Source organism: Lytechinus variegatus, chromosome 4, assembly GCF_018143015.1.
Source record: "Lytechinus variegatus isolate NC3 chromosome 4, Lvar_3.0, whole genome shotgun sequence".
NCBI lineage: Eukaryota > Metazoa > Echinodermata > Echinoidea > Temnopleuroida > Toxopneustidae > Lytechinus > Lytechinus variegatus.
Genome location: NC_054743.1, coordinates 65,342,502 through 65,414,590, shown reverse-complemented (window position 1 = coordinate 65,414,590; position 72,089 = coordinate 65,342,502). Strand labels below are relative to the sequence as shown.

At 38.7% G+C, this 72,089-nt stretch overlaps 3 protein-coding genes and 1 long non-coding RNA gene across 5 annotated transcripts; 3 read left to right on the top strand and 1 right to left on the bottom strand.

The window, feature by feature from the left end:
* The first annotated feature begins 144 nt into the window (after positions 1-144).
* On the top strand, positions 145-19,776 carry LOC121412392 (organic cation transporter-like protein). The gene is made up of 11 exons (XM_041605205.1): positions 145-419; positions 8,368-8,649; positions 10,236-10,339; positions 11,406-11,560; positions 12,947-13,115; positions 14,725-14,866; positions 16,042-16,136; positions 16,620-16,828; positions 17,945-18,053; positions 18,764-18,973; positions 19,546-19,776. Exons 1-11 carry the CDS (start codon positions 270-272, stop codon positions 19,595-19,597), a joined length of 1,677 nt encoding a protein of 558 aa, XP_041461139.1. The 5' UTR covers positions 145-269; the 3' UTR covers positions 19,598-19,776.
* A 10,007-nt stretch (positions 19,777-29,783) lies between these two features.
* LOC121413163 (organic cation transporter-like protein) lies at positions 29,784-45,543 on the top strand. The gene is given in 11 exon segments (XM_041605924.1): positions 29,784-29,910; positions 29,913-29,932; positions 35,114-35,395; positions 37,879-37,982; positions 38,933-39,087; positions 40,379-40,547; positions 42,436-42,577; positions 43,270-43,364; positions 43,780-43,988; positions 44,787-44,895; positions 45,330-45,543. Coding segments are annotated over 11 exon segments (1,626 nt in total).
* On the bottom strand, positions 32,180-34,102 carry LOC121412798. The gene is made up of 2 exons (XR_005969676.1): positions 33,632-34,102; positions 32,180-32,308 (listed from the first exon to the last, which is right to left on the bottom strand). It is a non-coding gene; the product is annotated as an uncharacterized LOC121412798 (long non-coding RNA).
* A 3,988-nt stretch (positions 45,544-49,531) lies between the features above and the next one.
* Positions 49,532-70,937, top strand: LOC121412391 (organic cation transporter-like protein). Of its 2 annotated transcripts, none has more exons than XM_041605203.1 (11): positions 49,532-49,935; positions 50,687-50,968; positions 52,106-52,209; positions 52,750-52,904; positions 58,706-58,874; positions 61,194-61,335; positions 62,736-62,833; positions 63,071-63,279; positions 65,010-65,118; positions 65,692-65,901; positions 70,024-70,937. In XM_041605203.1, the coding sequence occupies exons 1-11, from the start codon at positions 49,786-49,788 to the stop codon at positions 70,025-70,027; spliced, it is 1,632 nt and encodes a 543-aa protein (XP_041461137.1). In that variant the 5' UTR covers positions 49,532-49,785; the 3' UTR covers positions 70,028-70,937. The 2 variants fall into 2 exon arrangements, with proteins under 2 accessions (XP_041461137.1, XP_041461136.1); XM_041605202.1 differs by having other exon boundaries at positions 70,020-70,937.
* Positions 70,938-72,089: the final 1,152 nt, after the last annotated feature.

Below are 72,089 nucleotides of genomic sequence, written 5' to 3'. Positions count from 1 at the left end.
ATAATTTTTACAGTCTTTTGATAGCAGAGAGTTATTGATACAATACTTTGAATCAATGAATAAATAACTTGTTAACTTCAGTACTAATATTTGCTTTACAAAAAAATTTAAGCTTGCATTAGTATAGGATACTTCCGAACTTTATTGCATGCGCATGCGCCACGATCGTGATCGTTTTAGTGCGACTGTTATGAGTTGCTGAAGTTTTGTTTTTTATATAACACACACGGAGTTGGATTTGTCTGGAGTATACGCTTATAATTGGCATCATGGCTTTTGATGATATTCTTCTAACTTTGGGCGAGTTTGGAACGTACCAGAAAATTACCTATGCATTAGTTTTTCTATTTTGGTTTCCGGCAGCTGCAAATGTTCTGGCGGTGGTGTTCTTGGCAGGACCAGCGGATCATTGGTGTAGAGTAAGTAGAGTCATAGCACAACACTAAAAGAAACACTGAAAAAATGCAGTGTTACAAACCCCTGAATGAAGTGTCAATAAACCTGACGGTTTAAAATTACGCCAATATACCATCAAAGACTGTGCATGTAAAAATCAAAGGTTATCTGGGTGTTGAAATAACACTGTCAAGTTAACACCAGAATTAAATGACTCTTATGGTCCTATATCTACACCAGTCTAACACCAAAGTTTTCGGTGCGCATTGTAAAATTGTCTTTGTCCAAAATTCCACTGTTTGTTTGAAGTAATGATTGCGTTCCCATTATCAAAGGAAATGTAAACGTTATCATCACTACAGTATTGCCGGACACCGTTTAGCTATTATGCATCGAGTATCTTATCAACTATACGTTTTCTTTTAAAGCAGGCAGACAATTAAAAACGAAAAAAAAAAAAAAACTTTCAAGACATATCAGTGATACATGCATTACTTTACAAGGACAAAGCTATTGAATTTTTGTTTTGAAATTAAGATATATTTTTAGTTCTCTTTCTCCAAATAAGACCTATTATAGCGGCATCGATCGAAAAAGAAGGATCTAAGCTTTACCAAAATTGCGCCATTCATTGAATATGATTTTTAACAATTTATATCAACACCTTTCGATTTTCTTTGTTTTTCATGGAACACATTGTGTATAGGCCTTTAATCATGGAATGTATGCGAAAGCATTTAGTGAATTTTGTATGAGTACAGTTCCCCGAGCTTTGCTTATAGTTGACAATAAGGTTAAAAAGTCTCTGCCGGAATTGACCGAGGTTTTTGTCAATATATTGTTTTCCTATGTGAACGCTAATGAGTAACACATTCACGTTATGGCTTACATGTATATACATGTAGATACATCACGTTCTAGTAGACTATATTCATAGAACCTTACCATGGATATATATTTATTTGATATGATAGTTACCATGGTTACTGACTCTCGATCGACGATGAAAACTAAATCCATTTGTTCCTATAATAAGCATGAAAAATACAATACTTTGAAACAGGTAGTTCAAAATTTCATCTGTACTATATTTACATAATAATGTATAAATCACTGAAAATAACAATTATATCTATTTAAAATGCATCTTATTAGCGTATACGCTTGGTCGTAGATAACAATGATATTGTTAACGTTTTGTAAACGGTTGACATGTTGGAGTACAAAATAACCCTACAAATTTATGCAGTTCAGTTACAACCATGGGCGGAAATCTCTCCCCGAAGGTAGGGGGGCCAGGGACGGATCCAGCTCTGGCGAATAGGGGGGGGAGGGGGACTTTTTTCACCCATATTCTCCCCGATCGGCTGCTCAAAGTTGATTTTTGTTTGTTTCTTTGAACGGGTTGTCCCAGTGGCGTAATGAGCCAAAAAATTGGAGGGGGCTTGATACGGCGTATCACGTCAAATTAATAAGAAGATGCGAGCGAAGTTGCAAGCAAAAATTTCAAAATGTTCATTACAAAAATCAAAGTTTGTGATAGATTTTGACATGACATTTGGATTATAAGAGGCTTTATATTTCACCCTTATCCTTTTCCTATTCTCTTTTAGTTTCTTGGTCGAGAAAAATTGGGGGTTGGGGCAAAACGCCGATGTCCTAACAGTCATTTCTAACTTTATTCTTAAAAAAACATTAAAAAGTGTAGTAATCTCATAAGCCATATTCAAATAATGCGAACGCGAAGCGCGAGCTGATTTTTTTTTGGAATTTCATGTATTTTGTCCTGAAAATTGAATATTCTGGGCAATGTGTACGAACCTTATCTTGATGCGTATGTATAGCTAAATAATTACTGTGAGTGGTTCTGGCTTGATCTGTAAGGGACCTGTTAAAGACGTTTTGCAGTTAGCCATTAAGACGATACATATTTCAACTATTAAATAATGCGAGGGCAAAACGCGAGCTGAAATTTTTTGACATTCCGACCTAAAAAGTTGACATTCTAAGCACTATTTGTAATCATTAACGGTATACAGTGCCGGCCGCGGGAAACGTCACGCCCGAGCAAGCAAACAGCCTAGGGGGCTTTCGCGTCTAACCGAGGGTATTCAAGGGGAGCAGTCTAGGGGTGCGTTTATTCGACACTTTTTTACCCTAGAATCATGATTAGAATCATGATTCAAATCACGATTCTGCAGAATCACGATTGCGTTTAGTCGAAAGTGGAAATAAACGTCTTTCAAATCACAAACATGAAACACGGAAAAAGGGGCGTTTGGAAAGACGTTTCTGTAGAATCACGAACGAAAAAGGTCGTATAAACGATATCGTGATTTGAATCATGATTCTATGACGTCACTGTGTCGTGCTTCTTCCGGGTTCGACTCAAAGGCGCGCTGTGTTTCGTGCAGGTTAATTTTCGTGTAGCAGTATTGCCAGTGTACTAGTACCGGTATATGCCAATTGTCACGTGCGTTTAGGAATTATCATTCTGTGTATTGTACCCCCGGGTTGTACTGTAGCGTCATTTGTATATTTCATTGTTTTCATCAATCATATCTTCAAGTTCCAAAGGCACAAATTGGACTGACGACGAACTCAGGGCTCTGCTTGTGCTTTGGCCTGAAGCAAAAGCATCCCTTACCGGGATTCACAGAAATAAGACGATCTACGAATCCCTTTCAGCGGCGCTTGCGAGGGAGGGATTTCTACGGAGATGTGGCACCGCCTGTCGAGACAAAATTAACAGAATTCGTGCCCAGTACTACGGCTACTGAACACCATTTTCGATGAACCGACAAGATTGAATACAAGTAAACAAAAACAATACGAGGTACAATACACGGAATTCTGGAAGTAAAAGATTTATTTTTCGGAAGCCGAGTAAACGTTGCACAAACGATCGCGCGTTAGCTCGGGCGGCAGCAAACATCTAGCAGCCGACTTGAAGTTAGAAACACGCGCGAAAATGTTGACCTATACTTCCTGGGTCAAACTGCGCACTGCGATGCGCACTGGATCGGCCCGAATTCAGGGAGAAACAGTGTTAGAAAGATGGTCGTATAAACGCTGATTCTGTCGGATCGTGATTCATGTTGCTGTTTTGAATCATGATTCAAATCGTGATTCAAATCATGATTCTGGGTTGAGGTCGCATAAACGCAGCCTAGGGCGTTTAGACGGGCCCGCGGTTTCCCGCGTGCTATATAATATTGGCCGTGCCCGCACTTAGCCGCGGAAATCCTAGGGTACGTACATTGCACTATGTTTACATGTACATGTACTTCGATTATCTTGTGATAGACCATTATTATAGCGTGATCGGGATCTATTGTAGGTTGAATTTTTGATTTAAGATGTTATTTGTTTTCTTTTCTTGTATTCTTTAATTTCTGTTTCCCTTTTAATTCTTTTCCCTTATTATTTCTTTCCCTTCTTTCCTTCCCTGTTTCCTTTCCGTTTTTCTTCTGTCTTTGTTTCTTTCAAATAATGAAGGAATTATTTTTCTTTCGTTCTTCCCTTCTTTCTTTCTCTTTTTTCTTACTTTTCTCTTTTCTCTCAATATATTTTTTCTTTCACACATTCATTCATCTTCCCTTCCTTTATTTTAATTATTTCTTTCTTTGTTCATTTCAAGTAATGACAGAAACCGTTATCTGTCCTTTATTCTTTCTTTCAACGTTTTAATCATACTTTTTCCTTTGAATTTTCCTTAATTTTTTCTTTCTTTCCTCTCAATTCATTTCTTGCTTCCTTCTTTCTTCCACTAACCCTCCCTTCCCTTTCTTGATATATTTTGTTAACAAGTCTAACATTGTGTGGCCTTTTTTGTTGTTGATTTTTTTGGCCTGGCTCGGTCGATCCTATGTAGTGCTTTGCCGATTGTCCCGTATTTAATTTTGTGAAATCTGGTCACCCCGGCTGGAACGTCGAAGCTATTATCGCAATGAATCCAAACTTTTCGACATATAGATACATGCATATACTCTCGGACGAAGGCCTTCCCCGAGTTTTGACATTTTTTCAGTGCTCATTTATCATTTCCTTTCGCTGGAATAGTCACAATGATCGTTGACTACGATACAACGTTACGACGTGTTTATGACATCGGTCATGCGCGAGGTCGACTCAATTATTTCACCGCCTCCTTTTTGTGCCACGATCTTTCTTTGATTTCTTTAAAGGGGGTTGTCGATTACGATCCGACGTTGGTGTGTTCTTTCGACATCACATCATGCACGGAAGGCAAGAGCCCCACTTATTGTCATTTTATCTCATTTCGGTATTGATATTTTATAAACCTTTATCATAATAAGCGGGGTATATAGGGGGCCGGGTGGGAGCAAAAAAACCCCTCTCATATCGGGGAAAATTGTTCTTTCTCACATCATAAAAAGTAGACGTGCAAAAAGCGAACCCCAGCAAAACTGGTTGTGCTCATCGATTTTTTTTATTTGGTTCTTTTGTTATTGTGCAGTCTGGGAGAGTCTTGCTCCCCGTCCACGCCGACCCCTCTCCTTTGATCACATCCGCTTCCCAATTTATGACAGGATGTTCTTAGAAATGGGGGGGGGGGGGGTATTGATTATCTGATGCGTCAACAACAATGAATAAGGATATTCTTTTCAATTCGGTTCAAATCGGGTCTTTAAAAACCCCACCCTGTAAAAAGTATAAATTTACCCCAATGTTGCAGATTTAACAAGTTTGTCTTTTTGCTAAAACATCTGATTACATTATCTGCTCTCGATTGCGGTGTTAGTTACATCGGTAGATATTCGGATTGGGAAGATAATAATAATTAACATAATCAAAGTAAAGATTACTTGTCCAACGCATTTATTACGCGCAATTTTATAAAAAGTTATAGATGGGTTTAAAACGAATATTAATATCCTTGATACACTTATATGATGATCGTCGAAGTAAAGATTAACCTATCATTTTTACGAACTGCGGTTTTATATTGATAGATTAGTTGGATATCATTTAGGGTCTAGACATTGTTTCAATTATTTCATTTCAGTAAAACAATATTTTCCTTCGAATATATTTTGTTATATGAATTGGAAATGATAAAACGAAATCACAAAACCAAACCACAGCTTGGTACAATACATAATTCAGTGTTATATGGAAGATAAAAATAATAATACATGAAATTTGTAAATCTCACTTTCTATCTTGATTAGATGCTCAATGTGCTCCAGAGCAGAACAACAAAACTATTTGCATATATGTAACTATTAAAAACTTTCCTAACGCATTTAGCTTAAATGCTTAAACCCAAGCAAAAGTATGTTTTTGAAAGCTACTATGACGTGTTGTATGGAATGGGTACTTAACGAGTTAATTATCACTTGCCAACAAAGCAAGAATGGAGCTATACAAACCCTTCTTTCTTTTATTAAGAATTTTAGCGGGTGCTCACGCAAACGCTAACTATCAAACCTAACTTCTTTTCGGGGAACAAAGGAGTTAGTCGAGCCCAGTTGAAGAATAAAAGCCCGTCCGGGTTCACCTCTATACAATATAGTCGAAAATCCCTTTAATCATCACGCTCGATATCCCCCGCTATATTTTCTCTTTCTCTCCCTTTCCCCTCCTTTTTACCCCCCCCCCCCCATTTATTCACTCTTTTCCTTCTTGCTCCCCTTCATATTTTTCTCTTTTTCCCTCCTTCTGCTGTCCCTCTATATATATTTTTTTCCCTTTCCTTCTCTTTCCCTTTCCTTTATCCCTTCTGTTCCCTTCCCCCCCCTCCTTTTCTGTGCCCCCTTTCACTCCTTGATTTGTTTCTCCCCTTTATTTTCTATTGCTTTCCCTTCCCCTTCTTTTGTAATACCCCCTCCGTCATATTGCGAAACAACAGTTTCTTGTATTCTATAGAAATGTATAAGTAGCTTAATTTAACATAGCATTATATGTTGGGAAGAGAGAAAGAGTAGTTTTAGATAGGGATTGAGAAAGAACTAAACGATAAATGAAAATAAATATGATGATGAGAGGTGCATATGAAAATGATGTCCACAGATAAACATCGGGAAAAGATGAGAGCTAGTGGTTGAGATAGATAAAGGTAAATCAGGAAGGGGATAAAAAATGATGAAAATTAGAGAGGGGTTCCAGTATTTTGATAAGAATAGTCGTATCCTTTTCTTTCATTTTCCTTGTTTCTTTTCTTAGTCCCTTTCCCTCTCTCTTTCTCGCCTTCAGTAACTTTTATCCCCGCTATTTCATCTTTCTCAATTTTCCCTTCCTTTTTAATTTCTCACCCCTTATTCCTTCTCTTTATCCTTCTTTCTTTTATTTGCCTTCCACCTTCCCTCTTTTCTTTCTATCTCACCTTCGCTTTTTTTCATCACCTCTGTTTTCTTTCTCTCTAGGTTCTTCTTCTTGTTTTAATTTCCCCCTTCCTTATCCCTTCTCCATTTTACCTTTTCCCTCTTTCTCTTCTTCACCCCCCCCCCTCTATTCTCTTTCTCCCCTTTCCCCTTCTCTCAGTCCGGGCTCCCAGTTTTCTATTTCTTTTATCAGCCTCTTATTGCCTTTTGCTTCCGATTTGAATGATAGTTTTCGAAAAGTTTTAGTGTTACAGTGCCGGCCGCGGGAAACGTCACAGTGCCCCGGGGATAGACGCGGGCGGTTCCCTAGGGCACTCATTTTCTAGAGGAGCGGACGCGGGCGTCTTCCCGCGTCCGCTCCCCTCAAATGCCCGCTACGGGCTACCGCGTCCGCCCTAGGGGGCACTGTGACGTTTTCCGCGGCCGGCACTGTAGGTACAAAACCAAACAATTAATGCGAGCGGAAAAAAATGAGATTACCGACCTAAAAATGGGACACTCTATATTCATGTTTTGTAAATCATGAAAAAAGATGGGAAATTTGGTCTTTTCCTACATTAATAATGCGAGTGCAAAGCGCTAGCAGTATCTTTTTATATATATATATTCTGATCTAAAACTGGATAATTTTAGCACGTTTTGAATAAAGATCAAGTTGCGTTTCTCAATAAAACTTTGTGCGCATGTTTTAGAGTTAGGCAGAATCTGGGCATTCTGAATGCATTTCAGTTATCATGAAAATCAATAATGCAAGCGCGAAGCGTGAGCGGAAAATACTCGATATTCCGGTATGAAAAAGGTGAATTTTAGCACTATCTTATGCACTGTGTGGGGAAATTGAGAAGTGGATATGGATAGCACTTAATAAATGATGCGAGTGAGAAGCGTGAGCTGATATTTTCATTACTATTTTGACTTAAGACCTCGACATTTTGTCATCATATGAAATGATGACTATCCTATTCCTATTCTGAAAAAACGACAATTTTGTTATAGGAATTCATGAAAATTTTATCTATCGTATTTATTGATGTTATAAGCATAATGAGTGAGTGAAATTTGGTGACATTGAGGCCCGAAAAGTGGATATTTTAAGCACTTTTGTAATCATGAATAGGATTTATGAGTTGATATATTTTCATCAATAATTCCAGCGCGCAAATCGCGGACGAAATTTTTGATAAACTGTCATAAAAAAGGGGATTTAAGTAATTTGTTATAGAATTAATATATGAATAATCTCATGGAATAAACAGAAAAAATATGTAGGCCTACTTGTCAAATCAAATAAAGCGAGCGCACAACGCAAAAAGCTGCAAATGATATTCACACAATAAAACGGATATTTTACAGAGCACTTAAAATTCAATTTGTAAATCAAACAAAATAATACAAACTCGATGTTCGAGCTGAAATATGTATTGTATATTTCAAACTTGATGTTTTAGGCTACATAATTATCAGCCTATTAAACACGATATGTATTTCATCAAACCGGCTATGCGAGCGCGAAGCGTGAGGAAAATTTTTCACGTACTCACCAGGGTTGAGTTGAGTACAGTTTGGGTCAATAGGCCAAGGGGAAACAGAGCAGAAATAACGTTCCATTTTTTTCCATCCTTAGGTACCAGAATGGGATGACGCAAACTGCTCTGGAATGGGACTGGATGAGAGCGATTGTGCATACTACAAGAAGCATCTTAGCATTCCCCATACAGTAGCAGACGACGATACCATTTTGTACGATCAGTGTCGCAAGTACGATGTATCGCAGGTATCGTTTGCGGATGCGATGACGTACTTTAAAGAAGGCACCAATCAAAGTGAGAATATTTATGACGTCATTAACTGTGATCAAGGATGGATGCATGACATGGCGTTATCAACATACACATTTATCCAGACGGTAGGCAGAAGCCCCATGACATTGAGCTTGTTCTTACATTAATTTCTTAATTCTCTTTTTTACTTCATCGTTTTCCTTTTTTCTTCCTTTTTATTAACACTCCCCTTCTCTGCAGGGCCCTGATAACGATTTTTACAGGAATTAACAGGAAAAAGAGTGTTAAAATACAAAATAAAGCTCATTTTGGTCATATTTCTACATTTTGCCACGCCTACCTGAATTCTAGGTGTAGGCAGAAAATAACACACGCAGCACCCATCAACCAACTTCCAAGGGCCGTACTATTCCCCCCGGTACTTCTTTCTTCCTTCAATCTGTCTTTTTTTCCCCATCCCTTTAAAAAAAATAAATAAATAAATCAATTTGTACAAGAATCACATATGACCCAAACCCCTAAATGTGTTGTTTATTTACTATTCCTTTATTTTTTTTTATTTTATTCAAATATATTTATTCAGGATGACAAGATCAGTTGAAAACTGATTTACATCGTGGTCCTGACATTAAAAACATAAGTACATGTAAATCAATAATTCTCACTACAGCCCTTCTGGCCGTGTTTAAGCATGTTAAGTGGTGCAAATTATGTTCATGAATTAATTATATTTTTCTGTTCATTGATCATCTTATCTCTTGGGGGTGGGGTTCCTGTATTTCAATGGCAATATTCGGCCAACATGCCGGCCACGGGAAACGTCACGGAGCGCCCTAGGGTGAACGCGGGAGCCCGTAGCGGGCATTTGAGGGGAGCGGACGAGGGCATATGCCTGCGGTTGATAACCTAGGGCGTATATGCCATGTTACAGCCCAACGTCGCACCAACGCATTATGTCGCAGCAACGCATAATGGCGCAGTCAACGCATAATGTCGTAGTTTTTCTAACGCATAACGTCGCAGTCAACGCATAATGTCGTAGTTTTTCTAAAGCATAACGTCACATGTCGCAACGCATAATGTCGCAGCAGATTTCTAACGCATAACGTCACATCATCCGGGGGTAATTGTCCTCGTGGGAATTATCCTCAGGGGTAATTGTCAGTAGTTGTCCGGGGGTAATTATCCTCGGGGGTAGTTGTCCAGGGGATAATTGTCTGGGGGTAATTGTTCTCGGAGGGTAATTGTCCGGGGGGTAATTGTCCAGGGGGTAATTATCCTCGGGGGTAGTTTTCAGGGGGGTAGTACGGTTATCTCAACTTGGTTAGAAAATCCCATACAAAAGCCTTGCCTGCGCACGTAACAATAGTGGCCAGTTTCAGAAATGGTTTGAAGGAAACGTACCTTGAAAAAAATACAATGCAACTTGATTTATATCTATAGACTTTAGGACTTAGAATTATGTATAAACATGATAAATGTATAAAGAAGGACACATTAATTCATTTTGACAATTGCCTATATGCAACTATCTAAGTGGAGGACTCTATATCATCATTTACTTGGAGCCTATCTTCGAATATCAGAAATTGAATTTTATGCAGCTATAATGCAACTGTCCTCTCGAAGTTTGAAGTAGAAGGGTATGATTATATAAGAATAATATACATGATTTCTCAATCAAGATGATTTTTGTCTCCTTTGTTTTCAGTTTGACCTGGTTTGTGACCGGAAATACCTGGTCAATTTGTCACAATCAATCTTCTTCGTTGGGGTCTTCATTGGTTCTGTTATACTTGGTGCAATTGCAGACAGGTAATTACACAGGTATACACGGGGGCGGATCTGTATTTAACGGGGGGGGGGCAAAATTGTCTCTAAGGAGCAAAAATATAATAAATCACAAGAGGTCATAAGCATCGCAGCCAATGTTCCCATTTGTTCACTGACAAGCAAAGAATATATATATATATCAAAATATATCCCCCCTTTAAATGTGCCCCTTATACCCCTTCCACGATCCGCGATCGTTTGAATAATATCATCGGTAAATTGCCAATCCGTCCATTGCCAACTCGTCCACTCATGACATGGTCTACCTTCATTTAGTCTAATGCCATTCCGTCCATCAAAATTTCGTCTAACAATCATTTGGCCCAATAACCATTTGGTCCATCAGCCCTTCGTATAATCACCAGTTAGTCTGTGACCATTTCATCACATAACCAGTTGTTCTAATACTCATTTCTTTTTCATTCATTTCGCCCAATTAACACTTACAAGAGTGTAGTCCATTAGACCAAACGGTATGTGGACTAAATCGCTATTGGACCAACTGGTGATTAGACGTAATGGTGAGTGGACGAAATGGCAATTAAGGATAGTGAACGAATTAATGATAGACCAAATGATAGTAGACGAGTTGGCAATTAGACGAATTGGCAGTAGACTAATTGGGAATAAACCATATCATCTACCCTTTAAAAAGTGGTATATCGAATACATTGAACTCATGATTCTCTGATATGGGAGTGTTTTGATGGCATAAGTACATGCATATCCATTCTAATATCTATTCCGATCTCTGAATAAACATATATACAAATATACTACTTTATAAAAGTAAACACAATGTATGTATGCACATTTTATATAAGTGGAAATGCACATATATTAGTATACATATATAAATGGAATTTTCAATAATTTTGATAACAACTTTTTTTGATTGAACTATTATTTCATCTTATTTTAATGATATTGCTCGTAGTATTTTTCTTACAATCAAATCATTGTAGGCCCCCGTTGGCCGTTTACATCTTCTGACGCGTTTAAACTGCGTTTTAAACTTAATTGAAATGTCTCACTGTTTTTCTGTTAGATATGGAAGAAAAATAACGTTAATAATTTCAAACATCATCGTTGTCTTGTTTGGTGTCTGTGCTGCATTTTCTCCGAACTACATCACTCTTGTTACCCTGAGGGCGCTGTCGGCTGTCGGATGCTTTGGGATGCTTCTTATATCTACGGTTATAGGTAAAAGTAGTATTACTATAAAATGGTGCTATGGATCCGGATCAAAATTAATGATTGGGTAAGATCCATCACGTGACAGGTCATTCAAAAGAAATAAAATACTACTGACTGCTACTATTAATCAGTGCCGGTGCATGTAACGGCGGATCTGGTTCCAAAGGCAGATATGGTATCCGTTGGCATGGTTTGACGCGTTTTGATGTTTGCAGACTTCGTTCCTCGGCGGATTTGGTTCAAATTGACTACTTGTATTCATTATGACGTCACCCTCGGCAGCACATGCGCAGCTCTGGCAATAACGGGAAGGGGGTGGTTTAGTTTGAGATATCGCGCGCGGCCAAGTACCACGTGATGTAAACGAATACATATGGAACGTGCATGCGCGTTAGCAAGAATGTTATCTGCCGAAGAATAAAATTGATACTGAATCCGCCGGAGCTGGAACCCGATTCGCCGGCGGATTGGGTGCCTATTACCGTATCTGCCAGGCACTGGATCCGGCAGCATAGAAACGTTAGCATCACAGAGCGCTAACAGTAAGCCCAGTCACACCCTTCGGATTGTGAAGTCAACAAATTCGTTTCAATGTGTTAGTATTGTATTGTTGTAGGCATTGCTTCCACATTACCGACTGTAACAGAGCCTCGATGTCAGCTCTAACAATGTTCCTTTGCGGACAATACAGCCCTTTTGACTGGTCGAGGTTCTTTTTTTTTAAATGACGATGGTTTCTCAAATAACTAGGATCCACATCACTATCTTATAAAACAAAATCACATTTTGCTAAGTGATAAGAATAATAAAACATAACACATTTGAAACAGTCCTAGCCCGTCAGCTTTCATATTTTGCATAATCACGCCTTCTATCATGGAAATTGGGTCATTTTGCACACTTTGCTTTCGTTTTCATTGTCATGCAGCACCCGAATTCGTTATTCGTGTTGGGGCGAACACATTTCTCGCTATTGTGACAATTAGGGCGCAGATTTGTCTTAGTGTGAAGAACGGTTTCACCACTTTAAAGGTTTTTTTTTCAATTCATCCTGGGTTTTGATAATAGAAATGGATAGGCCTACATGAAAAAATATCTGAAGACTTATATCATACATGTATTTTAAAAGAGAAAAGGAGATGTAAATGTGTATCAATCTGATTCCCACTGGCTCTAAATACTATACAAAAAGTGCGAGACAAAGTAACGCGTTTTCGGAGTTGAGGAATCAATGGAAGATTACCACTGACCAGAAAAAATTATAAAATTCAGGAATCCTGATTTTAGTTATAACTTCGTAAAATTAATTCATGATACCACTTGCAATTGACATTTGGTGTACTGTTAAGTTTCGTGAAACCAGACCGAATCTCCTCAATTCTGTTCGCACAGGAACTGAGTTTGTCGGCCCATCGAAACGTGCCTTTGTGGGAATCTTCATCTCCGTGTCGTTTTCCCTTGGATATCTCCTACTCACGATCTACGCCTATTTTATCAGAAACTGGCGCTATCTTCTACTCTCGCTCAATCTGACTTTCGCTCTGTTCTTCTTCTTTTACCCGTGAGTATAATTTTGATGCCCTTTCGTCTCAGCTGCCACGTGCGGAGGATTTCAGAACAGAGTAAGCGTATTAAAATGCCAGTAAAAGCAATTACAATGAACAGTTGAGAGGACTTTGTCGAAAATTGGTGAACCAGAACATCAGTTTTGCCTTAAGTTTGAGAGCTGACAAAAATGACAAATGTCGTTTGCCAGTTGTCTGCCAATAATGAAGGACTAATCTGCTGTTTTGATACACCAACTTTCGACAAAGTCTTCTTTGCCCTGTTAGCTGTTCTTTGTCATGACGGCTATTAAATAATGCATGTGCTTTGTTCTTGATTCTTCCGTACATAGCTGAGCAAAATCACCTATTCCATCATCTATTAGAGAATAAGCATTGTCTGCATCAGGGGGTGGTGGATCCAGGATTTTCCAAGCGGGGGGGGGGGGCACATTTTTACGAGGGGAAAAAAGTTTTCTACCAAAATAAGGATAGTTTGACAAGCAAAATAAAATAAAATGAAAGGGCTTCTCTTTTAAAGGTGGGGGAATGCACATTTCTTGTTTATGTCATTCTTACATTACAAATTTGAATTGTGCCACTCATAGTGGGGGGGGGGGGGGCGGGCCGGCTTTGCTCCTTCCCCCTCCCCCTGGAACCGTCAGTGGTCTGCATTGTGATTGTACACAGAATGTTTATTCATTATATTCTGTTTTGTTCATAAGCACATAAGAGCCCTTACTTCGATCACAACCATGATCAAAATCACTATTGGCTCTTGCCTTTGACTGTGCAAATGCGTATTTGAAATAATTTTGTTAGCTTTTCACGTTCATTAGTCATTTTTTAATTGATTGCTTGGTCGAAGAAAACAATCTACACTAGTATCTTACAAATGTATATGTATAGCTTATACATCATAGCACCTTTAGAAGTTGGTAATAATACCGGTAAGTACTGAAAAATCAGCACGTGAGTGCAGTCTTAATACGAGCTCATAGAAGTGCTGATTTAACGATTTTTTTATGAAGAGCTTATAGACTGCCGTAAATGTTGTTATTATAACCAGAATTTACCTTTTTTTATTTGGTGCCATAAAACCATAGGTTTACATTGATCAAACGTGATCATACGATCTAACGTATGAACTATTTTGACTATCATTATACCAGGTTTACAAAAGCATCTATCACGTTGATTTTTACAATTTTATAAAATTAATTTACAATTTCAAAATGACTATAGAGGCACGCTTGTTTTAGATAATGTGGAGTTTTAGCTCAGCGACTGTAGGAAGAGTCAAGAACAGACTGAGAGAAAATATGATCATCATGACAAAGACAACAAAAATCTTTGTCGAAAATTTGTGAATCAAAATAGCAGTTGACTTGGACCCTGGCAACGACACATTTGCAATTGTTTGTCAGCTCCGAAACTTAGGGAAAAACCGCTGCTCCGGTTCACCAATTTTCGACAAAGACCTTTCAATTGTTTTGTCATTTGATAGGCATTTTCAATACTTTCACTGTGTTCTTGAAACCGTCCACGTTGCAGTTGCGAACACTCCATAGTTTCGTAATCATTCAGTGTGTTAGTGTACCACATTTTACCCCGTTCTGTAATTAGGTTTATCCCTGAATCGGTAAGGTGGCAGATCTCCAAAGGTCGGTACAAAGAGGCGGAAGCTACCATCAGGAAGGTTGCCAGAATCAACAAAGTCAATCTCCCGGATGCCTTTTTCCACAAACACGACTTTTATAATTCAGGGGTATGTATATTTAAATTGGTATGAAACACCATGACCACGTATTATACATTTTCTGACTAGAAACTACAGGCGACTTGCCATGAGCACCGGTAATTTTAAACAAGATCCAAATAAAAAAGGTTTACGGTAACCTTCCTGCTATGAAGTCGAAAAGCAAGATATTTTAAAAGATCACTTTATTTTTAGAATTACTAGTTGAATACAATTTACACAGTAGTATAGCTAAATTTATATTTTAAAATTTCATCTGCGCCCCCCTCCCCCTAACGCACATTTTCAATCATGGATCTGCCAATCATAAGTAAAGAACAACGAAAAGATTGCATAAGCTAATGATAATTACGATAAAGATTGTGAGAATAACCATCATTCGGATATAATGGTTTAGTGGTAGAGTGCCCGCCTCATGACGGAAGGTCACGGGTTCGATCCTCGCCCGAGTCATGTCAAAGACTTAAAATGGGACGTCCTCCTTCCTTCTTTCTGTCATGTTATGCAGGGCCCCGGGGGGGGGGGCACTCGACCAAAAAAGTGGTGGGGGTGTGCCGCGGGCGAGACAAAAAACGGGGGCCTTGGAGCGGGCTTATTGTAAAAAGGAGGGTCCTCGGAACGGGCTTCGGAACGACAAATGTTTGTGAAAACGGGGGTCCTTGGAACGGATCGCCAGCGTGTGAGCGCGTATGCATCCCTACGGAACGGTCATGCGTGCATGATGCAGCTAGCGCGGCCTCCGCCGGGGAGCTCTGCGGCCGCTTTTCACCAAAATTGCAGCTCATTCAACGCGATCGGAGCGGCGTAACGAAAAATATGCGAAGCTTTGGAGCGGATTTCTCTCTTCTTTTTTCTCGATAAGAAGAAAATGCTATGCCTTGGAGCGGCTTTCTTTGTTCTTTTTCTCAACAAGGCAAAAATGCTATGCCTTGGAACGGAAATTTGACTGTAAAAATGGGGGTCCCCTCCGCGGCACATACCCACTATGCATTATATACTGAGTGCCCCCCCCCCCGGTGCAGGGCCCGCTGAGAGAACAGTGGCCGAACAGAGCCGAAGTGGTTACCCTAAGCAAAATAAGGATTATTACTGTAATTGTTATGATTTTTTACTATTATTATTTTATTATCATCATCATTATTATTGTTAATATTATTATTATAAATTTGTTCCCATAAACCTAGGAGAAACAAGCTGAAAAGGAACGTGATCCAACTCTACTTGATCTTTTCCGGACACCGGTCCTGCGAAAAAGGACGCTCGTTTTGATTGTTATTTGGTAAGATTTTACACGCGATGAGTGTGAACTCCACTATTAGAAATAATGACGTACAAATAAAAGCGATAGCACCAATTTGTTTTCACATTCACATGATAATTAATCTAGTGTGTGATATGGATATTATTGGAAAGGAAATTTACTACAGGCATTCCTCCTTAGAAGAGGAATGCCAGAATATCAAAATTAGGGGAACGGTACACTTTTCTCACACATAGAATGTATAAGTTATTTTAATGATATGAAAATAGAATATGTTATCCAAGTGTTTAGAGAGGGTATAAGACATGGAAATTGCTTGCTAGGGTACTATGGGATTGAAAATTGATTCGAATGAATGGTCCATTTTGAAAGTACGAGCATTGGGGAGGGGTCCACCTTGTAATGAAATTGCTTAGCCCCCTCCTTCCCCCGGATGCCTGTTCATATTCTCTGCCATGTTGATGGCGCTACACTTTAATTTTTCATTTATTTATTTTTTAGGTTAACCAACAACCTCATATTCTATGGCTTGCATCTGAGTACCGGGTCCTTTGGAGTCAACATCTATCTGAGTTTTGTTATCTCCGGAGTCGTAGAGATCGTTTCTGTTTGTCTTTGTATCCCAGCGATAGAATGGATTGGTCGTCTCAAAAGTATCATAGCCTGCTTCGTCATTGCAGGCGTGGCAAGTTTTATTGCCATATTCGTCCGTAAGTACATAATAATATATGTGAAATGTACATGAATTGAAAAATTCAGTCTACTTGGCACCCACAGAATAAAAGTATTACGATTGGTAATAGTAGAATGCAATGAACAAAATTCAAATCATATATAAAACTAGAATATTATAGAATGAAATGCAGAATCACAATTTTCATTAGTCAAAATCCGTTTCTGAAACAGACGATAATAGTGTACAGACGTGTTTCTCTCGCCTATTTCAGAAAGCGTATCTGAATGTTATCTTTTTGCCACTCACCTTGGGCACTGACAGCTAAATTTACGCATATTCCCATGTCCTCTGAGGGAGGGCGCTGTAAGATAATGATGTCACATAAGGTCTGTTGCCCACCATGAATTTTTGATACCAACGTCAACTAAAGAGAAAACAAGAAAAAAAAGGATTCATCAGATTCTGACATCTGGACACTGTAAAAACTGGTGTTAAAACTGACACCAATTGGTGTTAATAGAGGACCAAACCCTGAGGTGTTAAAATTACACCCTAAAGATTGAACATGACACCAAACAGTGTAAATGTAACAACCAAAGGTGTTGTAATGAAACCTATAGGTGTAAAACTAACAACACCAATTTAACACCGGTGTAAAATAACTGGTGTGGTCCTCTATGTACACCGGTTAACACCACAGTTTTTGCTGTGTACTGGTATGCTAGTGTCAACTATTTTTGCTGAGATGCTGATCTTAGGCACATTGCAGAGTCCGCATACGCAAGTCCGCAATATGCACTTCCGATTGGTGGAAAAATACCGTCGCCTTCCCGCAAAAATCGCCTTCCCGCACAAAGGCCGTTAGCGCGCGTTGCGCGTCGCCCTCTTGTACAAGGACCGTCAGCGCGGACTGCGCGTCGCCTTGCCGCTGGCCGTTTTAATAGTGCGCACTGTTTGCTACGTGCTAACTGCCCTTCTGCAGGAAGGCGGCGTGCAGTGCACGGTAACGGCCTTTGTCATGTTTGTGCGGGAAGGCGATTTTTACGTTGTTACTGATATTTGGATTTACGGTTGATTGCAACGCTTGGTGCACCGCGCTCCAGATTCATCTCTGCATTAATATGGATTTGTTTCTCTTTTAATCGTACAGCTACTGGGGTGGCCAAAACGACGATCGGCATGATTGGAAAATTTGGTATCGCCGGGTCCTGGGCGATTGGTGGTATCATTGTCCTTGAAGTCCTGCCAACTCCTACAAGGTGAGTGAAGGGGGGGGGAGGGGTATGTTTCTGGAAGTGAGCCTTGAAGGAATGAAACTAGGGAACATAAATTATCCATCCAAGCGGCAAAAAAAAAAAATTCCAACACTCGGCGAAGGCTTGGAGTTTCGATAGACATGATAGAACAAGGTTCTACTCCCATCCCTTTAAAGTAAAAAAGAAAGATAATATGATTATACGCTTGTTTTCTGTAAACTAAGTAAAAGCAGACGGGCTTATATTAAGTTTTGCCAACAGGAAAACCCGGGGGAAATATCCACATGTCCCCCGATCGGCCGCTCTAAGAACTGAACGCATTTTTTTCTCGGGGGGGGGGGGGGGGTTAGGTCTAAACACTGAGATTTAATTACATTCTAGTTTTAGTTTCATAACAAGATAATTCTTCTTACACTGTAAAAAATGTTGGGTATAATTTTAACTAGAACGAGGTTAATTATGTGTCCAACCAATTTTGGGCAGTATTTTACTCAATGCGGGAAGCATATTGTCCGTAAGGTTAAAAATAAGCAGTAATTACTTTTGAATGGGCAAAATTTTAATCACTTTGGATAAATAAAAATGCCCAAAAGAAATGCACAATATTAGTTGGACACAATAATTACCCTCATGGAGCTTTTTAGCCAATATTTTTTTCGTGTGTATAGGGCCAAAGTAACAACTGCTCTGCAATTGTTTCACCATTAACACAGGAGTGTTGGTATCGGAATATGTTCCACGGCATCCCGCATCATTGCTGTAGCAACCCCTCTCCTTCTCATCCTCTACGATGTTTGGGCACCTGGTCCCCTCGTTCTTCAGACCATAGCTGCTTTAATAACAGCGGGATTGTGCTTTATTCTCCCCGAAACCCGAGGCAAGAAGCTCCCCGAGACGCTGGAGGACGGAGAAACTTTCGGAATGTAAGTTAACACAACCATTTACCAGTAATTTTCCTAGCTTTTTTTTATTTCATAATTGTCACTATTATTCTTTATTATTACTATTAGGCCCTATCATTGTTATCATTATCATTTCCATTTTACATTGTTATAGTAATACCGGTTATTATTACTATTATTATTACTATCATCATCTTCATTATTAAAATTATCATCAGCATCCTAACCTTGTTATTCTTTTCAGTAATATTAGAAGTAGTAGTAATAGTATTAGCAATGGTAGAAGTAGTAGTAGTAGTAGTAGTAGAAGTACTAGAAGTTGTTGGTGTGGTAGTTGCAGTAGTAGTAGTAATGTTAATAGAAGCAGTAATAGTAGTAGCAGTAGTAAAAGTAATGTTAGTTGTAAAAGAAGTAGCAGTAGTAGCAGCAGCAGCAGTAGTAGTAGTAGTATAATCATTATTACAACCATCGTTAACACTATCACGATTATCTTCTATCGTTTGATGTTGATTTAGGGTGAGGGCTTTTCTGATCATTATCTTCGCTATTATCAAATACATAATTTAATATTTTTGTTACGATTCTCACTCCAGAAAAACGCAAAATGAAAAGGAACTTTACAGCATGCAAAGTGCTCCGTTATAATTATTTGGACGACCAGATGCCGGAGGGGATACAACAGGTATTAGAGAGTTTTCGCATAGCGATGCAAGGAGGATTCAAGGACAGAGAAATCTTTTGTCAAATGCCCTTCATGACATAGATTGACCTAGAAATTTATGTCGAAAATTTGTGAATCAAAGCAGCAGGTTTAGTTTTTAAAGGACAAGTCCACCCAAACAAAAACTTTATTTGAATAAAAAGAGAAAAATTCAACAAGCATAACACTGAAAATTTCATCAAAATCGGATGTAAAATAAGAAAGTTATGGCATTTTAAAGTTTCGCTTATTTTCAACAAAATAGTTATATGAACGAGCCAGTTACATCCAAATGAGAGAGTTGATGACATCACTCACTATTTCTTTTGTTTTTTATTTTATGAAATATGAAATATTTTTATTTTCTCGTCATTGTCATGTGAAGTGAAGTTTCATTCCTCCCTGAACACGTGGAATTCCATTATTTTAACATTTTGTGCTTCAGGCAATGAGGTCCTAATCATCAAATTCGTAAAAATTGAAATATTGTATAATTCAAACAATAAAAAACAAAAGAAATAGTGAGTGACGTCATCGACTCTCTCATTTGGATGTAACTGGCTCGTTCATATAACTAGTTTGTTGAAAATAAGCGAAACTTTGAAATGTCATAACACTCTTATTTTACATCCGATTTTGATGAAATTTTCAGCATTGTGCTTGTCTGATTTTCTGAGGTGGACTTTAACTCGTGACAAACGACGTGTTTATCTTTTTCCTCAGCTCCGAAACTTAGCCGGACGAAACTGCTGTTCCGGTCATGGTCAATATTCGACAAAGGCCACTCAGTTGTTATATGTCGTTTGACGGGCATTTTCAACATATTTGCTGTCAAGGGCGGATCCAGGACTTTTCAAAGGGAGGGGGAGGGGCACATTTTCTGGTGTCACAGGCCAAAACTATTTCCTATAGACTCGTGTGTTAAGGAGCAACTTTAACAAAAAATCATAAAAATAAAGTTTAAATTAAAGGAATGATTGTTTACTACCGGTGGATAGGATTATGTCTGACATTCTATATCTGACCAGAAAAATGTACCTCGACCGGCTCGTTTCAAAAATAAATTGGCATTTATGAAGACTACACCTGACAGGATCAAATTCATCACTTGAGACAGCAGAATGGCCCTAATTCTTCCGCCAGTGAAAAATACACTGTAGTTCCAAAGTGATGATAATATATCTTCCCAATGTGGAAAAGGAAGTTCAGTAGGTACATTCCCTAAAATCAGTGTTAGATTGTCAATCATATTCATTTATTTTTGTCAATCAGCAATATCAAATTAAGCAATTGAGAATGGGTTGGCTCGAATTAATATCTTTTGTCTGACAGTTGTATTTAGGCCCGTGTAACCTTCCCAAGGGGGAAAAGGGTTCTCAAAAGGGTTCTCACATGTGTATGAGCGACATATTCACATAAAATATTTACAGTGCCTCTCAAGGGGGGGGGGGCACGGACCTAACCCCCCCTGGATCCGCCACTGTTTACTGTTTTTTAGTACTCCTTACGTCACGGAGCAAAAATAATCCTCCCTATTCTATCATCTTGTAAGCGCATAAGGACCCGAATTCACAAAGATGGTTTTGAAACCCACGGTTGAGTCCATGGTTTATGCAGATTTCCTGTATAAATTACGTTTATTTTACCTGGAATTACCTGGAAATTATAGACCAGTATCAATTTTACCCGCGATGAGCAACATATTTGAAAAACTAGTTAATGCACGATTGATGAAATTCATAGAAAATAATATTGTATTAACACCAATATGGTTTTAGAAATGGATACAGTACGAAACTTTCACTGATAAATCTTCACTGTAAAAAATGAAGTGCTAATATAGCACTTTCAGTGCTTGTATACTGACTGCACTACCAGTGCTGATTTTCTAGTTCAAATTTAAACTAGAACATTAGCACTCGAAGTGCAGGCACCATACAAGCGCTTAAAGAGCTAAATTAGCACTTCATTTTTTACAGTGTTATTAATCAAATTACAAGATATACTAATGAAGGAAAGGTGGCAGTAGGAATATTCATCGATTTTGCTAATGCTTTTGATACGATTAATCATTCTATTCTCATTAAGAAACTAGAACACTATGGCATTCGTGGTAAGGCAGTAGAATGGTTTAATGATTATTTACGAAACAGAAAGCATTTGTTTATTATGATGGTGTAAATTCCGAATACAGGTGGATTTCATGCGGTATTCCACAAGGATCAGTTTTGGGTCAAACTTTGTTCTTGTTGTATATAAACGATTTGGCAAACTCATCAAATTATTTAAATTTCCGACTTTTTGCGGATGACTCAAATTTATTTCACACTTTCAATTGTGATGAACAACACATTGATTTATCAGAAATTAGTCTCAATTTAAACAATATAATAGCATGGTGAAATGCCAACAAATTGACAATCAATATTACGAAAACTAAATATATGTTGTTTAGAAATAGACGAAAAATATTTTGATATCAGGACAATTGTCACTGAAAGGTACTTTATTAGAGTGTGTTGAATCAACAATATTTCTTGGTATATGTATCGACAAAAACCTTACATGGAAGAAACAGGTTGACATTGTCTCCAATGTGGTAAGCAAAAAAATTTGAATACTTTATAGATTGAGGAAAATCTTAGTTATGTTACACAACTCATTTATTTTACCACATATAACGTATGGTCTGGAAGTATGGGGTGGGACGTGCAAAAAAAACCTGAACCCTAAAAACGAATAGCTAGAATAATGACGTTCAATCATCATACTTATCACTCTGCTCCTTTATTTTATGATCTAAATATTCTCGATATTTTCCAACACTACCAATATTTGATAGGGGTATTTAGGTACGATTTAATCAATGATCGGTTGCCACATAGTTTTATTGATAATTTTGCATTTATAGATCATCCTTACAATACAAGAAATATAGAAAAGCGAAATGTTAATCTTGAGAAAAAAAATACCAATTTGGGAAAACAATCAATTTCATTTCTGGTCCTACTTTATGGAATCTTCTGCCAAGTAATATTAGAAACACCCCTAGTCGTAAGACATTTAGCAAATCGTTAAAATTAATGCTACTGGAAGATTATAATTAATTTGATATGGTAAAATACTGCCTGAAAACAAACAATTCTATGTAAAGATTTTGTGAATAATTAAGATGTTTTTTTTCTTTTAAATAGTGTAAATATGTTCACTGAAAATGATCGAAACTTTCTGCAACAGTAATAAGTAGAATTATTTATTGAATTTGTTGTACAATATTGAGATTTAGTTAAATTTATTGTTTAAACTATAATAATGACATTATTTGGGGCTAACCTCGATTAGCATCTTGCTATTATGTAGCTCCAATTACCAAATGTTTTGTTTATATGTGGTGTACTATTCCTTGTAATTGTACCTGACAGTGATATTTGGTAATAAATTTAATTCAATTCAATTCAATATTTTACCTCGTATATTAAAATAATGTCTAATGCTGATGCACGCTTTTGCCAAAGTGCGCCAAATTGACGCCTGTTGCCGTGGTTATCCACGCTATTTTATTCATGAGTCCACTGTTTCGAATTTATTCTTTGATGATGTTATTTTTTAGAGTCTTCTTACGGATTCTTGCGTATTCTTGCATTTTTTTCACGGATTCTCACAGATCCTCTTGCGCATAATCCGTAAGAGGATCTGCAAGAATCAGCAAGAGGATACGTAAAAATTTGTGAGTTATCGAAGTACCTTCACGTGTGTTTTCTGATTAAACATTATTAGAAGGTTGAATGTTAATTTTCTTCATTTCCGATCAAATAATCATCGAGTCAACATGAATACTCTGACTATGTCCAACCGTTATACGCTTGTTCACAATTTGATAGAACCTATATAGTAGGAAGTGTGATATGCAGAGGCATGAACAAAATGAGCATGATACTTGAGAAGAAACAAGTAAAGATGAAGACTCCAATCCACCCTGTAAAATGCAGAGTTGAAGAATTCGACGATGATTCTGAAACGAGCGTATCAGAAAGCAATTGACATGAATCGTCAATGACAGCTAACACGGAAGAAATTGAAGACAACTTTGCTCATTGAGAATGGTTAGATGCCTTGACAGCCACCAAGGACTCGAGAAATGAAAGATATCAGAAATACATCTCAGAAGGAATGGAAAAAGATGCTATGGAAAAAGCGCATGTCAAATTGCTATGGGCAGTCAACCGCATCTTTTTCGATCATTACTGTACCAGGGTTCCCACGGTCAAGTCAAGTCACAACTGATCAAGAACTACCAGCATGGCTATCAGAACATAATACATTCAAAAGGTTTTGAATCTCTTAGTTACACAAGATGTTTCAATTGCTATTTTAGCGTCAAATAATGTGTCCTCTTTGGAAAAGTTACTTGAAAATGATGTTTAATGAAATACCAAAATAGGCATCAAATGTCCAATTTTCAAGATATCCTCATTATTTTTGGAGCACATAGAGAAATACACTTGTTAATGTAGCTGATGTCCTCAAGTTGTATCACAAATGGCCTCATCTTTTGTAAGGTAGAGTTAAATGCAGCACTAGGTTGAGAATTTTAGGATGAGGATGTCTTTGTTGGCCTTTTTTCATGTCACCTTATTGTAAAACTCAAATGTCACTCTTTTGTAATAATTGGCTCTGTGTGACATATGTAAAGTGTTCATATAATTCAGGATTCCCCCAGAAATTTGAAAACAGAATTCCATGACTTTTATGTGTAAATTTTGTAGTAAAGGTGAATTCAGGATCATGATTTCAATATGCCTGGAAAATTTGACATTTACATCTACAGTTGTATTGTATAGTTAACTTTTTGACAAGATCTGCATGCTATGCTCTGAAAATTTGGAAATAGTTCATGGAAATCTGTTAGTTCAAGAAATTACATGAGTTTGTGTTCTAGACAATTTTCAATCTTGATGTTGGTGAAACGAAAATGGTACTGTACCCTGATCAGAAACAGACCATATACCAATTACATGTAGATGTACATGTCATGAGTAAGGTAGTGGGTGGAATGGATGGCTGTGAGGGGGAGGTTATGGAGGCCATCTTAATGTGTCTGACTTTGGAAACGGCGCCAGAAAGCAAGTCATGGAAAGCAGCAATTTAGTCATGGAAAAGTCATGGAATTCTGTTTTCAAATTTCTGTGGGAACCCTGATGTACCTCAGTGAAACCGATATCTCATAGACAAATTAGAAAAAATGGCATGGATATTCGGAAAACCGTAATAAGAGTGTTAGCCAGGCATGGTTCACAATTCGAAGGTTTATTCCAGTATCAAGATGAGGAGGAAGATGATGATGATGACGAAGAAGAAACGGATGACGACGAGGAGTATGAGACAGACGATATAGGTGGACACCGGCACAACTGAAGATGTCACATCACCATGACGGCAAAATACTTCCAAGACAGCATTAATAACGGAACCCTAATACTTTAAAGTGAATATAAATCTAGTTCCTGAATGGCATAACAAGATGATACTAACGTTCCTTATCATATTTAAAAAAACATTGTCCGCAGAGTAATAACGTTATGATACGTGATAATGAAGCTTAAAGGTATATTGCTGCAAAATGACGTTGCTGATTTAAGAAAAAAAGATCTGAAACGTGTTTATGTAGTAGTTATGTTATTAATTGGTGATTCTTAATGAAAGACTGGATAATAGTTCCTATAGTATGGCAGTATCATCTTTAATGATGTATAATAATGGTTGTATAATGAAAGTTTATGGGCTGTATGGAATCAAAGTCGGTACATTTCTTTGATATAGCTTAAAGAATGATCGTACATACAAAAAATTGTTTATAAACTTTATGTAATAGCTTCTCGGTAAATCATTTCAACTCTAGCTAAAAACGTCTATATTCATGGTTATTCGTGCTTTGTATCGTAGTGAATAAAGTAAAAGGAAGATTGGAGATTATACATTTTCGGATGACTTGTTCTCTTGTTTATGTCTTCGTATGACAGACGTAGTTGTGCTCGGTATGGAAATGACGCTGATGATTGAAATAACGGTGATAATGTTGACGATGCTGATGTTTCTGATGTGAAAGATAATTGTAATAATACTGATGATACTAGTGATTGAAATAAAGGTGATAATGTTGACGATGCTAATGTTTGATATATACTGATAATACTAATAATGCTGGTGTTTGAAATAACGTTAATAATGTTAAGGATGCCGACTTTCAAAATTATTGGGAGCGAAGTATGCTCGGTCGGTTAAGCGTCTGCCTGTCGAACCAAAGGTCACGGATGTTCAAGTCCACACCAGGCGGATGACTGAAGCCTGCGTTGTGTCTCAACGGCTCTCCCCTGTTTAATAGATGCAGGCTATGTTATAGTGGAAAACACATCGTCCCTCGGAAAGGACGTTAAACGGAGGCCCCGGGTAGAGGAGAGTCAATAACTTTGCACGTTAAGAACCCACTGCACTATTCTTATAAGTGTAGGGGGACACCCCGGTGAAATGGTCCACCTGCGCTTCCCGAAATAGTTATATCGGGAAGAGATTCAGTTTGCTTAAAATTCGCCTCCCAGGCACAGGTAACACCAAAGAAATGATAACAATAATAACGGTGATAATGTTGACGATGGTGGTGTTTGGAATACTTGAAAAATGTTGATGATGCTGATGTGATAAAATAACTGCGATAATACTGATGATGCTGATGTTCCATATACAGTATCGCATGTTTTGAGTGCGAATGTTTGTAATAATTGCGCTAGTACGGGTGTTTAGGGTTGAATTTAATATACGTAAAATTTAAAAGGGTAAAGTCCATTTACTAGGTTAGGGTAAAGTCCATTTCATTAGGGTTAGGGTAAAGTCCTACTTTTTCTATGTCCAGCAATTCATCTGACTCTCACCTCAGAGTCAATTGAAGCACTGGCCAGACAGTCGATCAAACCTATTTAAGAACATACCATTCGCTAGTGTACAAGGAATACCCGCATTATTTTTTTTCTAAGTCCGCAATACCTTTCTCCCAATAAACTCTGCCCCATCCACTCGTGAAATCAATAGGGAATGAAACCTTTGGAACAAGTGGGCATGTGTGGAAAAAGAAAAAAAAATAAGATCAAAGAAAATTTGATAAAAATCAGACAAATAATGAGAAAGCTATGAGTATTTGTATATTGCAATCACTGACTGTAGATCCTCCCATTGGCAATGCGACAAAGAACGTTAAACGTACGTGCCCACTCGCGCCTGGAATCCACTCGTCAATGGAAGTGCCCCCCCCCCCCCGGGCGGCCTCTCGGGCTCTTGGAGGAACCAAATGTGGCTAAGGAAACTCGTCCTAAATCGGATATATCGCTGTTACCATAGTATCAACTAGAATTTTGCGCACGAATCGCAGATTGTTTCCGTTGCAGATGCGAAACGAACAAAAGAAATTCTCATGTCACACAACATGCACAACTTGCATTGCAGGACATTGTTTTACGACGGGCCCAAAAGACTCTTCCAAAATCAATATACCGTCGTAAAGTCCGTCTGCGTTGCAAAGCGAGTCGAGAATCGAAGCACGTGACCCCTTCGGTTTCAGGGGGCCCGTTGCAGAAAGACTTGCAATCAAACGTAACTAAAAAAATACTTTAAACCAAAGGGATGCGTGGTAAGTGACTTGAATTTTATTTTTAGTCGTTTTTAAACGCAGCTCTTTCTGCAACAGGACTAGAATTATGCCATCGAGAACATTCTGTGAAAGTATTCGATCCGAATAACGAAATATCTATTTAGTCACTGGTTCTTGAGCTCAGAATCTGACGTGAGCTGATGGTGCCTATATAGCAAGGTTGTGCCCTCCCTATGATATAGGATTAGAGATGAAGGGGGAAACTACACAGAGGTTGGGCAGGGCCCTGCATGGGAACCATATTTCAACTGGGGGTGCTGATGTAAATTTGACAAGCAACAATTTACCCCCCCCCAAAAAAAAAAAAAAAAAATCACTAAAAAATGAAGGTCATTTTGTTCCCGAGAACTTTGACAAGCAAAAAAAAGGGGCAAAGGTGCCGGGTGCTGTCAATGGAGAGTAATACACGCAGCACCCCCGGCACCCCCGCTTCCCATGGTCATGCTTAACATGGGTATTTCGTCGTTGAAATGTTAGTCAAATTAAGGACTCGGAATAAACTTTCTAAACAATGACATGACAGCTATTGCTCATTTACATATTTTTCCAGAAGACAAACATTGTGTAATGTGAGGTATTACTTTCTTACCCCTCAAAACAGTTATTTGGCTCTAGGAAGCTGCACGAAACTTTTGCTTGTACTCAAACAGCATGATGATCAATGAAATGCGCATGCTCATTATTAAAAGCTCATCCTTGTAGCTTGTTTCTGCTAGCAATGGGAGCCTCTGTTACTCTTGCCCCGTGTTAGTGTCCCCAGACCGCATACGCGTATATCATCTGGCGGTCGATATGGAAGCAACCATTCCAGTTTGGAAAGGTATAACGACCCCCATTCCCTCCCCCAGCCACAGCCTCTCCCCGATGCTCAAGTTCAAGTTTAGTTCTGAGGTTGTTGTCTGTTGAACTCTAAACATATTAGAGAGATTTCGATTGTCTGCGACTGCAACGTATTCCTAGTTCACCGGAAGTGGTGACACCGCTCGTTCAGTATCACGTTCGTACATTGATGAAAACAGTTTCGATTTAAGTCGACATACCCGTACCACTCCACAGCATATACCAGCGTGATAGCGAGCGGGCCGTGGGCTGATGCTTGGACGGAGAATCAGGCGTAGCATCACGCTACGAACCAGTGGGGCGACTGTGGGTGCAACATTTGCACTCTTGCGCAAAAAGCCGAAAAACACGGTTGTTTGGAAATAAAACATCAATTACCTATCGGATATATGTAGTGTCTGAAAACAGGACACACTAAATGTAATGGAAAAGCTGGTAACAAGCAGTAATTTGCAGTTTACCAGCCCTGCTGAATCAACGAAACTCGAGTGTTGATGCGGCTTCATTCATTTTTTCCAAGCTGGGATGACGTCATCATGTACGAACGAGCGCTCGTTCGAGCACTATGACACCGAACGTCAAAACCCTCAAATACGAGTCACAGATTTGGTCAGTGGACGAGAAGGCTCGTCACAGATTACTTCGCGCATGCGCAGTGCTCCCAAAATTCCTTAATCTCGTACGTCCACATGGCACGTCACAGAAAACGAAAGGTCTCAATTGTTAACCCAAAATCTACTACGATAGATTCGAGAAAAATACGTCTTTTTTTCGAGAAGACTGGAATAATTATGAATGAACATTTTATATATTACATCTGCCGGCACAGTATTTTTTAATGGGAATTTGGCAAGGATTTTTTTCGCAGTGGTGTCGAGTTCCACGACCAATACCTCGTTAAAAATTTGGGGGAGGGTTCCAGCCCCAAGCCCCCAATATTTACGCCAGAACAACCACAGGGGTTGTACGCATCTTGTAGAACGGTCCCTGTCATAATATGTGAAACTACAAACATTAGAGCTTCCTTTTGGTGGGTATTAACATGTATAAATTTAGCTGTCAATATTTGTGAGATCAATAATTCCAGGGTAAATGACTTTGATCGAGCATGTATGTCATATTAATGACATACTAATAAACCTATATGCATTCGGTTTATATGGCTATAAGTGAACATACAAAAAGGACAAAAGTTTATCACAAGTTCATGTGTGTCATTGACCATGTGTCACGAACTTGATTTGATTTGATATTATCAGTGGTCCAAAACTAAAAAACAAAAAGAAAATAAAGCTGTAGTTGAAACAATAGACCTAATCATTATTTTTTACAGTCTTTTACAGTTAATCCCCTTAGCGGAGAGTTATTGATACAATACTTTGAATCAATGGAGTAAATAACTTGTTCGTTTCAGTACTAATCCTTGCTCTTAAAAGTTTAAAAGCTGGCATTAGATACTTCCTAAATTTATTGCATGCGCATGCGCCACGATTGTGACCGTTTTAGTGCGACTATATGCGTTGCTGAAGTTTTGTTCTTTATAACACAAACACAAAGTTTGACTGGTCTGGTACACGTTTATAATTGGCATCATGAATTTTGATGATATTCTTCTAACTTTGGGCGAGTTTGGAACCTACCAGAAAATTACCTATGCGTTGGTTTTTCTATTTTGGTTTCCGCCAGCTTCAATTGTGCTCGCGATGGTGTTCTTGGCAGGACAGCGGATCATTGGTGTAAGGTAGGTAGAGTCATAGCACAACACTGAAAACACTGAAAAAGTGCGGTGTTAAAAAACCATAAGGTGTTAATAAACCTGACCTGTTAAAAACATGCGGTGCTAAAGATCTGACGGTTTAAAATTACACCCATATACCACCAAAGAACCAGAGGTATTACACCCATGGGTGTTGAAATCACAATGTCAGGTTAACACCAGAATTTAATGGCTCTTATGGTCATCTATCTACACCAGTCTAACTCCACAATTTTTGGTGGGCATTGTAAAATTGTCATTGTTCAAAATTCAACTGTTTGTTTGAAGTAATGGTCCGCGTTCCCATTATCATAGGAAATGTAAACGTTATCACTGCAGTATTGCCGGACTCCGGTTAGATTGAGTATGTTGTCAACTACACGTTTTGTTTTTCACAGACTGTTAATTATAACCGAAATAACTTTCAAGACATATCAGTGATACAAGCACCACTTAACAAAGACAGAACTATTGATTTTTTGTTTTGAAATAAAGATATATTTAGTGATCCTCTTTCTTCAAATAAGACGGCGAAAACAAACTTAGTTTTTTTCTTCTAATATGCTTGAGAAATACAATTCTTTCAAATGAATTTAAAAATTTAAAACCGATTGAAAACCGAGGAGTTCAAAACTCCAGTTTTAATATATATATATATATATATATATATATATGTGTGTGTGTGTGTGTGTATAAATGTAACCAGGCATCTACTCCTTAAAAATTGAGGTTCAGATGTTCGACTTTATTCTCCAGAGTAGCATGACTGATAAAAATGTAGCACAAGTTGTGATGTTCTCTCGATCAGTTTAAAAAGACTCACTGAAAATCCGTCTTGCACACTAGTGTATATAAAAGGTTAAACATGTGACCATCATCATATTAGTCCCCCACCTGTTCGCCCAGAGATTACCAGATTACGAATTGCAGCAGTTGGTGCAAGGAAGGATGGGTCCAGTTGCAATCCCCTGGGAACAGAAAGCCTAGTAAGAATGCAGTTGAAAACAGAGGATAATCCTAATGGAGTGGACAAAAGAGTAGAATACATGAAAGAGATGGGACAACTAAGACCTTGGTCACATTTGCTCTACGGCGGCCGTACGGCGAGTCGAAAACAGCCATTTTATTCATTTTTATTCAAACCACCTATATGTAGCTGGTACAAAAATGTTAATACGGCTGTTTTCGACTCGCCGTAGAACAAATGTGACCATGGTATGAATGATCCATATGGGAAGTGTAAACGATGCTGGTACATGAACTTGTTAAGGCCCCCATCTCACTAGGATGGCGACCAAGGCAACCATGGCGATCTGATTAAAATCCCGCAAAGCGTAGCAGAATCGTCATCGAATTCTATTTTTAGCCTGCGAGGCGATTGCACTACAACTTCACTGCGACGGACCTGCGCTGAAGGCGATGGTAATACGCTGGTAGTACGACGCTGCCACTCTCTTGCCGCGATTTGAGGCAGATGTGATGGGCTGCTTCTGCGATCAAAGCGACCGTACAACGAGGCCCATACGCTAATTAGGACCTCGGTACGGTGGTACTACGAATGGAACGATTGTGTTACGTTCATGATGGGCTCTTGAAACGATTTCAAGCAATCGGCATATTGATCGCGGCACATGAGACATTTTTCAGTCGATTGCCAACCTCCGACCAAGATGGATGTCCAGAATTTGGTTGGACTTATACATCTTAGCATTATACAACAACTTCAATTAGAAGTTGAATACGAGGACCTGATACGAGGACAGTAGGAGGAGGCCCAAAAGATACTGGGTCCGATCCTGGCTGTCACTTAAGTTATAATATACAATATATATTACAATTTCACTCAAAAGATGTCGATGAGCCTAATAGTTAATATGAGGGATGCATCCAGAATTTCATAAAAGAGCATAAAAATGTTTTATATTTTGTTTATTTTTTCCACAAAAGTTTGTCACTCAAAATTGTTAGGTAAATTCCTTTCAAATTTGCTTTCAAGAAGTAGTCTACTGATGTGAGAGCACTCATAAGGGGGGGGGGGGGACAATGCCAGAATCCCCATAAAGTGTGCTTTCCCAATCAATACATCAGTGATCGAATCATTAAAATTTTAATATTGTTTACTGTCACTGTAAGAATTCATTCTATTTTTAAAACATATTCAATTTATATATTTTTGCGGAGGTAACCCATTTCGTCATCAAGACATGCGAGCGTCTTTTTTTCTCTCTTTCAAGCTGGCTCAGCAGTTAGATTTTTATCTTCCTACTATACCTCCTCCTTTTCCTCCTCCTCCTCTACCACCACCATAACCTCTTGTTCGCTTCCTCTTGGACCGCCGGCATAACAGATAGGGCAGCTTCCCTTTTTTATGGAAGCTTAAAAGTGCCACCGAGATGTTGAGATAATTATCTCGGGAAGTCGACATCTTGATAGCAAAAGATAAGATGACGAGATCCTGGATCTCATCATGTCGACATCTCTTAGAAGAAATGATGAGATGACAAGATCCCGGATCTCATCATGTCAACATCTTTTAGAAGAGATGTTGAGATGACAAGATCCCGGATCTCATCATGTTGACATCTTTTAGAAGAGATGATGAGATGACAAGATCCTGGAACTCATCATGTTGACATCTTGTAGAAGAGATGATGAGATGACAAGATCTTGGATCTCGTCATGTCTACATCTTTAAGAAGAGATGATTAGATGACATGATCATGGATCGAAGATCTTGTCATCTGATCATCTCTTCTACAAGATGTTGACATGATGAGATCCTGGATCTTGTCATCTCATCATCTCTTCTAAAAGATGACGACATGACGAGATCCGGGATCTTGTCATCTCATCATCTCTTCTAAAAGATGTTGACATGATGAGATCCGGGATCTTGTCATCTCAACATCTCTTCTAAAAGATGTTGACATGATGAGATCCGGGATCTTGTCATCTCATCATCTCTTCCAGAAGATGTTGACATGATGAGATCTGGGATCTTGTCATCTCATCATCTCTTCTAAAAGATGTTGACATGATGAGATCCGGGATCTTGTCATCTCATCATCTCTTCTAAAAGATGTTGACATGATGAGATTCGGGATCTTGTCATCTCATCATCTCTTCTAAAAGATGTCAACATGATGAGATCTGGGATCTCGTCATCTTATCTTTTGCTATCAAGATGTCGACTTCCCGAGATAATTATCTCAACATCTCGGTGGCACTTTTAAGCTTCCATATCTCTTCTACAAGATGTCGACATGATGAGATCCGGGATCTTGTCATCTCATCATCTCTTCTAAAAGATGTTGACATGATGAGATCCGGGATCTTGTCATCTCAACATCTCTTCTAAAAGATGTTGACATGATGAGATCCGGGATCGTGTCATCTCAACATCTCTTCTAAAAGATGTCAACATGATGAAATCCGGGATCTTGTCATCTCATCATCTCTTCCAGAAGATGTTGACATGATGAGATCTGGGATCTTGTCATCTCATCATCTCTTCTAAAAGATGTTGACATGATGAGATCCGGGATCTTGTCATCTCATCATCTCTTCTAAAAGATGTCGACATGATGAGATCTGGGATCTCGTCATCTTATCTTTTGCTATCAAGATGTCGACTTCCCGAGATAATTATTTCAACATCTCGGTGGCACTTTTAAGCTTCCATACTTTTTGGTCCTTTTTCTGGGAAGTATATTTGAAAACGTCGTGGTGTCGCCTCGTAATCTGTTGAAAATGTGATAATCCGCTACCATCGGCACGTTGTTTCATAGCAGCGCAGACGGTCGCTGCTCACTCGCTGGCCAGTCATCAGCGGCGCAGCAAAAGCGCAACGCGAATGCCTGCAGCGGGCTGAGAACGTGTGCCACATGCCACCCAAAGGGAAAGCGTCGTGGTGGAAACGGTGTGAAGCGTGTCGAGCGCAAGGCAGTCGCCTCGTAAACGGAAGCAGCGTAGCAGAATTGTCTTGGGAACGGGCCTGAAAATCACGGGCGATCGGTGCCGCTTTTAATGCGCTTCTCCCACGCTTTGTGCGTTAGAGCTTCGTTACAGCTACGAATGTGTCGTTTGTAATACGCTCTTGACTCGATTATGATGCGCTTTAGCACCTCCGCGATCTCGCTACGTAAGTTTTGAACATGTTCAAAATTTTGTGGCGACCAGGAAGATGGTGGCGATCCTTGCCGCTTCAGAAAAGATCAAGGTACGACGGAGAAGATTGGAAAGATCAAGCCACGTTCAAGCTACGATATACCACGCTTTGTCGATTTTTGACGATCGCAGCGGAATCGCCATTTAGTGAGATGGGGGTATAAGAAGGAAATAGCATTTGGCTCTTTGGTCATTCCCATTTTATTTGAGTCTCCCCACCTCCCCCGGTAATAACATACTGCATGTTCACTTCCAATTGGGGGAAACCAAGATATCTATGGAGGGTGAATAAACTAAGCTTATATTAATGTCATGAAATTCAAAACTCTGGGTCCGTAACAATATTCGTCTTTATCATACAATGTGAATTTAAAGATAATTATGAATAGGTGTCCCCTACTCAGTTCTAAATTTTGAATACTACTACTACCGTAAACTCACAGGGCCTTTCGTTTAGTTTTGTCTTTCATCATACACTCATGTGGCTGGGTGTCTCAACAAGCGACTATCCCTTTTTTTACTTCTTTTTCGTAGCAAGCCAGAATTATTTTTTAATTAGCCATAGTCATATATTTCTTACCCACTTTTAGTGTACTCAGAAAGGTTATGGTTGATTGCCTAATAATGATGTATGTTTTCATTTAAGAGGGAATTTATGCACGTAGCTCCGTGATTTTTATGACTGGTATGTTCTCTGTAATATTTCGTTGACAGTATAATGGCCTGTATGTTCTTTCAGTGTTAGTTTAACATAACATAGCGTTTTCCAACGGATGGCAAGATTCTTTTCCGTTTTTCATCCTTTCTGCATCCGTAAGTGCAGTGGGACCAAGCCTTTAGCTAAACTTTCGCTTCCAGCACTCATTCGTGCTGTATAGGAAGCGATCCTACCGGGCACCCATTCACGTGATCACCAGGGTTGAGTTCATAACAATTTCGGTCAATAGGTCGAGGGAAAACAGAACAGAAATAACATTCCACGTTTTCCCCTCCTGATAGGTACTAGAATGGGATGACGCAAACTGCACTGGAATTGGAATGAATGAGAGCGATTGTGCGTACTACAAGAAGCATCTTAGCATTCCCCATATAGTAGCAGACGACGATACCATTTTGTACGATCAGTGTCGCAAGTACGATGTATCGCAGGTATCGTTTGCGGATGCGATGACGTACTTTAAGGAAGGCACCAATCAGAGTGAGAATATTTATGACCTCATTACATGTGATCAAGGATGGATACATGACATGGCGCTATCAACATACACATTTACCCAGACGGTAGGGTGAAGCCCCATGAAATTGAGCTTGTCCTTGACATAATTTTCTTCATTTTTTTTTTATTTTATTGTTTTCTTTTTTTTCTCCCTTTAAAGCCTCTTTCACAATTGACGTACGACCATTTGCAACCTTTTAGTCGCGCGACAGGCTGCAACAGGCATCAATAGCTATTCATCTCATAAGATCGCGCAGAGGCTTTGACGGTCGCAACAGCTGTCGTACAACAAAAACAACCAGTCAACACAGTTGCAACAGTAAGTCGCATATGCTCGTATTGTTTTCGTGCGATCACATGCGAGTGTTGCACGAGGGATTGCGAGTGGTTTGATATCAGTCTCAATAGTTGCACTACTGATTGTATAGTCGTGAGAGTCGACGTGACAATGCGAATGCTCGTACGTTTGAATGAAACAAGTGCGAGTGCTCGTGTGATTAATGTGAGGTACAGACCAATTCGAACTCAGAGCAATGTAATATAGCAGCCATAGCTTGGGGCTTCCAACATATCCAATGGGCTGTCTGTCAATCTGCAATGAGCTAGGTGCGCGAATGTATGAGCGTATGTACATATCCTTTTGTTTGAATGAGCTAATAAATTAAACCTGCACATTACAGATTTATAATAATACCAACATGCTTATATACATGTAGCGCATATCACTGCCAAATGCGTCCCTATGCGCTCCATTGGATATTATTACCCTGGCTGTAGCCCCGCAGCCTTTTACAGCGTGGTGGCATTTCAAGGAATAAATTCCTGCCAGGTACCCACTTACCCCACCTGGGTCGAGTGCAGCACAACGTGGACGAATTTCTTGCTGAAGGAAATAACGCCATGGCTGGGATTTGAACCCACGACCCTCTTTTTCAAAGTCCGAAGACTAATCCACTGGGCCACAACGCTCCACGGTATTTATGATTTATGGAACAATTAGTTATCCTTAATTAAACCACAAACTTAGAAAAGTTTAATTTATACCCGAATTCAGTATGCGGGCCTATTTGTTGAGGGAGAAATGCCCTTTATTTTATTTCCTCTAGGTTTGATTTCGAAAAAGTTTGATTTATGTTTTAAAAGACAAAAATATACACTTATCTTACCCTTTGAATTTCGCGCAGTTTATGTTATTTTTTTCTTCTTATATTTTCGGCCATCTCTTATTTATTCTTAACTTCTATTTTGTAACTCTGAGAAAAGGTCGCATACATGCGAATGCAACGGCAGTGCAATGCTGTAAGCAGTGTTGCCATCGGTCTCGCAACAGTCTTATGGCCTATATTATCGCACAAAGTCACAAGACTGGTCTCCGTAGGTCGCTATAGCACATGTGCAAGTGTTGTACGACCTCCAGTCGACTAAATGCGACTACTTATGTTGTGCCACCTCTCGCATCAAGTCGTACGACTTTGAACAACATTCACACGATGATCGCCCGACCGATGGTACGACCTGATCCGAGTGAATCGATCGTACATGTATTTGATCGCGTTTGGATTTTGACTGTGTTCAAAGTTCAGATGCGATCCGTAGTCTCACGACCACCTCGAGTTCGTGCGATCGTCTACAACGACTGCAAGTGCTCGCAAGACACCAAGAGATCGATCATGCAACAACAAGGAAAAAAACTGTTGCAGGCGGTCGTAAACTGTCCGTACGTCAATTGTATGTGAAAGGTGCTTTAAGCACTCCCCATTTCTACAGGGCCCTAATAATAACGATTTTACAGGAAATTGACAGGCAAAAAATAAGAGGAGTATAATACAAAATGAAGGTCATTTTGGAAACATTTCTACATTCATGCCTTCCAGAATAGCCCTACTATATAGTGCCCTATAGGCAGAAAATTACACACGCAGCACCCCCACCCCCCCCCCCCATTTTCCAGGGCAGTGCTATCTTACCCTCCTGTTACTTCTCTCTCCTCTTCAATCTGTCTTTTTGTCTCATTCCCGATTAAAAAAAAATGTTCAACTTAGATATAAATCATATATAAGCCAAACCCCTAAATGCGTTCTTTTTTTTTTATTTCATATTCCTTCTCACTACAGACCCTCGGGCCGTGTTTAAGTGGTGCAAATTATGTTCATAAATTGATTCATTCATCATCTTCTCTTTTGTGGGTGGGGTTCCTGTATTTCAATCGTAATACTCGGCCTGCCTTGAAAATTACCGGTGAATAATCGTGAAGATTGGCACGGTTTCACTGTAAAAATGCAGTTTTCTTAAAAAAAGCCGGTTTGAGAAACGGTGTGAAGGAAACGCATCTGAAAAATGTACTTTAGGGCTTATGTTTAAATGTATATTAAAAGACACATTAATTCATTTTGACAAATGCCTATGTAACTATCTAAGTGAGGGACTCTTTGAACATCATGAAGCATACCCCTTCGAATATTTTGGAAGTTTGAATGAGAAGGTTGTGAAGATTATATAGGATATACGTTTTCTCAATCAAGATGATCATTGTCTCCTTTGTTTTCAGTTTGACCTGGTTTGTGACCGGAAATACCTGGTCAATTTGTCACAATCAATCTTCTTCGTTGGGGTCTTCATTGGTTCTGTTATACTTGGTGCAATTGCAGACAGGTAATCAGTATACACAGGGGGCGGATCTGTATTTAATGAGGGAGGCGTAATTGTCTCTAAGGAGCAAACAACAATGAATTAAAATAGGTCACGGTTACTACCGTCGTAGCCATTGTACTTTCCATTCTTTTTCCTGACAAGAATATGTATATATATATATATATATATATATATATATATATATATATATTCACTGTCAACTCGTCTACCCATCACGTGGTCTACCTTCATTTAGTCTAATGCCATTCCGTCGATCAACATTTCGTCTAAAAAATATTTGGTCCAATAACCGTTTGGTCAAATCATCCCGTCGTCTAATCACCAGTTCTTCTGTGACCATTTTGTCACATAACCAGTTGGTCTAATACCAATTTTCTTTTCATTCATTTCGCCCAATTAACACTTAGTCCATTAGACCAAATGGCATGTGGACTCAATAGCTATTGAACCAACTGGTTATTAGACGAAATAGCAATTTAAACATGTGGATAGTGGACGAACTAATGGTAGACCAAATGATAGTAGGCGAGTTGGCAATTAGACGAATTGGCAGTAGACAAATTGGGAATATATCCAATATATTGCACTCATGATTCTGTGATATGGGAATGCTATGATGGCATAAGTATATGCATATTTGTTCTAATATATATTCCGATCTCTAAATAAACATGTATACAAAAAACACGTTCATAAAAGTAAACACAATCTATGAATGCAAATTTCATATAAGTGTAAATATACATATTATAAGTGTAAATATATAAATGGTGTGTCCAATAATTTTAATGACGACTTTTTAATTCTACTACTAGTATATTTTATCTTATTTCAATTATTTTTTTTCACTGTCAAATCCTTTTAGGGCCCCGTTCTCCGTTTTATATCTGCCCGACGCGTTTAAGCAGCGTTTTAAACTTTATTAAAATATCTCACTGTTTTTCTGTTAGATATGGAAGGAAAATATCGTTAATCATTTCAAACATCATCGTTGTATTGTTTGGTGTCTGTGCTGCATTTTCTCCGAACTACATCACTCTTGTTACCCTGAGGGCGCTCTCGGCTGTCGGATGCTTTGGGATGCTTCTGATATCTACGGTGATAGGTAAGTGGTATTATTATAAAATGGTGTGATGGATTCGAATCAAATGATCGCTTGAGCTCCAACAAGTGACAGGCCATTAAGTTGTGGATAACAAAAAAATACTAATGATTGCTACTATTAACCAGTTATGTTGACCGGTATTGTTTTTTTTCATAATGGGGATGGTTTCTCAAATAACAAGGATCCAAATGATAATCTTGTAAACAAAATTAATAATGCACATTATTTTGCTCTGACAGAATAATTCTTACACCTGTTACATTTAAAACAGTCCTAGTCCGTTAGCATTGTTACCTAGACTACTATCATAGTAAATTATGTCCATGGGCTAGATGGGGGTAAATTATAAATAACGAGGTGCCGCTGCAAACCCGACCGTACTATACGTAGTATTCCAGCCAGTCGCAAATGAGGCACAAACAATACTAAACAATGAATTTCACATCCTACCGGTATACATTTTTTAGCACCTGGGTGGAGAGTGGCAAAGCGTGGATTGACTCCTTGCCAAAGGACACCAGTCCGCAGTGTGATTCGAATACATGACCCTCTGATTACAGGGCGAGAGTCAGAACCAATACACCACGAACCTGACGTGGTCAGGGTCAAATCCTACGGGCTTGGAGGGGGTGAGTCAAGATGTCGCAGACTACTACACTATTCATGTCTCCATCATACCGTTAAGATTTCTTCAAGTAGACATAACATTCTCAACGTATTAGAGGGACCTCACGCGTGTATACCATACCTCTCACGTGTTTTCTTTTAAGAGTATGGTATCTACCTTGTATGGCCGTACCCCTCTCCCTAATCTCTAGTTCGAATTTGAAAGCTGGTTACTGATGATTTCGTCAAAGAACAACTTTGAGCAACTTTACGTCGGAAGATGCCTTCGTTTCTATTTAAAGGACGCAGAGTATTACTTTTGCACGTTAATTCGCACAAAACAATGGCCATCGAGGGCGCAAAATTACATCTTCTTTCAGGGTGCACATACATGTATGGTAATTTTGCACCCTCTACATTTTCATTTTGCACCGGAATTCGTAAAGTAAAAAAAAGTATATATTATTCTGATGCACATGGGTAAATACAATACAATGGATGAAAAAGTGCTCTAGAATTGAGGTATCAAAGCAAGATTACCATTGACAAAACAATTAAATTCCGGAATCTGGATTCGAGTTATAACTTGGTAAAATTCATTGATCATACTACTTGCCATTGATTGTGGTGTACTGCTAACGATTTCGTGAAACCAGACCGAATCTCTTCAATTCTGTTTCCACAGGAACTGAGTTTGTCGGCCCATCGAAACGTGCCTTTGTGGGAATCTTCATCTCCGTGTCATTTTCCTTTGGATATCTGCTACTCACGATCTACGCCTATTTTATCAGAAATTGGCGCTATCTTCTACTATCGGTCAATCTGACATTCGCTCTGTTCTTCTTCTTTTACCCGTGAGTATAGTTTTGATGCCCTTTCGTCTCAGCTGCCACGTGCGGAGGATTTCACAACAGAGTAAGCGTATCAAACTGCCTGTAAAAACAATTGCAAAGAACAGTTGTGAGGTCTCTGTTGAAAATTGGTGAACTAGAACATCAGTTTTGCCATAAGTTTGAGAGCTGACAAAAAATGACAAATGTCGTTTGCCAGTTGTCTGCCAATAATGAAGGACTAATCTGCTGTTTTGATTCACCAAATTTCGACAAAGTCTTCTTTGCCCTGTTAGGTGTTCTTTGTCATGACGGCCATTTGACATATTTACTTTGTTCTGGATTCCTCCGTACATAGCTGAGAAAAAACACATATTCTATCATCTATTACAAAATAAGCATTGTTTACATCGCGGATATACACAAAACAAAAGTGTGTATATATTCATAAATAAAGGTTCAGGCATTATATTCGGTTTTGGTAATAAGCACATAAGAACCCTTAAAGGGATGGTCCAAGCTGGAGATATTCATATCTCAATAAATAGAGTAAGATTTACAGAGCAAAATGCTGAAAATTTGATCAAAATCGGATAACAAATAACGAAGTTTTTTTATTTTAAAAAATTTGAATTTTTCCGGTGAAACAGTTCTAGGCATGTCTTCATGAATATTCATTAGGTAGGCTGATGATGTCATATCCCCACTTGTTCTTTTGTATTTCATTATATCAAATTAAGTTTATCTAAAAAAATTCTACCAAGAACTAAAGCAATTGGATTGCCAACTGATTTAGTGCATAAGTTATTTATTGCCGCAACTTATTCTATTATAATGGAGACACATCAATTACAAATGTATGGAAAAATAAACAATTGTGATTTCGTGTAATAGCATAAGAAAAATGATGAAAGCGGGGATGTGACATCATCAGCCAATCTAATGAATATCCAGAATGATGTGCATATAACTGTTTTCACAAAATATTGCCAAAATTAAAAATTCAATAACTTTGTTATTTGTTATCTAATTTTGATGAAATTTTCAGCATTTTGCTTTCTGAACTTTACTCTATATATTTAGATATAGATATTTTCAGCCCGGACTATCCCTTTAAATCAACTTTAACTTACTTCAATTACAACCATGACCATAAAATTCTATTAGCTTTTCATATTCTTTAGTCTTTTTTTTATTCAATTGCTTAATCGAATAAATAATTTATATCTTACTAGGGTATATATTATACATCATAACACTTTAATAAGTTACTAAGAATACCAAAGTACTGAAAATCAGCACATGAAGTGCAGTCGCAATACGAGCTCATAGAAGTGCTCATTTAGCAACTTTTTATTTTTTTTATTTTGAGCCTTTAGACTTCCATAAAGGTTGCTATTATAACCAGAATTTACACCTTTTTATTTGTTGCCATAAAACCATAGGTTTACATTGAGAAAACGTGATGAGGAAATTAATTTGAAATACGATCTTACCTACAAACTATTTTTGACTTATTTATTACGTTGATTTTTACAATTTCGTATAAATTATCGAGGCACGCTTGTAATGTGGAGTTTTTTGCTCAGCGATGGTCGGAAGATTTCCAAACAGAGAAAATTTACACTAAAACTATGATCATCATGACAAAGACAACAATAAGTATTTGTCGAAAATTGGTTAATAAAACAAAACCCAGCTGAGTTGGACCCTGGCAACGACACATTCGCAATTGTTTGTCAGCTCCAAAACTTAGGACAAAACTGCTGTTCCGGTTCCGGTTCACCAACTTCCGACAAAGACCTCTCGGTTGTTCTTTGTCATTTGATAGGCATTTTCAATACGTGTGTTAGTGTGTTTTAGTGTGTATTCAGTGTGTTAGTGTACCACATTTACCCCGTTCTGTAATTAGGTTTATCCCTGAATCGGTAAGGTGGCAGATCTCCAAAGGTCGGTACAAAGAGGCGGAAGCTACCGTAAGAAAGGTTGCCAGATTCAACAAAGTCAATCTCCCGGATGGCTTCTTCTACAAACACGACTTTTATAATTCAGGGGTATGTATATTTAAATGGGTATGAAACACCATGACCACGTATACATTTTCTGACCAGAAACTACAAGCGACTTGCCATGAGCACTGGTCATTTTCAACAAGATCCAAATTGAAGAAGGTTACTCTAACCCTTCTGCTATGAAGTAGAAAAGCAAAAAATGTATTTCGAGCTATATATATATTAGAATCACCGAGTGAATATAATTTACACACTAGTATAGCTATATTCATATTTTAAAATGTAATTTGCGCCCCTCCCCTATTTTCAGATATCCTCTCAGCGCCCCCACCCACTTTTAAAATCCTTTATTTGACAATCATAAGTAGAGAACAAGTATGAACATGATTGTCAGCACAAGAAAAGCTCACATTAATTCATATCAATTACGATGCAGATGGTGAGGATAATCATCATCCGGACATTATGGCTTAGTGGTAGAGCGTCCGCCTCAAGACGGAAGGTCATGGGTTCGATTCCTCCCGAGCCGTGTCAAAGACTTCAAATGGGACGTCCTGCCTTCTTGTCGAGTGCTTGACGTTAAAGAATGTCGGAGGGTAATAACAACGTTATGTTATGCAGGGCCCTCTTGGAGAACAGTTCATAAGAGCCGAAATAGCTACCTTAGGCAAATATGTCTTATTACTATTGTAACTATTGTTATTATTATAATTAATTTTTCCCAATAATCTTAGGAAACCCAAGCTGAAAAGAAACGTGATCCAACTCTACTTGATCTTTTCCGGACACCAGTCCTGCGAAAAAGGACGCTCGTTTTGATTGTTATTTGGTAAGTCGTACGATTTTAAACGTGATGAGTGTTAACCCTACCTCAAAAGAATGTTCTCAAAATATTAGGGACAGTACCATTCTTTTTCATACATTTACCAAAGTATTAAGTTTAAAACATGCATTCTTCCTTTAAAGAGTATCTAAATTGCAAAGATTGGGGGCAGGGCACATTTTCCATTTTAATGAAAATGAAAACAGGATATTGTATGCAGGTTGTTAGAGAGGGTACTATGAGATTGAAGAGTGATTAGAATAAAGGGTCCATTTTGAAAGTAATGTAATGATATTGCGTAGCCCCCTCCCTCCCTTATCTCCTTCACCCTTCCCCGGTTGTCTGTTCACTCTCTGCCATGCTGATGGCGCTATATATATATATATATATATATTTTTTTTTTTTTTTTTTTTTTTTTTAGGTTAACCAACAACCTCATATTCTATGGCTTGCATCTGAGTACCGGGTCCTTTGGAGTCAATATCTATCTGAGTTTTGTTATCTCCGGGGCCGTAGAGATCGTTTCTGTCAGTCTTTGTGTCCGAGCGATAGAATGGATTGGTCGTCTGTACAGTATCATAGCCTGCTTCGTCATTGCAGGCGTGGCAAGTTTTATTGCCATATTCGTCCGTAAGCACACAATAATACAATTATACATGAATTGAAAATTCAGTCTACTTGGCATCTAAAGAATAAAAAATCACGATTGGTAATAGTAGAATGCAATAAACAAAATTTAAAATCACGGAGCATAGCTCTCAACAATGAAATAAAAAGTGACGCTTTTCTTCAGTCAAAATCATTTTCTGAAACAGACGATAGTAAACAGACGTGTTTCTCTCGTCTTTTTCAGAAAGCGTTTCTGAATGTTATCTTTTTGTCACTCACCATGGGCACTGACATCTCCGTTTAACGCGTATTCCTATGTCCTCTGAGGGTGGGCGCTATGAGATAATGATGTCGTATCAGGTCTGTTGCCCGCCATGAATTCTTGACACCAACATCAACTAGAGATAAAACAAGAAAAAAGGGATCATCAGATTCTGACGGGAAGATGGGGGGCACTCTGCCATCCCCTTCATCAGGACTGGTATGCGAGTGTTAACCATTGTTACTACGATGTTGATCTTAGGCACATTGACTTCCCGTACAAAGGCCGAACTAGCGCGCACTGCGCGTCGCCATAATAATATACATCTCTGTGCGCGTCGCCTTCCCGCACAAAGGCCGTTCGCGCGCACTATTCACTGCACGTTAACGGTCCTTCTGCGGGAAGGCGACGTGCAGTGCGCGCTAACTGCCTTAGTGCGGGAAGGTGATTTTTACGTTGTTATTGATATTTGGATATGCGATTGATTGCAGCTCTTGGTGCACCGCGCTCTAGATTCATCTCTGCATTTATGAATTTGTTTCTCTTTAATCGTACAGCAACTGGGGTGGCCAAATCAACGGTCGGCAAGATCGGAAAGTTCGGTATCGCCGGGTCCTTTGCGATTGGTTGTGTCATTGTCCTTGAAATCCTACCAACTCCTACAAGGTGAGTGAGGGGGGTTACGTTTCTGGACGGGAGCCTTGAAGGAGGGTAGCTTGGGAACAGAAATATTCATCCAAGCAGCAGCAAAACACAACAACAACAACATCTAATTCCAACACTCAGCAAATGCTCGGGGTCTCGATAGACGTTATAGTTCAAGGTTCCACTCCCACCCCTTTTAAGTGACAAAGAAAGATAATGTAATTGTACGCTTGTTTTCTGTTAACTATAAGCTTTGCCAACATGAGGAAGGGGGGGGGGATTCCTCATGTTCCCCGATCGGCCGCTCAAAGTATTTTTTTATCTAGAGGGGGAGGGGGTTGTCCTAAGGACTGAGGTTTAATTCATTCGAGTTTTAGTTTCATAAACAAGATAAGGTATCCTATATGGCCTAAGTAACAACTGCTCTGCAATTATTTCATTTTCTCATTACGCAGGAGTGTTGGTATCGGAATATGTTCCATGGCATCCCGCATCATTGCTATAGCAACCCCTCTGCTTCTCATCCTCTACGATGTTTGGGCACCGGGTCCACTCGTTCTTCAGACCATAGCTGCTTTAATAACGGCGGGATTGTGCTTCATTCTCCCCGAAACCCGAGGCAAGAAGCTCCCAGAGACGCTGGAGGACGGAGAAACTTTCGGAATGTAGGTTAACGTAACCATTTACTAGTAATTTTTCCTAGCATTTTTTTTATTTTATAATTGTTATTCTTTATTATTACTATTACCATTTTAATTAACAGTATTATTATAACATTATCGGTTATTGTTACTCTTGTTTGTGGGGGGGGGGTGATTCTGTGAGGATTTATTCACATCTTACGAAGGGAATAGTTCTTTGAAGAGTCTTTTGCATTTTTTTGAAAGAGATATTGTCTACTGCTTGCTGTTCTTGGTGATAACCGGTAGTGGGCCAAGTGAGATCCTAAGATGAAGCTGCTCCTCGGGCTCTGGGTTTGGCTTTAGTGCCTTCACGGAATCCATTGTGGAATCTCCTGTTGACTGCCCTGAGATGCCTGGTGCGTCCAGAGCCAGTAGCCTTTCTGCGCTTAGCTTTCACACTCCAGTTGTATTTCCTAATGGTCTTACACGGGTATGAACAGGCTGCACAGGAACACTTCTGGATGTGCCAGCTACGATGCCCGCACCTCCTACAGAAGTTGTGGGTCTTGTTATGGCGCTTTCCAATGCTGGAAGTACCCTTCGTCATCTTTGCAAAGCAGCAGACTGTAAGAGCGGTTATTGTTACTCATCGGCAACATTATCATCTTCATATACCATCATCATCATCGTCAGCATCATAACCTTGTTATTCTGTCATTACTATTAGAAGTAGTAGTAATAGTATTAGGAATAGTAGTAGTAGTAGTAGTAGTAGTAGTAGTAGTAGTAGTAGTAAAAGTAGTAGTAGTAGTAGCAGCAGCAGCAGTAGTAGTAGTAGCAGCAGTGGAAGTAGTAGTAAGAATTAGTAATAGAAGTAGTAGTAGCAGCAGCAGCAGCAGCAGTAGTAGTAGTAGTAGTAGTAGTAGTAGTAGTAGTAGTAGTAGTAAGAATTAGTAACAAATGTAGTAGTAGTAGTACTAGATGTCGTAGAAGTTGTTGTGGTAGTTGCAGTTGCAGTATAGTAGTAGTAGTAGAATTAGTAGAAGTAGTAGTAGCATTAGAAGTAGTAGCAATAGTAGAAGTAGTAGTAGTAGTAGTATGCAGTAGTAGTGGTAGTAGTAGTAGTAGTAGTGCAGAAGTAGTAATAGAAGTTGGTGTTGTTGTATTTATAGTAATAGTAGAAGTATAGTAGTAGAAGTAGTAGTAATAGTAGTAAACGTAATAGTAGTAAACGTAATACATGTACAACAATTATTACAACCATCATTAACACTATCATGGTTACCTTCTTCTATCGTTTGATGTTTTATTTTTTTTATTTTCTCATCATTATCTTCGTTATTATCAAACACGTAAAATGATTTTTGTCACGATTCTCACTCCAGAAAAACGCAAAAGGCCGAGAAGGAACTTCACAGCATGGAAAGGGCTCCGTTATAATTTTCATGACGATCAGATGCCGGAGGGGATACAACAGGTATTAGGGAGTTTTTGCAAAGCGACGTACGGACGATTCGAGGACAGAGACAATTCTTTGTCAAATGCCATTCGTGACGAAGAACAATCAAGAGGTTTTTGTCGGAAATTGGTGACTCAAAACAGCAGGTTTAGTTTTTGATTTTGGACAAACGACATGTTTTTTTTTATTTTTCGTAAGCTCCGAAACTTAAAACGAAACTGCAATTCCGGTCCACTAATTTTTGACAAAGATATTTCAGCTGTTTTATGTCGTTTGATGGGCATTTTCAATATATTTGCTGTCACGGGGCAGATTCGGGATTTTCAAAAAGGGGAGGGCACATTTTCCCAAGGGAAAATGGGTTCTCACTTGTGTATGGACATAATTTTAGTGCCTCTCAAAGTGGGGGGGGGGGGGTGACACTTGTGTATGAACGGCATATCTACATTACAAATATTGACTATGACTCTCAAGGGGCGGGGCACTGACCTGAATTGCCCCCTCTCCCTGGATCTGCCACTGTCTACTGTGTTTTGTAATCCTCCGTACATCACGGAGCAAAAATAAAACTCTTCAATCTATATTCCTGTAACCCAATGCGCATGGACCCTACAAAGTTCGATCCACCGACTGCTTCAGCATCCCATGCTGTTACCTTATTAAGGGACAGCACCGATGGACCTACTAGAGATGGACGAATGTGGATAATGTTATCATTTATAAATAGCACATTACCTTACATTTCACATTGATGATTTTCTTATTATTTCTCTAGTGTGAAAGTGGGTTGAAGTGTGTTGGAATGCCTTATGGTATTCAAATGTGAGGGATGAAAGGATATAATCAGAATAAAAAGCACATAAATTGAAAGAATAAAGATTGTGAAATTAATGATACAAAATTAGGAAAGATTTCAATAGTCCATTGACATTATGTAGTGAAGAATAGGAAAATGATGCAGTTGTTCTGAATGATGTGGATGATCGAGAGAGAGAGAGGTGTTGGTCATGGTTTGAGAAAATGAACCCGTTTTAAGGGAAAATGCTGATGTAAATAAATAGTTATGATGATGATGATGATGAATAACGTATATAATTATATTAATTTTATGCATTTATATTTGCTATGCAAATTGTCATGTTTCTCAAGGAAATTGACAAGTTCAATAAAACCTGAATTTCGAGCAAAAGTGAGCAAAATTTTTCCATTTTGAAAAAGATATACTGTATAAGTTTTAGATGAAACAATCCTATACGTTAGATGCATTTCATGGGAGTAGGACTAAGGGGCCTTGATCAGTCGGGTTAACAAAAAATGAACCAAAATGGGGGGGGGGGGGCGTTAAAAAATGGGCATTGCAGAGGTTGACAAACTTTTTAAAAATTCTACTTACTACCCGGGAATGGCGAGTTAACGTGTTTAGTGAGGGTACCGAAATTCGATATCGTGACTAGTTCTAGAAATTAAAGCGGGAGAAAATGTGGCTGGGCCACAAAAAAACATAACCCAATAAAAATATAGTCCTATCCCAATTTATGAGCGACAGTGTAGTTCTAAGCTCAGGTATGGGAATCGATGATATTCCTTTATATAGTAAAGTAATGCTAATCAAGGTAAGTAAAACATTTTAATCTTTAGCAAATGCGTATGATGATTCATAAACACGCCAACAGATGTCTAGACTTTCCCCACAATTTTGGTTGCAACCGAGCCCGCATTGGATGATTGAGTCTAAATTGCCCATCCGCCTCTTATCTAATGAACTTTACTGGTTACCTCATGCACATCAGCGTCAAACGAAATAGACAACGGTAAGTTTTTAACTTTGCTCTCATTAAACCTTACGATATGAATGTAAACACATCATTGGTATGGCATTGACCTTTTCCTCTGAACTTGACTAGACTGTTTAGTGATCACTTGATACTCAAATAATGATGTTCCTTTGCTTATAAAAAAAACTTAATTATGCACATAAACATGCACAAATGTGTGTTATTTTAGAAGAGAGACAAAGTAGATTCAAAGGTCAGAAACCTTGAAGAACGTGATAAGGTATATTTGCAGAGCAGAAGGTCGAATCTTCGAAGTTTCTGTAAATGTTTATGGCATTTTCAAAGACCTCTAAAAGTTCGGATTGGTTTTATAATGGCCTTTTAAGAGCTGAAACTTGGTTATTACTATTAGGGTGTTATTTTTATCTAAGGTACCGCTGGTATGTGACTGCATTAAAACATTCATGATCACAAGGCGACCGGAAGCACAGAGAACTTCAACCAATCGAGAATGGCTTTGACCATTCGGGATTACTGTAACGGGCGCATGTTCTTCCAAAGGCAAATTGCCAATTCGTTTATGCCAACTCGTCCACTCAATACATGGTCTACGTTCATTTAGTCTAATGTCATTCCGTCCATCAAAATTTCGGCTATCAACCTTTTGGGCCAATAACCATTTCATTAATTTGGTCCAATTAAAACTTATCGAATTAGATCTAATGGTTCATGGACTAAATGGCTATTGGACCATCTGGTTATTAGACGAAACGGTGAGAGGACGATTTTTTTAAAATTAAAACATGTGGATAGTGGACGAACTGATGGTAGACCAAATGAAAATAGACGGGTTGGCAATTGGACGAATCGAAATAAACCCTTACAAAGACCAAACAAGTGACAAATCAGAACTGTGCTTTTCGATTTGCGACTGACAGTAAACATTCGTGCTACGGTGCGTGCGGTGTCACCCACGCACCGTCCCATTAAAGTTGTAAACTTTAGGAGGTGAGGAATTGGCACCCCTGGCACCTGAAAGGATCGCAAGAGAAACATGGCTTTCGACGATCTTCTACCCACGCTTGGTGAAATTGGTACCTACCAAAAGATCATCACCGTCCTGTTATATGTCTTTAAATTTCCAGCAGCTGCCAATGTCTTGGCGATAGTTTTCATCGCTGCACCGGCTGATCATTGGTGCTCGGTAAGTCAAATGAAAGAACAATTTAATAACTCGTGTTGTATTTTTTGTTACACAGGCAACACTAGACATACCAATGATAAGAAAATGACATATTATGTAATAGAACGGTGCAATGTTCAGATGAATTGATGGATTTCAAACTTTAATACTGATCAACACTTCGTTCTTCTTTTTGTTGACATTGCAATAAATAAGTGCCAGTTCGGGTAAAATTTTGGACATTATTTTTTCTAATATATAGATTCAAGGGCAGCATCAACCGCCTCTTATGGGATTTCAAATATTGAAAATAAAGAGAGATGAGAAACAGTGATATGAAGGATAAAAAAAATGAAGAACAGTTTAAAAATGATAGGCCTGAGCCGTGCAGTTATATCCTTATAATAACTCTATAATGCTATCAAGAACAATTCAGACGTCGCATTTAGATAATCCTTCCCGCTTAAAAATTTCTTGGCATCGCCTCTCTATGTATATGAAAAAAAATCCACTTTATTTTTCTAGTCGAACTGAATCTCATTTTTTGTATCACAAATTTAGGTTGCATTCTGCAATGTTCTGATTAGACTACAATTTTATCATTTTCGATACATTTCATTTGCACACGACCTGTTAGCGTAATGTAAGAAGTTGAAGAAAAAAAAGGAAAGTCAACAAATATTTTTGTTCGATCACATTTCTTCTAGCTGCTCTGCCGTTTTATCCCTCTTTCAATAAATTGTCAACATGACATATTCATAATTTTTACCAGGTATCGCATTGGGACACAGCCAATTGCACGGAGCTGAGATTGAATGAGAGTGAGTGTGCTTTCTACAAGAAACACCTTGGTATACCTCATACAATAGCACACGACTATACCATTACTTACGATCAGTGTCGCAAGTACGATGTAGCGCATGTATCGTTTGCTGATGCAATGACGTTTTACGCGGAAAATACCAATCAGAGCGGAGTTATTTATGACGTCATATCATGTGATGAGGGTTGGACATATGACAGAGAATTATCGGGGCTAACAATAACCCAATCGGTAAGTTGAGTATATACTCAATCCCTTCTTAAAAGAATAAGATATTCTTTGTCAAATCAAATGTTTTACAAAAAAATGACATTATTCACAATCAAACAGGTGTTCTCTTGCGCATGTTTGGGGGTAAGGCCGGGGGGGGGGGGCGAAAAGAAAATAATTACAGTAAGAGAAAGGGTAGGCATAAAAATACGACTATTTTTCTACATTTAAAAAAATCTGTCACAAATTTGGATCATACAAAAATATGTTTTGCTCAGATGAGACTATTAAGACCACAAAACCCCCGTGTATATGGGCAGCAATAATGGCTAAAAGTATCCTTTCTTGTTTTAATCGTCCTGCGTTGTTTCTACTTGACCTTTGTTTTAACTTTTCTTTCGTTTGTTTTTTATCGTCCCTTGTTTTTGCAACTATCCTGTTTGTTTCTAATTGTACTTTGTTTATTTCTACCGTCCTTTGTTTATAATCGTAGTTTGTCTGTAATCACCATCGTTTAAGATGACATTAATTTTGCCCTTATGGCTGCCCATACATGTATGCAAGAATTCACTTTATTCGTTTAATACGCTTCTACTAATTATTACAATTGGATAATGAAACGTAACCCCCCCCCCCAAGTTTAAATCGTGACTATCAATATATCTGAGAGAATAATAATAATAATAATAGACAGTTCTTGTATAGCGCATAACACATTATAAATAACGTCTCTATGCGCTTCCAAAGGACTTGGATATTATTACCCTGGCTTTAGCCCCGCAGCCTTTTACAGCGCTGGGGCATTTCAAGGAATAAATTCCTGCCAGGTACCCATTCACCTCACCTGGGTTGAGTGCAGCACAATGTGGATAAATTTCTTGCTGAAGGAAACTACGCCATGGCTGGGATTTGAACCCACGACCCTCTGTTTCAAAGTCCGGAGACTAATCCACTGGGCCACAACGCTCCACTTTATTAGGCCCTATCACCATTTTTAATGTTTTTAAAAATCTCGAATCAAACCGAATAGTAAAAAAATAGTAAAGAAATAGAAATAACATAATCAGATCATCTTAATTCACTACAAATTTTATTTTTATCATAATCATTAAACAATGCATCCTCTGAATTCACTGTTTTCTTCATTTTTCCAAACAGTTTGACCTGGTTTGTGACCGGAAATACCTGATCAATCTATCTCAATCCCTCTTTTTCGTTGGCATTCTGATCGGATCTGCAACCTTTGGGGGAATAGCCGATAGGTAAGTGGATTTGCACTTTGGTTCAATCCGGGAACAACAAAAAAAAATGAATGCTCTCCCTTATTTATTTAAACAATTGAATAATGGGGCAACAGTGAGTGAGGACGTACCCATACCTGGCATTTTAATACGACTTTTCTTTCCTTTCTACAATTTTCAACCAGTCGCGGTGGTTGCCCCTTATCCCACCTCTGCCCTTTGGCGCTGCCTTGAAAGATGTCGCAGGAAACGAGAATGTCATTTATTTTTGTTGATTCAAAATGTGTTTTTTATACCGGTTATATAATAATGATAATAATAGTAATAATGATAATAATAATAATAATAATTTACACACGGTAGCCACTTCAACCTCTTTTGAGCTGCTCCCCCAGCGGGCTCTACATAATTTTTAAAATATGTTATGTTCGTGTGGCAGGTCGCTCCACTACTGAGCCACCATGTCCGGTTCATTATATATATAGGTTTCTGTGTAGGTTGTATTAGTTTCCCGCTCTTTCACCTTCATTAATAGTTTGTTCATTCTGGCGCTTTTTTCAGATTCGGGAGGAGAGTGTCTCTCATCCTTTGTAACGTGATCATTGTAATCTCTGGGGTAGTTTCTGCCTTTTCACCAAATTTCATTACTTTTGTTGTGACGAGGTCCGTCGATGCTGCAGCCTGCTTTGGATCAGCTATCATCTCATACGTTATAGGTCAGTGGGCAAACTCTTCGCAGCATCCATTTTGCAGATGCTTTCTGTAACTTTCAGAACCCTTATAGGCCTTAGGATGATATCTATACTAGATCCAATATCTAGATCTAACTCTGAAACACTTAACGAATTGCCGAATGACAAGACAAAATGCTAGGCTAGGGCATTAACTTTATCTTAAATCTGGACCTGTCTAATGCCTGCAGCCGAATAATGCCATGGTTAACTTAGAACTGGTTAATTCCAAATTTTACGTTTACTTGCAGTAAACCAATGAATTAAAGTTAATGCCCTAGCCTAGCCTAGGATTCTGTCCTAAAAAATTGGATCTAGATTGAATATATATATATATATATATATATATATATATATACAATATATATATATATATATATAATATGTATATATAAATGAAGGTCCTGTGTCGGTTGTGGCAGTATAAAGCAAGATACAAGGTGAATGAAACAACCGTAGATAGAATTGATCAATTTTTCGCCCATAGGGCTTCAGCAGGAAATGATGAATTTATTAGTCAGCAGCACCAAGGAACGCAGTGGGCAAAGCGTAAAAAACAACGCGCTAAAGGTAAGACGCGAAGCGCAACAGTACAAGAGAGAGAGAAAGATAGAAAAAAAAAGGAAAAGGGAAAGGGAAAGAAAGGGGAAGGGAAAAAAGAAGAAGAAAGAAGAAGAGAAAGCAGGGGAGACAAAAGGAAGAGAGAAAAGGAAAAGGACTAGAAGAAAAAAGAGAAAGGGAGAAAAGGGGCCAGAAATAGAGAGGACAGCTGGGGGAAAAAATAAGAGAAAAAAAAAGAATAGGACAGAAAGAGAAAAAAAGAAGAAGAAAGAAAAAAAGAAAAGAAAGAAAAAGAAAGAAAGAGAAGGAAAAGAAAGGAAAGGACAACAGAAAGAAACGAAGAAAACAAGAAAGGGAAGCAAGAGAGAGAGAGGGGGAGAAAAGAAATCAAACCACGGGAAAGGAGTGGAAAGACACATTCATTCCATCAGGTTGGTGCTGTTGACTAATAAATTCATCATTTCTTGATGAAGCCCTATGGGCGAAAATTTGATCAACTCTTCTATATACGTTCTTCTTCTTCTTTTTCTTCTCTGTAAGTACAGGCCACCGTCTGGCGTATTGTCGTACTGTTGTGCAGGTGCAATGTATGTACAGTGTCTCAAATAAAGGGTCTAAAATGAACTCAAGAGTGTGCAGCTAAAAAGACATCCGTAGAAAGTTAACGGAGCTGGATTTTCTGTACCTCTCTTTTGAAACTTGGAAGAGAGGTACATGAGACGGCGACCTGTGGAAGAGCGTTCCATAGCCTGGTTTCGTCAGGAAAGTAGTTTTTTGCAGTGTCTGTGTCCTACATGTAGCATGTGGAATGGAGAGATGGGATCAGAGTAGCCTCCGGGATGGATATTAACGAGTTCTTAATGCAGAACATCATCGCAACCTTTGCCTGGGCTCTCCTTTCTTGCAGGGATGGCCATTGCAGTTGTTGGAGCATGGAGGTGACACTGCTTGTTCTGCGGTGGTCATTGCAAACAAAGCGAGCATACCTTCTCTGTATCATTTCAAGCCTCATGATGTTAGCTTGAGTGAAAGGATCCCGGATGATACTTCCATATTCCATGACTGGTCTAAGTAGAGTGAGGTAGCAGAGCACCTTGACTTTGCGAGGACATGATCTAATGTTCCTTTGAAGAAAAGCCCTGGTGGAATTAGCCTTTTTTGCTACCTGGCTGATGTGATGATTCCAGCTGAGCTTTTGATGGAGGTAGATTCCAAGATATTTTGCTGTGTCTCCTTTCTCCAAGGTGTAACCATGAAGGATGTATGGCAATATGATAGGCTTCCGTTTGTTGGTTACATGGAGGACTTGGCATTTCTTGAGGTTGACTCCATCAGCCAGTCAGCCTCCCATTGCTCCAAGGACTTGATGTCTTCCTGCAGTTGAGCACCATCTTCCTCTGACCTTATCTTGCGATAAACTAGGCAGTCATCTGCGAAGAGCCTAACAGTGGTGTCATTAGACAGGTACTCTGGTAGGTCGTTGATAAATATCAGGAACAACATCGGACCGACGACACTACCCTGCGGAACTCCCGATGTCACTTGGGACTTGGTAGAGATGGTTCCTTCAAGGAGTACTTGTTGCGTGCGATTGTCAAGAAAGTCGGCTATCCATTCATGAGTAGAGTTCCGTATGCCATAAAAATCAAGCTTATGAAGAAGTCTCCCATGTGGCACCTTGTCAAAGGCCTTGGCAAGATCTAGCAGGATGACATCGATCTGTTCTCTGTTGTCTATACCCTTCGCAAGGTCTTGGACCGCAAGAGCAAGTTGTGAGACACAGGATCGTTTTTTACGGAAACCATGCTGAGCATCAGAGAGGATGTCATGGTCTTCAAGATGGTCCATAATGTTGCTGTGGACAATGTGTTCCAGAACTTTGCATGTCATTGATGTTAACGAGATCGGTCTGTAGTTCTCTGGCTTACATCTTTCTCCCTTTTTGAAGACAGGGGCAATGTTTGCATTCTTCCAGTCAGCTGGAACAACTCCTTGGTCAAGGGAAGCTTGAAATAGGACTGTCAGAACAGGTGCGAGTTCGCGGTCCAGGTTTTTCAATAGCCGTGAAGACAGTTCATCGGGCCCAGTGGCTTTATGGATTTGTAGACCAGACAAGATTTTCTGCACACCATCGCATTGTATGGTGATGGGTTCCATACAGGGATAGGGAGAACTACCCATGTCCTTCATGTTAGTCATGTCTTCATTTCTAGTAAAGACAGATGAGAACTGTCTATTCAGGATTCATCGCTTGACTTCAGCGAAGCTACCCCAGATGAGTCACATCTTTTGCTGTTAATGTAACTCCAGAATCGTTTAGGATTGGTGGTTGAATCTGGGCTGACAATATCTTCAACATATTTGAAGTAAGCGGCTTTACATGCTTTCTTTGCCTGTTTCTTCACATCCAAGTACTTGGTGTAATCCCCAGGGTTGTTGCTTGCCTTAGCTCTGTCAAAGCATCGCTTCTTCCTACGGGTCAACTGCTTCAATGAACGAGTGATCCAAGGTTGACTGTATCTTGTTGATGTCATCTTAGATGGTACATGCTTTTCCATCAGACGTAAGAGGGTAGACTTGATGTTGTCCCACATGACTTGCACAGGACTCGTCCTATCAAATTGCTCTGTAAAGGAATGTTGAAAGGCAAGACAGTCTTCTCGGAGGGCCTCCATGTCAGCATGCTTCCAAAGGAATACTTTCCTCTTCACCAGTCTTTTCCTGCGTGCTACAACAGAGGATTCCACTAGCACGATATCATGGTCACTTATTCCTGGAAGGGCAATACACCTGCTAAGAAGAGTGGGCCTATTTGACAGGAAAATGTCAAGACAGCTGTTCAACCTAGTAGGAAAGGACACCATCTGTTGTAGATCACAATTGTGGATCATCGTCAAGAATCTTTGCTTGATTGGCAGAGGATACTGGTTACCTGATGACGACTCTGTATCCCAGTCGATGTCCGGTAGATTCAGGTCCCCACCCATCCAGATGACAGAACTTTGGTGCTGATTGTGAATTTCTTCTATAGATTGACAGAGATTCTCCATATAGTTGACAGAACTAGAAGGAGGTCTATACAAAGCACCTATTATAAGGAAGTTATTATTTGGAAGGCTTACTTTGATAAAGATTGCTTCAACATCAAGATTAGGATCATCTGGTAGTTGTTCAAAGATGATGTCCTTTTTAAGTGCTATGAGAACACCACCATATCCGTCAAAGCGATCCTTCCGTATCACTTCATACTCTGGAGGGAACAATTCAGCACTATGGATGTTGCTGTTGAGCCAAGTCTCAGTGCCAAGGATAATATCCGGATAAGAAGAATCTATTAGATTTCCGATCTCTTCCTTTTTGTTCCGTGCACTCTGAAAGTTGACTGTTAAAATCTTCATCTTTCTTTCCGTGACTGGGTGCCTTCTATTGGACTGGCGGGAAGGAGAAGATGCTATAGGCGGTCCAGGACTTGATGGCACTGTTGCATTATCATCAGAGTAGGACGATGACAGTGTGGAGAAGGTATTGCTGGTGTCAACGATAAAAGAGTTGAACAAACTGCTAGAAAACTGGGGCATTCCACAAGAAATGCATTGCCAAGATACACTTGAATTAGCGAGAGCTTCATAAACTGGTGTTGACATGTGCATGCATTCTACGTGGTACCACTGGTTACAGTCATCGCAAGCAATGCCTCGTTGTCGCCATGTTACCGGGTAGGTGCAAATCTGACAAGGATACTTGCTGGCAGGACCTGGGTTGAGTTCAATATCTGATGCATTTGTTAAGAGCAGCAGGGTCAGATAAGCAGCTACGAGAGTCTTACAACGACATGTAGAACTAAGCATGTGAATGTTGCCCTTCCTTTGCACTCGAAGATGATGGAGAGAGTTTGTGAAAACCTCAAGATCAGTTGGCAGGTTATTGGTAAATCCTATTTGGGCATGCCCTATAGAAAGCTTGCTGGATGATGACCTATGGCTATTGGTACATTTCAGCCTTGCAAATAGCAATGTCCTTGACCTTGTAGATCTAGAGACACAATTCTCAGTGTATATTATATTTAAGATTGTCAGAAGCAAAGTAAGGCAAATAATCTTGCCAGTTACAGATCTAGCCATTTTTTTTAGGCCAAGCTTATCATCAGGAACCACATACAATGGGTAACTCAATCACAGACCTTAGATCAGCCTCAGGGCTGCAAAGTACAATGAGTCTACAATGATATAATAAATGATAACAGTACATGTACACACCATTCACAACTTAATCCAGCAATGAGATAAAAACCGGTCTCAAAATTCAGCATACAAACTAATCACAACTACCTGAGCAGATTGATACAGTTTACTTGGATGAAAATGCTTTAGTAGTAGCACCGGTTGAAGAAGAAAGAAAGTACAAGTGTCATCTGCTGCTTGATTGTCAACTCTAGGCCTACTCAAAATACAGTAGATGGGACTGAAGTCAGGGAGCTTGCTTTCCTTCTGTAGTCTAGAGATGGTAAAAAGTCCATTAAAAATCCAGCTTAATCTTGAGTAAATCCATCAAAAATCAATGTGCAGCAGCAGAAATGCTTAAGTTGCACCATGAAAATACTGATGATCCAAATTTTGATAGAAATTGCACACATCTAAAGATGATTTTTTAAAGCTAAAATAGACCCATAATCCAGACACTGCGCACACACTGCAACACTTTTTTTATTCACCTTGTATTTTGTTATACATATATATATATATATATATATTATATTTTTAAGCCTCAGGCCTATAAGGGTACATGTACCAGCAATTTGAGGGTGCTGATTCATTCATGGCATGCGTACTCTTATTCCGAAGACGCAAGTCATATTGGGGTCTGGAGATCGGTGGAAAAAAAAAACAATTTCGCACAAATAATAATTTAGCACTGACAGAGCCAAATTTGCAATTCATTTCTTTTTGAGTGAAGAAAAAGAAAAACGAAAATGAAAGGGAAATAATGAAATATTAGATACATCTTTTTAGAACTTTTCAGTGTTGAAAGTCCTCCATCTTATTACTCAGCTCCTCCTCATCAAAATCCTTTGACTAATTGCGCCATTGATATCTATTAATCGATAGTCTTTCATTTCTGACCTAGAGGGTTATATATGCTTGAGTTAGACGGTAAATCGGATTTTTCAATTCGGAATTCTGGAAAAAGTTCTAACCGCCTTTAAACTTTATCTTTTTCTTTTGCAGCTACGGAGTTCATTGGCCCGTCTAAACGTGCATTCGTTAGCGTCATCATGACGACCGCCTTCCCAGCTGGGTATCTTCTTCTCACATTATACGCTTATTTCATCAACAATTGGCGTTACCTTCTCCTTGCATTGCACCTAACGTTTGTCCTCTACTTCTTTGTGTTCATGTAAGTATAAATTTGTTTTGTTTTATGTTTACATTGTTGATGGTATGCTCTAGGTTTATTTATTTAGTTATTTATTTATTTCATTTATTAAAACATATTTATACAGGATAACATGTTCAAATAATATACACTGTTTTTAACACGGTCCTGTTACATAAAAAATATCAAACAACAATAAAAATGTATACAATATTTCAACGATTTCAATTTTCAACGATTCTCAGTATTTCTTCTTGTTTTTCTCCGTTTTATTGCTTCATTATCTTTTGTGTAATAATGGCCCCTCTTTATAAGTTAAACCATTCCTAGAAAAAAACCTAATGACATAGACCCTAGATTTAGATAATCAAGATGCTACGATTTACGGTTGTTCACTATTTTCTCTGACATCGTCAATAAAGCCCCAGTCACATATAGACACGGATCCGCACGGATCAACACGGCAATGTTGGCACGATCCAAGCAGGTTCTGAGATCGTTTTGCCCCGGATTAAGCGTCGACGAGCGTTGATGACAGCACACACGGCATCTTCACAAGGGTCTACACGAACCATGCAGACAGAGCACGTCGTCTACACGGATCATCTGGTCGTCTACACGGATCAACAAGTCACCAACACGGACATGCACGTCAGAAACACGGACTAACACGTCAGCTACACGAACCAACACGTCAGCTACACGGAACAACACGTCTGCAATACGGACTATCACGTCAGCTACACGAACCAACACGTCAGCTACACGGACCAACACGTCAGCAATACGGACCAACACGTAAGCTACACGGACTAACACGTCAGCTACAAGGACCAACACGTCAGCTACACGGACCAACACGTCAGCTCCAGGACCAACAGGGCAGCTATATTGACCAGCACGGCAAATCTGCTCATAATAATCAGCTGATATTTATTTAGATATTTCATTCTTTTTCTCATCCTTGTCGCAACATTATTTGATTTTGTTATTAAAAAGTAATATAAAAACTCCAAATTTCCTTAACCAGTAAAAACGCTGTTTGTTTATACAACACAGTTTACTGTTTTACACAGTAGTTTTTAAGTACTTTAAATCTTGAACGACAAATTTAATTTTGAATATTTAATCACTAATGTTAATAAATTGAGCATGTTGGTGTCAACTTTTTAACAACTACTGAAAAGTTCGTGAAGTAAATAGCGTTTTACAGATTTGATTGGGAAAAAAGAACACGGACTGCCAAGGATACTACAGGCAGCTACACGGACCAACACATCAGCTACACGGACCATCCCGGATTGCTTATCTACCCGGCAGTCCACGGATGACGCCGGATGTTTTTGACAGTTAATAAAAAACTGCCGTGTTGGCCTCCCGGACGTTCAAGTACGAACACGGACCACCATGGACCTCCAAGGATACCCAAGGCGCCAACACGGATCTCTCCCCGGACCACCCCGGGTCAGATCCGGGATGGCCCGAGGTCTATATGTGACTGGGGCTTAAAATATTTTTATAAGTACCATACGTGCAAAAAAGCCTTATGATTAAAGCCCCAGTCACATATAGACACCGATCAACACGGCAATGCCGGCATAATCCGGGGAGGTCCGGGATCGTTTTGCCCCGGATTAAGCGTCGACGAGCATTGATGACAGCACACACGGCATCTTCACAAGGATTTACACGGACCATACCGACAGAGCATGTCGTCTACACGGACCAACACGTCAGCAACGCGGACCTACACATCAGCAACACGGATCAATACGTCAGCTATACACGGACCAACACGTCAGCAACACGGACCAACACGTCAGCTACACGGACCAACACGTTAACAATATTGACTAGCACGGCAAATGAAAATCTGCGCATAAAAATGAGCTGATTTTTGTTTCATTTATTTCATTATTTTTCTCATCCTTGGCGCAACATCGTAATTGTTTTCTGAGTGAATTACAAAAAAATATAAAAACTCCAAACTTCCTTAACCAGTAAAAACTCTGTTTTATCTTTTCATGCAACACAGTTTACTGTTTGTGCAGTAGTTATTAAGTACTTAAAATCTTAAACAAATTCAATTTTGAATACTTAAGCTTAAATAAGTTAAGCATATCTTTATGTCAACTGTTTAAAAACTATTAAAAAAAGTTCATAAAACAAACAGCGGTGTATTGTGAACCGGGAAAGGAAAAAATCATATAATTCATTCTATTCCGATTAGCAATTATCTTTGTCCGATTTGAAGGTTCTTTCGTGATACACGATCTAGGCCTAAATTAAGAATATCAACCTGGGTGATGTTATATAAGCCCACTCCCTCTTTGATTCTAGTTTCGTTCCAGAATCAGTCCGCTGGCAGATCTCCAAAGGTCGATACAAGCAAGCCCAAGAGACCGTTAGGAGGGTAGCAGAGATAAACAAGGTCAAGCTCGAAGACGACTTCTTCTACCAACACAACATTTACAAATCTAAGGTAATGATTACTTTGATTTAAAGCTGCCCGGTCTTGGTAAAAACTCGTCCTGAAACCGTAACTGTTACACTGAATTAACCCGACCGCTCATTTGGTTGGATCGTGCGTTCGGCACGTTCGGAACTATAGTGTAGATGTCACTAGGCCAGATTGGACCTTGTTGTTTGGAAGTCCCAAAGCTAACATAGAGGGCACATGTCTCCCAATCTCTAATCAGCGCCAGTCAACTCATCTTCCCTTGTTGGGGAGGGAAGATGAGTGGATTGGCGCTGATTAGAGATTTGGAGACATGTGCCCTCTATGTTAGCTTTGGGAAAAGGGCACTTCCAAACAACAAGGTCCAATCTGGACTAAGATGTCACAGGCTTATAATTTCCGATAGACTCGTGTGTTAAAGTGGCGCTTTAAAAAATAACATTAAAAAATAAGGAGGAAATTCGAGGGTTGAATGTTTACTACCAGTGGATAGGATATATGTCTGACATTCCATTTCTGACCAGAAAAAGATTACCTCGACCGGCTCATTTTAAAAATAAATCGGCATTTATGAAGACTACATCTGACGGGAACAAAGTCGTCACGTGAGAGAGTAAAATGGCCCTTATTCTTCCGCCAGTAAAACAATAGTTTCTTTAATTAGTAGTGATATATCTTTCCAATGTGGGAAAAAAGGAAGTTCAGTAGGTACCGTCCCTACAATCAGTGGTAGATTTTCAGTCGTATTCATTCTTTTTCGTCAATCAACAATATCAAATTTCAAAATTGAGAATGGGTTGGCTCGAATGAATATCTTTTGCCGGCCAGTTGTGATTAGGCCCGTGTCACGTGTAGTCCTGTTTCTTCTAGTCTTGTATGCATAATTCCACGACGAGGCATTCTGTTCACCGAGACCGGGCATGCAGGAGAGAGCGAGAATTTTTTTTCAAAATCCAAACGGAATTATTTCCGTTCTTTTGTTCTGAAATATATAAGGCATGTTTTTTTTTTTTTTTTTCATTCTGTAATATCTTTTAAACGACTGAAACTGAGTGCATGCCTGTACATGAGGGTGATATGGGCGCGCGCTTCAATGCTCAAGGTAGTAAATGCAAAACACACACATAAATTTCACACCACAAAGAGAGGACGTCCTCGGCTCAATCACAAACATACCCAAATCATATACTCCTGCATAGATGGGCATTTCTGCACTTTAAAGTCCTCGATTTGCAATGATAATATAATATGTCCTTGATTCTAAAGTAAATTATATAGGTCTATAATGATCATTGATTTACCAGGTTCCTACCGACAGTCCTCGCTTGTACACTTAATACTTTACTGATTCCGGGCTGGGGGTAAGTCAACACCGGAGTTTTTAATAATGTGGTTTTTTTTACCCCGCTCATTGTCCACACAAGGAAACTGGAACACTTGAGAAGAATCGTGATCCGAATCTTTCCGATCTTTTCCGAACACCTATCTTACGGAAAAGAACGATCGTATTGATCATCGTTTGGTAAGTGCATCGATGCTAATATTTATGATTGAAAAAGTATTCTTTATTCACATTATAAGCATAAATTGAAATGTAACTGAGTCTTTGACAAGAATCAAATATCTGTTTTTTGTTAAATCTATCAGGAAACATTACAGATTTCAATTGTCCACACCGGTTGATATGTTGTCTTCTAACTGGAACACGTTCCAAATCAAAATATATGAGTTTTTACTTTATCAATCCTATCCTTTGCAGGATGGCTAACAATCTGATATTTTACGGACTGCATCTCAGTACCGGTAGCTTCGGGGTGAATATCTACCTTAGTTTCCTAATCTCTGGTATAGTAGAAATGACTGCGATGCTCCTGATTATGCCAATGATCGAAGTGATCGGACGTCGATACAGTATTATCGCTTGCCTCGCCATATCGGGAGTTGCTAGCTTTGTCGTCATTTTTACCCGTAAGTCAATCGATCGATTCAGGATTAGCATCCTATCAGGGGCACCGATATCCAGAGGAGGGGGGTAGGAGATGCCTCGCAACTTTTATGCAATGACCTACTCCCGTCCTTTCCTGGTTTTCGGGTAGAATGGGGTTTATTGTAATGATACAATTCAACTATTCTCACTGTTATGTGAAAGTAATTAATTGAGAGGTATTTTTTCCTCGCTCGTTTCGATCACTCGCGATTACACCAATACGGTTGAAATTTGAAAATAAAGTTGATTGTTATTGATGATCACCTATGTATGTATTCTTGCAGGTATTTTTTTTTTTTTGATCTAGTGAAACGAATTTTGAAACATCTATATATCTTATTTGTATTGTTACTCGAAAAAATATGATATTGTATTGAATGAATTTAATAAAAACAAAACCAAGATAGAAAGGTGTGTGGACACACACACACACAATCACCCTCACACATTGGGTTATAAGTGAGGTCTTGGGGAAATTGTCCGAAACAAAGTTCCACAACCAAACACGTCATCATAAAACAAAAAGAAAAAGAAAGAAACCTGAAATATATTTTCAGTTTAAGGGGAATATTTTTTTCGCTCGTTCACGCCTTTTTATTTCCAGATATGAAGATTATGAAGAACGAGGTCTATACTGGAACGTAGTTGTTGCCTAATACGTGCCTCAAACGTGAATGAATTATATTTTTAAATGCCCTTAAGTACACTCATTCAATGAACAAGGTTATGATATAACCTTGTTCTCAGATACATCTCCATGTGTGGCAAAATAAGGGTGGCAATGTTTGGCTTATTTTCTCTTTTTCTGTGGGACAAATGCTTGATTTTCTTACACTTTCAGTTTTTATTATAGCTATTCATCATATAACTTGGGTTGTAAATTTGATTCTTTGAATTATTTTTTCTTAATTGAAAATGCAGGGTGGTAGCAGTGAACAAGTGTTTAAGACCTGTACTAAAGAAACACATAAATATTATATATTAAATGTATACATACGAATGGACCGAGCTTCTATGGCAACAACATACACATTGATTTTTTCGGGAAATAAATATGAAAAGATCGACTTACGTTTATTTACAGCAGTTTTATTGACATCACAAACTGCAACCTTTCACATCCATAACGGCTTCTTCAGCCCTAGCAGTGGACCACAGTTACAAAAGTCCAAGTTGAATCCTAGTAATGCACTGTGATTAATACAACTCACACGTTGTCATTCAAGTTTCCAAATATGTTGCAACTATTTTTGAGATAATATTTTCAAAAAAATCCAAGCACCACCTTTTAAAAAGGGTTCCAAATCTCATTCTGATCTTGACGTATCGGTCAATGTTGTTAGGGACAGTCGACGGCAGAGTTGCATTCAGTGTCTGACTATTGACCTGACGAGGTGGGCATTGATCGGTTGGTTAATGAATTCACTGATGTGTGACAAGGGAGTTGCTTAGAACTCTAGTAATTTATGTAAAACGCACTGATTGGTTTCTAAAGCGTAACAAAGGGATTCTTAACATTCCACTTGGCTTTGAGCCTCCATGTGGCACACCGTTCTTCTGCTGAGGTGATTTTCGGAACCCCTGTACCAGCTTCCATTATGTTCATTTTTTTTTTGGGGGGGGGGGGGTAAGCTAAACATTAAGAATGCCATTACTTGTTAATCCTTCGTGAAACTGTCACGGTGTGCCTATATTTTTTTCTCTCTAACAGCTATCGGTGCAGCGAAAACTAGCGTTGCCATGGTGGGCAAGTTTGGTATCGCCTGCTCATGGGCGGTAGGGCTGATATATCCTATCGAGGTATTGCCAACGGTCACAAGGTAAGACCGCGCGCCGAAAAAAGGGGAAAATGAAAAAAAAAACATAACGAATAAGCAGATAAAATAGTAGTAATAATGATAATATTAATATTAAATGTCACCAATTTATACATAACCTATGTAATGTAAAATATAATTAATAAACCATAATCAATTATATAATGACAATTAGTCAAATGGAATGAAAACGAATAACGCCTATAAAAAATAAGGTTTGCTAATTAACCCCTTATTGATCCATCGATTTGTTATTGGCAAAGATGGCTATTATGCTTTTTCATATCACATACACGTTTTGACAACATACACGGTGAGATGATAAAAAGAATACAAAATACCGAACGTTCGTTTTATATTTATTCATGACTCTGAGTGTAACATCCTGTAATATTTATTAATAGAATTCTAAAACAACGCATAATAATTTGTGTTAATACGGACATAACTTATGATTCACAACTTTATAAATATATAAATAAATGCAATTGATTAGATTGCAGGTGCTGCTCGCATATTATACCTCATACTCATACCCTTGAAACCTCTACTTCTTTTCTCATGACAAAAATAAAGGAGTGTGGGCGTTGGAATCTGCTCATCGGCATCTCGACTGGTTGCTATAGCAACCCCTCTTGTACTCCTCCTCTATGACGTGTGGTCGCCCGGTCCTCTCGTCCTTCAGACAGCAGCCGCGATGCTAGCAGCTGGCTTATGCCTCATCCTCCCGGAAACACGGGGAAAGAAGCTCCCCGAGACGCTAGAAGATGGTGAAACATTTGGAATGTAAGTTGAATCAGCGATGATCTAACTGCGATTCAAAGTCGGGGGGCATTGAGGAATCAGATGATTTGTGTTTAGAGACGTATGGGAAGTAAATTTTCAACCAAAACCCGTTTCAACCCTGCCAAAAGTACAAGAACGATCATTTTAAATCTAATAACGTCATCTAATCTTATGCCAGCCGCAGACTTTGCGATCCGAGTACAACCCGATAACGACTTCTGCATGCTTGCCATGCAAATTTAGGCAAGGGCCATTCGGACATGCCAAATCGTATTAAAAATTTGTCTTTATAGTGGAATGGGAAGTATTTTTTTTTAAACTCAAAACCATTTTAACCCCGCTGATTTTTTTAAGGACGTTTGTGATTGCGTGTAGTACACTCTTAAAAAAAATCAGTCAAATTGACTAGACTAGTAGTCAGCTGGGAGCAACTGATATGGCAATCACTGATATTCACATTTCTGACATATATTGTAGTCAGAAATAACTATTTTCTAGTAAAATATGACTAGAAAATAGTCAGATATGACTAGAATAACAGTTGCTCCCAGCTGACCCTATTAACCAGTCATTTTTGACTGATTTGTTTTTAGAGTGTAACCTCATTAATCTCATTTCCAATTCAAAATAACCGTAGCTATGCTAAGGAATAATGGATTCACAATCATACTTTAAGCATTACAAATTCCGTTTCGGATTTGAATCGCACAGCCGATGACAAGATGTCTGTATGACGTCACTACGATTATGCATGTCCCTTTAACAACAGAAAGTCTCGTATTCATAGCAATATTCAGAACTTTGATCATACAGATTTTTCAGATCGGAATATTTGTAATAAATGGAATATTTGTTTTAATCAATGTGACCTGAGCTTTATAATTGAAGGCCGTTTGTTCTGACCTATTTCATAGAGTACTTATCACTAGCATCGAGTTAACCAGGGGCCGATTGCACGAAAGGGTCTTTCCAAGGACCGTCTTTCATGTCGCCCATCTTTTATGATGCGCTGTATATGTATTGGGGATATTTCTGAAATGTATGATAAACAAATAAAATTTGTTAGCTAGCATTCAAATCAATTTGTATACAATTTCATGATATATCACTTCATTTCATAAACAAAGATTTTGTTTACTATAACGGATTAATAAAAAATGTTTGCAGTTAATTTATTTTAAAATGCGTTTCACATGGCGCATCATAATAAATGGGCGTCACGAAAGACGGTTTTGCAAAGACTCTTTTGTGCAATCGGCCCCTGCATTCAATCTTAAAGTAAATTGAGATAATTGTGTTGATAATTATGTCAAAAAATTCTTGTCAATTGTCATGTTTGTCCCATATTTGGATTTCGTAATATCAGTTATGCCTTGGATCATTTGGTATTTGATCGTATGGAATGAACAAACATCACCAAAAAAAAGAACCGACAAAGTAACATTTTTTCGTTTTCATTTATTGGTTTCTGCAACACTTTTTTCATAAACACATTAACAAAGAAAATACAATAATAATATACATATAACTGACAAGCAAAGCATAGAAGAAAAAGAAAATTGCATTTTCTATTAAAACATATCGGTTATTAGAAGGTACAGGGGTTGCGACTATAAGATAAACTTGACTGCGTGGCAACCCCACAAGTGGTTGAAAAGCTTTTCCTATGTTCTGTCAAAAAAAAGTAATAACATGTCCATCTGTATAGCGCAGTTGCTATGTTCATATACCCAACTGCGCTTTGATGATACTTGGTATCATAATCAGCCCGGTCGTAGGTAAGCCGCCATATCTGCGCTATTATTGCGTCAAAGAATAAATCCTTCCCGGTACCCATTCACCTCACGTGGGTCGATTTCAGCACAACGTGGGTAAATGTCTTGCCGAAGGAAAACACGTCATGGCTAGAATTCGAACCCACGTCCCTCTGATATAGACACGAGAGTCGTAACCACTAGACCATGTCATGACGCCTCCACCTGGAGGATGTGTAGGATTTGGAATTCCTTATTTTGATCAGATGGCAGATGTTGCTTCTGATATCCCATTATGATAATTTCGTAAATTAGGTGTTCAAAAATTCTTTTAAAACAATCGTCGAGAGAGGGCGGTAGATAATACTTGATCTTCAAAGAGAATCGACGGTTTCAATTGAGAGAGAGAAAAAATGTGTTGGCTAATAAGTAATAAACTGCTTTCACACCAAGGTGCAATCGCTGGGTACGGTTGCAGCGACCGAAATCATGATGTGAAAGCATTTTATTGCACTCTGCGACCGATCGTTTTGGTAAAAAAACGATCGGTCGCTGAGTACGGTCGGAGAGGTACTTCAGTGACCGATCGAAATCCCCTATTCATCCTTCGTGATGTTGATAAGATAAGATTTTATTCACCCTATCGACCCCCTCTATGGGTATGAGAGTACAACATAAAAAGAACATGTAAAAAATTACTTAACAAATGTATGCGTACATTGTATGCGATCAGTTATAACTTCATATCAATATAATATAACACATTATAATATATTGTAATATATTTACACAAGAAAATGAACTGGTCGTATTACTATAACCTACCACTTGGAGTACGAAATGAACTAGAAGTAGAAGTACTATATGAGTAAAGAATTCATTCTTCTTTCTTTAATTTGTGACAAAATTCTAACATAAAGAGGTTAGGAAATTTAACATATTTTGTAAGGACGCCCGATTTTTTGGTATTAAAAAGCTTTTCCATGACGGGGGGGGGGGCACTTCCATTGACGAGTGGATACCAGGCAAGACCAAAGAAACGCGTAAAAGGGATCTCTACTTCTAGATTTGGCACGTTACGTACGTAACGTAATAAGGGTTTTAAAGATATTTATTTAGGAAAGCTACGTGTGTAGGCGGTCAAATTTTAAACAGTTGGCTGTTTGAGGCAAAAGGAATGTCAAACTATAAAAAGACTAATATTCTTTACAAAGGATGTACTTTATGCCACAACACTACGTTTTTAGAGTCCGATTTGAGCGTGGTATGGGAGGTTTCAGTGGTACTAAACCCAATGTAAGTAAAGGTAAAGCCAACGTCCGTGATTTAACAATTGAAATATTGATGTACTTGTTTAGGGGGTCAATTCAGGGAATACTTGTGGAGAGTATCGTTTTGTCTCCAATACTTGTTGCGAGTAGGGGTTTCACACGCCAATACCTATAAGGGGTGCATTTTCAGAATCTTGAAAATACTTGTTTAGGGTGCTTTTCGAAACCCCATGGTCGCATCTGGTATCCAATGGTCAATGGAAGTCCCCCCCCCCCAGTTCCATGACAAATGTTCTGTTTCTAAACCTTTTTTTTTCGTTTTTGGATTAATGAACTTCGAGGTAGTGGCAATTTGCGTGTTTCGGAATACGAACTTTTGCAATGACGAACCTTTGGAATTACGAAGTGTAACCGCGTAACTCTTCATCATTATCAAATTTAGTTAATCTTATTTTGATATTTATATTATGATTTTAAGGATGAAACGAAGATACACAAGCCTTTGAGGGGATTGCCAAATGTATTTCAAAGGAAAACAATACAAAGGAAAAAAAATATTACAAATGTGATCAGATACAATCAAACATGAAATAAAAGCGGCGTAACTAAGTAAAATATAGAAAGTAATGCTATGGATTTGTTTAGTTCGAAAATGATGTCTTGGCCAAAAATAGGCAGCGGACACAACCACTTTCTACTCAAATAAGACTGTCGAAAAAAAACCTAATCGGCTAACAATTTGATAATTCGTAGTTCGTATAACGAGGAATTCAAAACATATCATGGCAACAACATCTGTAACAATAAATCAAATAACATACAATCAGAAAATAAGAACGAAAAATTTCTACTGACACTGTACATGCTGTATGAGGCTATGCCCCTGGCAAGATATATTCACTGGATCATTTAATGAGCACTGGATTTGCCAACAAGAGCTGAAGCCGGCATGATAATGCTTGTAATATAGATTTGCTGTGAATTCTCTTGAAAAGTACTAGTACATGTATGAATCCAATTATTGTTATCATTATTATTTAGATATATATACATGTATATACTTCTTTTTCTCCCAATTGTTAATTTTTTTCAGAAAGATGAGGGAGATTTGCCCCAGTATGGAAAAGTTGCCAGCAAAAGTGTGAACAGCTTCAACTTGGAACATCTTGGAATAGGTTTCTCTTCACGAAGATGATTAAAACGATTACACAGTTACCTTATACACTGCTTTATGCAACTAAATTCCTGAACTTTGATTGGCTATGGAGACAGGATCATTAAAATTTTTATACAAAACGTGGCTCCAGAGATTTAGCACACATACCATCGGTGGTCATACGAACCGTCGTATTAGTCAATTCTGGTAAAAAAAAGGAGATTCTTGCAGAAAATGAAAGTATAAGTCTTACTCCATTCATAACTAAATTTTTATGCAGCAATTTATTTTATTTTTTTGAGATATAAGAGAATTTTCACGGCGATGCCATACAATTTTTTTTTCAATAAAATGCGCAATCCCATTGGAAACGTGTACTGTAACAGAGCGATATCAATGCGCGCGGGTCAACCAAACCGTCGTATCGGCACTGGGCACTGCATTGACTTTGCACGTGAAAAGCGATACGACGTTTTGACTAACCGCGCGCATTGAAATCGCGGTCAGTAAAAACATCGTATCGTGCTTTCCCTATGAGGTTTTGTACAGGGAAAATATAAGCCGCTCAAACCGAAATTACAAGCATGTAGCTATTTTGCCACCATCTATTTTCTCAGATTCTTACTTTTGTGTTAGAATAAAGATACCAACGTGAAGCAATTTTCTTGGTCTTTCCAATCATGTATTTTCAAGCAATGATTATGTTGAAAGGCTAGGGAACTAAGTGAGAAAGCTATGGTAAACTTTGAAGTCGATTTTTCTCAGAAAAAGGTGAGCACCGTCGTATGAGTGATACGACGGTTCGGATGACCGCCGAATCCGGAACGAATCGTGTTTTTTCTGGTGGAGTTGTTTTTCGAAGACAAAATAAAATTCAATTTCCAAATAAAATCCAAAATTAAAAATATTTCAGTTGTTTCAATGCCATGTATTACTATTTCAAAGAGGCGGATCTAGAATTGAGCAAGATGGGGGGGGGGGTGCTGTACAAAAATAATGTCAAAGGTAACCAACACGGAAAACCTTGCAAAACAATGACAGGTAAAACAAAGGGAAGTCTGATGTTGTTTGAAGGTTTGCATGGTGGCATGTACAATTGCTGATGTGGTTTACGGTACACCATGTGGAGTGTTATAGAAGCAGTGGATAGAAGAAGAGAGGAAGTGGATAGGCGAGAAAGTGGAGATTTGAGAATAGAGTATTCTTTCTTGAGAATAGTCCTGAAAAGGACTGTAAACCAGAAGGAACCTGAAGACGGACAGTCAACCTGTCCGAAACGTCGAGTCTCTCTACTACTCATCATCTCTACTCGCCGACGCAAGCCAGCATCCCCTCATCAGCTCTACTACTCAAGCTGTTCTCACTCAACATTCCTTCTGGTTTACAGTCCTTTTCAGGACTATTCTCAAGAAAGAATACTCTATTCTCAAATCTCCACTTTCTCGCCTATCCACTTCCTCTCTTCTTCTATCCACTGCTTCTATAACACTCCACATGGTGTACCGTAAACCACATCAGCAAAGGGAAGTCTGTTGGTCTAATGAAGGAGAGGGGCAGGACAAGACCCTGTCAGAACCCTGTATCAGCCCTTAGTTTTTATGTGTACAATATTTAATGCATCATTTATATTGATAACTTGGGTCTGTAGGGTGACCCCGAGGTAAAACACTTCAGCGATAATCTTCACCTTTTATATGACTAAAGATTCATGTAAGCGTTTCAATGAATGCGTAGCAACTCGAATCTACAATATCATGTCTCGATCCTATTAAGAGTTATCATACATTTCATTTACAAAACACAGCTTTGGATATGATTATTTGGAAATACCATTTTTACAGTTTATGATATAGTCCATTTACAAAATATAAGGGCAACAAAAAATGATCGTGGTTAAGTTGACAACAAAAATTTGAAGAAACAGTAGGTTAAAAAAATCCACTGGAACTGCAACTATAACTGGCTTCCTTAGCATAGCTTAGACATGTCAGAGCTCGCGGAAATTGG

What these genes read in the sequence shown, in the direction of transcription:
- LOC121412392 (XM_041605205.1), top strand. Translation starts at nt 270, where the DNA reads ATGGCTTTTGATGATATTCTTCTAACTTTGGGCGAGTTTGGAACGTAC. An exon ending in CATACACATTTATCCAGACG is followed by an intron (nt 8,650 to 10,235) that starts GTAGGCAGAAGC and finishes CTTTGTTTTCAG; the next exon opens with TTTGACCTGGTTTGTGACCG. An exon ending in GACGGAGAAACTTTCGGAAT is followed by an intron (nt 18,974 to 19,545) that starts GTAAGTTAACAC and finishes TTCTCACTCCAG; the next exon opens with AAAAACGCAAAATGAAAAGG.
- LOC121412391 (XM_041605202.1), top strand. Translation starts at nt 49,786, where the DNA reads ATGGCTTTCGACGATCTTCTACCCACGCTTGGTGAAATTGGTACCTAC. An exon ending in TATCATCTCATACGTTATAG is followed by an intron (nt 52,905 to 58,705) that starts GTCAGTGGGCAA and finishes TTTCTTTTGCAG; the next exon opens with CTACGGAGTTCATTGGCCCG. An exon ending in GTATTGCCAACGGTCACAAG is followed by an intron (nt 65,119 to 65,691) that starts GTAAGACCGCGC and finishes ACAAAAATAAAG; the next exon opens with GAGTGTGGGCGTTGGAATCT.